Genomic DNA, 72,089 nt, shown 5'->3' with positions numbered 1-72,089 from the left:
TAATCTTATTCTATAAGATAAACATGATAATAGAATGATTATAATTGGCTTATAAAATAAATATGGTGTACAGTTACTGTAATGTCTGTAAAAAGACTCGTTTTATGGATTACATCCATATAAGAATGCATCTATGTCCAATAGTGATAATAATCAGCTATATGGTGAAATGAATATTTAGCTGCTAAAAGTAAATAAATGGTTAAGAGCTAATAAACTTTCAATAAACGTAGACAAAACTCAATATACGTTATTTTATAAAAAAAACAGGAAGAAAACCTGCCACTTAAATTACCATTTCTTTCTATAAGTAGTAAACAAATTAAAAAACAAGAATGTTTAAAGTACCAAGGAGTCTATGTAGATGAAAACTTATCTTGGCTTTCCCACATAAAATACATTGAATCAAAAATTAAAAAAACTATTCGTATAATGTATAGAATTAGTCCTTTAATTAATACTCAAAGTCTTAAATTAATATACTTCAGCCTGATTCATAGCTATATTATTTATGGTAAAATTGCGTGGGCAAGCACACAACCCTCTAAACTTAAAAGGATAATTAGTGTACAAAAACATACTTGCAGAACTATATATGGAAAAAACAAATTTTAGCATGCAAAGTCATAAATAAGGGAAATGAAAGTGACAAATGTATACAAGATAAATACATTTCAACACATGATCTTTATGTATTATCATTTAAAATATTAAAGATTTTTTTTATTTTATTATAATAACTTTACTTTCTTTGCACTTGCTAAAGCTCACATAGGGGCTCTATGAATAGATTGTTGTGACTCTGGTCATCCGTATCTTCTTTGAGCCCCTGTCTGTTTATATATATATTTTTTCTTTTTTTTTATGGAATAATTTTTTCATATTATTGTATGAACAGCAAAATATATATATACATAAAAAAAAAATTTGGTCTAAATTTCGTTTTGATTGGATACCATTTTTCTTTTTCTTAGTATTATGGAAAATTCCACCAAAAGGAGTTTTAACTGTTGGGAATAGTAGGGTTTGATTTTCGCGTGAAAAGCCTTCCGATAAATAAATTTATTCCTGCCGTTAACAAAATGAAACTTAAAGAATAGGAGTTTATTTTATCGCTGACATTAAAAACTGCCGTTTTTCTTTTAACCAGCCAATAGTAAGCTAGTATTTAACGGAGTATTTAACTCGCAGTATTTAACCGAGAGTAGTGAATGAAATAATTTTAAAAATGGATTTTGTAAAAATTTGTATTTCAAATCAAGTATCTTTGCTATATAATAAATTTTTTTATTAGAAAACTGTAAGTTTATTCTAGTAAGAAATCTTTTATCGTAAAACTATGATTAAGAACAACAACAACGACGAATGTTAAATTGCACAGAAAAAACGCTACTTTTGTTTGCTTATGATAATGTTTTATATAAATTGTTTTATTATACTATAGGTACCGAAATGAAAAGGTATTGAAACATGATAATCAAAATGAAAGTACAGAAATAAGGAAAAGATAAGAAAACTTAAATATATGTATATATATATATATATATATATATATATATATATATATATATATATATATATATATATATATATATATATAAATATATATATATATATATATATATATATATATATATATATATATATATATATATATATAATCATTTATTTGAAATTCGTAATTTTATTGGAAGAATAGATTTTTGTTCGTATGCCACTTGTATTCCACATCCGCCTAATGATTTAGAATTAATATAATTATTACGAAGTTCAGGAGGTTGGAATCCAAGAAGAGTATTATTAGTGCCAGGAAATTTTTGTGCCATACGTTGTTTGTCTTTTTGTTGCCAAAAATACCAAGCAGCGTCTAACATCGCATGATGAGACCAAAACTCTGGAGCAAATGAAGCATATGTTGTTTCCATATAACCTCCTAAAAAACAAATATATATATGTATATATATATATAAATATATATATATATATATACATATATATATATATATATACATATATATATATATATATATATATATATATATATATATATATATATATATATATATATATATATATATATATATATATATATATATATATATATATATATATATATATATATATATATATATATGTATATATATATATACTATTTTTTTTTAACTTTTTTTTTTTCAAATAAAGTTTTAAAAAACTTTTAAGCTGAAGACGCTGGTTACAACAATCCAGCGAAAACTTCTTTTAAAAAACAAATTTAGTATGGAGAGAAATTCGTATTTATTGATGTTTATAAAATAATAATAGTAATAACAATAATAATAATAATAATAACATATATATCTTTAAAAGTCATTTCTTGTTATAAGATATGTTTGTAAATATATAAATTGATTTTAATAAAAAAGGCAGCGTATAACTATTTTTTAAATATATTTTAGATATAATAATATATTAACGATATTTCTTTTTTTTTTTTTTTATACTGTTATTTAGGTGCCCCAAGAAGACCTAACGGTCTTGTCACAGAGCACCGCGGATGTGCATTTAACGAGAAAGTTCACGCCTCCTTCCTTACCGTGACGCGAAAATATGTCCAAGGCTCGTTTTGAACCTGGATCTCTTGCTTACAAAGCAAGCGCTCTAACCACTGCGCCACGGCCGCAGTTGACCTATTCGTTGACCTATTCGTATTTCGTTGACCTATTCGTATTTCGTTGACCTATTGTAGTCAGCGTCATCAAGTAATGAAAAAACGTTACAAAACAAGATAAAACCAACCATTTTAAAAAAGAAGACATTAAAAAGCGTAAAATATAAAAACTAATCAAATAATATAATAGTGACGTCAGTTAAATTTTTATCAAAATTGGTCCCCAAGTTTTTTGTTTTCACATTATCCCCGTCATCTCTATTTAGAACATTTTGCCCAATACCTATCTCGTGTCAAATTCTTGCTTTATTTATCTCCAGGGATTCTCTGGAGATAGATAAAGCAAGAACTTTTCTAATCCTGTATTCTGGAAAGACTGCCAAGGCTTTAGGATTCAGCCAATCAAAAGTACCACGGCATGTTCTAGAATGTTCCATGGCATGTTCTAGAATGTTCTAGAATGTTCCTGAACTCGACCATTTTTTATTTTTACAGGCTCTTTGGTGTTCCGCACTTCTTAAAATGATTTTCTTTTTGGTCTCACCAATATATATACTTACGCATGAACATTTAAGCTCGTAAACACCCGGCTTCGAGTTCGATGGTAGTTTTGTTTTGTTGTTGCATAGTATGTTATTTAAATGGGAGGTGAAGTAAATATAACTCTGATGCTTTATTTTCTAAATTCTCTTCGGAGTTTAGGGCCAATAATAGGTATCCAAGGTAGTTTAACAAACTTATTTAATTGTTAAGATGTAGTATTTTTTGAAACGCGGTCTAAATAGTTTTTGGTTATTCTTATAAGATTACTTTTGTAATAGCCGTTTTTTAAAAATGTATCTATGATCAATTTCTTGTGACAGGTGTTTTTGGGAGGTGTTTTGCTCTACAAAGAAACTTTTTAAAGACGCCAGTAATATATATATATATATATATATATATATATATATATATATATATATATATATATATATATATATATATATATACAGGGCCGCCGAGAGCCGTCACGCCGCCTGGAACGGCAACCCTGATTGGCGCCCTTATTTATCAAAATTTCCGTATATTATAGATGAAGGACCTTTTTTTTTTTTCGGTATCTTCTTTTCATTTGGCGCCCCTTGGATATTTGCCGCCCGAGACAAACTGTCCTTTACCCCTTTCGGCGGCGCTGTATATATATGTCTATATGTATATATAGACATATTATATATGTATAAATATATATATTATATATGTATGTATATATATATATATATATATATATATATATATATATATATATATATATATATATATATATATACAAACCTCTTTTTTTCGAACCTTACGTTCAATTTATTTGACCATGTCATCAGTTAACGCCAGTAGCTTGACCTAGAATGAACAAGCAGACCATCTTCCAAAGTCAAACTTCCACCAAAAATGATGCAGCATTCAGTTTAGTGGAACGTACGTAACATTGTGTAATGGGAAATATACAAATTATTTGCCAAAATGAGTGTTACTTATTCAATCACTTAACTTAACGCCCGTAAGTTATTATTATTTCCTATTATAAAGCAACATATTGCAAAAAGAAAAATTTGGCGACGAGAAAATTTTCATGCATTGATATTTGTTTTTTGCCTAAGAGTTGGCAAGAGGTCATAGATAGCGATAATGCATAAATGTTGAAGATTAGTTACAAAATTAAAAAAATTAAAAACAGTTTTTTTAATAAGAAGTTTATTAAGTTTTAGCCTAGCTTTTAGCCATTATAACTCTGTACGTACTTATGCAGTTTTGACACTTTTTTAATGTTTTTCAAAATAATATTATAGACGCATTTTTTGATACAAACGTTAAAAAAACTTCAAAACAACAGCAACTTAAACTTTAACTCACCAATTATATTATGGAGAAGGCTGTGCCAGTACGATCTTGTCAATAATTCAAATGACAATAAATCTTCAACACTATCTATCATTTTCAATACTATATCATATTCTGGAAGTTTGCCATGAAATCTCCGGCGTAAGCATGATTTGAAAGCAGATATTTCTGTAGTATTTAAGCATTTCTCATCAATTATGTCATTAATTCTACATGTTCTAATAGAAATGTCTGATGAATATCTAAACGTAATAATATGTGATAAAATTATTGTCTTGTATACAAAATGAAGTTATTTTTTACTTGGTTATTATCTTATTATCTGCTTTTATATGACGGATTTTAGTTAGGTACAGCTAATCTGATTGACTACAATTTTTGACTTTTTTTAAGTTTCAAAAATCAGAAAATATCTGATTTTAAATTTATTTATTTATAAAAAGTAGTTCAAACTTACCTTAACGGTTTCCATTTTCCGACTTGAAATTCGCCGTTGTCGACACAAAATCCTTTTTTAGCGTTACCATCTCCACCAAACCCTCCATCTTCATCCCACATGTGATAATCAGAAGCTTGATTCCATGCTATTTCTGAAAAGTAAGCCCAATTCCAAACCGGTACGGTAATACTGCAATCAATTAATCGGAGTAGGTTTTCATAACCCAAAAGATACCTATGCAAAAACAAAGCTTATTATTATGCATGTATATTGTCATATCATTTATACGTATATGATACTATTTCAGCAAACAGGTAGTATCTAAAAGATGTTTTATAGGCATTCTTTTCAAATAAGTTTTTTTTGAAAAACATTCAAAAAATGCTTTTATAATGCCACATGTGTGCTGGGTGTATTTGAATTTCCCTAATAACAGAATGTATTATTTGTTAACTATTATTTTATATACTTTCTATGCCAGGGAAGAAATTGGTTACTTTCGTGAAGACCTCGAAAGAAGTTAACTTCATGAAGATTAGAATAATTGTCAAAGAGATCTTTGTATTTAGGATCAGTTGAGAGTTCTTTTAATGAGTGTATGTACAGCCTTCTGTCATTTAAATTCATTGAAGAAAATTCTTTTCGAACTCGTTTGCAATTGATCATTTTCCCATTAAAGCATTCACATTGTCGTCGACACTCATCATAAACAAATAGATTGTGCTTAACAGTGAACTGAGATTCATTTATGTGATTTCGGCAACTTTTTAAGTTTGCTAGATACAAAAATATATTTAAAAACAATTTTTTTTATTAGTCGATGTAAAAATTTTCAAAATTACATACTTTAAATAATCGAAATATAAAATCGAAAAAGTTGTCAAACCAGTAAATAAACACAAAAAAACTCCGATTAACCTTATTGTCTCAAAATTTTCTATATTAAAAATAATTTCAAAAAATTGTACTTACTCAAAATTTAAATTTTAAAGTTATTAGCAAAATAGTGCTAATAAAACAGCTGATGATTCTTTAAAAAGACTCTAAATGGAAAATATAACAATGTTTTTTTTATCATTATATGACAAGCATTTGAACAATCAAAAGCATGACTCACCTTAATTAATGTTTCCTGTCCTTAAATACAAAGTTATCTATTACAATAGTTGCTCATGATAACAATGCATAATTTACATTTTTTTTTGTAGATTGTAATTTTGTAACAATATCAAAAGAAGCATTACTGATGATTTTTTGAAAGTCCTCAAGTGCTTATAAATTTTATATATAAAATTTTGCATTTGTGCATTTTTTGAAATTATTTTTAAGATATAACATTTTGAGACGATAAGATTTATTAGAGTTTCTTTTTTGTTTACTGGTTGACACATCTTTTAATTTATATCAGTTAAAACCATATTTCAAGTTTAAATATATATATATATATATATATATATATATATATATATATATATATATATATATATATATACATACATATATATATATATACCGATAACATGTATCTGAGAACAATTTGTGCCTATTTCAATATAATCAACAATGATAATATTTATTAAACAAATAAACCTTTTAAAAATGACAGTAGTGGCAGTATCTTTGCAATTGAACGACCACGAATTTCTAAGATAGAGTTTTTTTGAGTTGATTTAACTTCTTTTGCAAAGCTGTTAAGATTGATCCAGCAAATGCGAAATACTTTCTTAAATAATCTTTTAAATTTCTCACTTTTAAGGTTGTCACTTGAAAGAAAAAAATTTGTATCTGCAATAATTAGCATTATGCTTTTTTCATAAGAAAACCCTCCAAGATCTTTTATACTCTTTTCCAATACAGACAAAAGCGTCTTTTGCTTTAGAAGCTTTCTACACGACAAAAAAAAAAAAAAAAGGATGACCTAAAGTTTAAACATTATAATAATTTTAAACATTACATTTTGTAAATCATTATAACAGTTTTAGATAAAAAATCTCACTCTTGTTTAATTTTTTCCATTAAACACTTTCTTGTTTGAAACTCGTACAAGCTATGTGATATCCCATTTGTAGAGTGAAAGCTAACATGGTAATCAGCAAGAGAAATTTGTTGCAAAGCCTCTTCAATAAGTCTTATTGCAAGGTCTTTATTGTTTGAGGCAACGTCACTTATAATCAAAATATTTGTACGAACTTTACCTAAAGAAATTAATAACAACGAAAATAAATAAAAAAATAAAAAATAAAAACCTAAAGAAATTAAATGAATAATAAGATTATAAAATAAGTAAAAACATAGCTAAAACAAAATTAAAAAAGTCGGATGATAATCTATTAGCTAATACCACCCCTTGTATCAGTCCATGGACTGCTGCAGCTTTTTACTGTTTGAGGTAATACTTCAAGATAATACTTTGCAAAAAAATGCAAAGATCGGAGTCTGAGAACAACAAAAGTTCTAAAACTTGTTCCTCCTTCTTCCCAAACCCAAAAAGAGAAGACAAAATGTTATTGAGTTATACAAAATTGCTAATTTTAACTAAACTTATATTTATCGAATAGTTATTAACAACCTTATTCGAGGCCTGCTCAGTTTTTAATGTATATATATATATATATATATATATATATATATATATATATATATATATATATATATATATATATATATATAAATTGGTAAAAAACACTTATCTAACTTTTATCTTCGACTTGAAGTTTCACCATTGCTGGATCATCAGGAAGAGTTACTAAATCTCAAAAAAAATTCAATTTATAGAAAAATATATTTTCCAGGAAGTTATAAATTATTATAAAAAATTTTTAATTACTATTATAATAATTTTTATAATTTTTTATAATTTTTTATAATTTTTTATAATAATTTATAACTTCTTGTAAAATATTTTTTTCTATAAATTGAATTTTTTTTGAGATTTAGTAACTCTTCCTGATGATCCAGCAATGGTGAAACTCCGAGTAGAAGATAAAAGTTAGATAAGTGTTTTTACTAATTTATTATTGCTCTGTTCTTTAAGAACATTGAGCACTCTATTTGTAAAATACACAAACAAAATATACATATATATATATATATAGATATATATATATATATATATATATATATATATATATATATATATATATATATATATATATATTTAAAACGATTTTTGCGTTTTAAAAAGATTACTTCTAAGTTAAAACAAAAGGTTAAGTTTTTTTAATTTATTGTGCTACCTCCGTATCTTTTGTGATACTTGCGTAAATGTTTATTTCATTAAAAATAAATTGTCTGTAAGAAGTATTTAACAAAATTAACTTACTTCTTTCTTTTCCATTCACGAAAATAAATACAATTAACATAATAAAATTACGCAAGGTCATGTTTATATTTTTAAGTTTCTGACTTCAACAGCAAAATAATATTATTTTTTAAAAATTATTCAAAAAGTATGGAGAATTATGTTACTTTATAGCCTTTTTAAAAGTTGTTTTCGCCCACGTTATAGTTACTTCCGTAGATCTTAAAATAATATATGTCATCTTCGACACACAATAAGAAACCAGGAATTTTCATAACTTTCATGTTTGGCTTACCACTTCCTAGTTGCAAGTAGGTTGTTTAAAATAATTTTAAACTAAATTGACAGAAAATAAATTTTTAATCAAATTTGTCGACTGCGGAAAAAATTTCTAGCAAGCGAATTTTCACGCAAACAAAGTTGTTTCCCTTAGCGCCTGACACAAGGTTCCCTGCGAAAAACAAAAAAACAAACGAAAAAACTATAAAAAAAAGTTTGTTCAGCGCATGAACAAATAAAACTAAACAAAATTAAGTGAAAATCAAAATCACAAGTAATAAGAATTAAAATAACTCTTATCACTTGTTGTGAATGACGTCTTCGACGTCATTCACAACAAGTGATAAGAATTTTTGCTTTTTTTAAAATACCCTTTTCTGATAACTTGTTTACGAATGTTTAAGCTTTATGTGGAGTAAGATGCTAAATGGACCAATTGTATAAACTTTATGCTGAAACGGCTTTTATTTTAGCACTATTTTACTTCTGATGAAAGTCTGTGCTGTTCAGTTCGAAGTATAACAAATAAATTTTTACTCTCGCCTGTAAAATTTAATAAACAACGGAATCCTTATAAACGAGAGAGTCGGAATATTAAACATTTCAAAAAATAAAACAGTTCGCAATATTTTTAAACCGTGAAAAGGCTATAAGCTATATAGGCTTATAAGCTATGGGGCAACAGTTGGAAAACACTTTTAGTGAAACTTTAAAAATAACAGAATTATTCATATTGACGTCATCTCTGGATTACCATTTAACAGTTTTTAATAAGGTTTATGTTAAAACGGTTTAAATATTAGCATTATTTTAGGTCTGATGACGGTCTAAGTAAATGGGATTTTTAAAAAATGAGAGGGTCAGAATTATAAAAAAAGTGAACTATAAAAACAACAAACTTTTGACGAGAGAATTTTTACAACATTCTGTATGGTTGCAACAAACAAAATTAACATTAAATAAAAATATTCAGAAACGATTCTTAATCAAAGCTCATTGTTTGTTACAAAATCTACCTTATGAGGTAAAATTACTTTTTTTTCTACAACTGTATGTCACAAAGTCTACCTTATGAGGTAGAACTACCATTTTTTCTACAACTGTATGTCACAAAGTCTACCGAATAAGGTAGAATTAACTTTTTTCCTACAATTGTATGTCACAAAGTCTACCTGAAGTAGAATTACCATTTTTTCTACAATTGTTCTTTTTTTAAAATTATACTTATTTATTGCTTTATATATTTTAAAGTTTCTAATAATACGTGAATCAATGCATATTTATACATTTATAAGATTTTAAAATTTGAGAAATCTTTTGTATGGTCTTGCCACACTTATTTCCTTAGTTTTTCATTATGGTGTTTACTTAAAATTAGTACTTGTACTATATGTAAATATTCCATGAAATGTAAAATCTATTTCAAAATACATTTGATTTGATTGATTTGGTTGACACAGAGTTCAATGACGAAAAATACGCATTAAGACATAACATATGAGCCGTTTATTTCGAAAATGGCATAAGTCACCTTTTTAAAAAAATCAACTTATTGATACCAATGTTTACGATATAACAGTATCTTTTTATTTGTAAAAATTTTACAAATATAACTAAATTTTTTCATACGTGGAAAAATTTTTTTAAAATTATTCCACAAATGAAGAGATACCGTTACATTTTAATCATTGTTGTCAGTAAATTGATTTTTTTGAAAAGGTTACTTTGTGCCACTTTCAAAATGAAGGGATCATACATAGTTGTAGTTACAGTTCATTGTACACACTTTAACTGAAATAATTAGGAGAAAGCGCAGTAGAGTAAACATATATCAACTGATACAAAGGCGGATCCAGACTATGTCGTAAGGGGGGCAATTTTAAATACTTTTTCAATTTACAATTTTTAAACATTTTAAACGTTTAAAAGTAAGAAGTCAATACTTTTTAACGTTTTATAGATCGTGAATTTTATTGTTGCTGTTATTATTGTAGCTGTTGTTGTTGTTTTTGTTGTTGTTGTTGCTGTTGTTGTTGCAGTTTAACAAAACTATTAGCGAAATACAACGAGGTCGAAATACAACGAGGTTAAATTTTTAATGAATATTAATAGATACTATTTTACAATATGTAAGTATTAAAAATAAGATTATAATGTCATTTAAAATGATAAAATAAATAATTTAGGATTTCGACTTTTTCAAAAAAACTTTGATCAAAATCTAACAATTTAATTACATGAAAATTCCGAATTGCCGGAATTGTCAATAAAGTTCCGGCTAAAATTTCTGCCGGAACAAGAATTACATTTATATTATTTTTTAACTTCAAAATTAAAGTAAAAGCCTGCACCTCATCATCGTGGCCATATAATATACATTTATAACCTACATTCTATATATAACTTAATTTATTAATTGATTCTTGGTTCATTTAAATATAATATGTTGTTTTTATTTGTTTTTATAAATGTATGTATTGAAAGTTTGAACCTGCATATTATTTATATTTAAAATTATTTCTTAACTTTTTATTTTTTCCATTTAGATTAAAATTGAAATATTTACTGTAATAGGCATTTTAACTATCTGAAATTTAAGTAACATTTAAAATGAGACTATCCTCATTTCAGGTAAAATTTTTGATGAAAAAAGAGCTAGTTTGTTGCCCAAAACTAGATAGCAACTCTTTTCGCACCAGAATATTACTAAATTTTCAGAAACCCTTACATAATTGATTATTGAAAATAAAATTACATTGTGTTTGTTTAAAAATTTGTATTTTTGGCCTAGATTTACCTATAATTCTTCATTGCCCTGTAGGACAATAATTTTTTGATTTAATTTACACAGTCCATGTCACATCTTAAAACAAAAGGTAAAAAATAAACTCCAGCCTGAAAAATTGTATTTCAGTGATAACCGGAATGAATATAATGTAACCGAATCCGGCCGGAGTTCCGCCTTCCCTAAAAAGTCGGACTTTCTGCAGAAAGTTACTTTTTCACCAGGCGACATTATCTACTCTGGATATTACTACAATATGTCGTTAGCTACATATCGTATCATTGTAGCTAGTCACCACATAAAGAAAAATCAGGCGTTAATTTGAAATAACGAGTGTTGTGTAGAGTTGGATTAAAAACCCGTCTACACTAAGTATTTACGATGATTATTTGCAATAATAACAATAAATGATAATAACAATGATAATAACAGTAATAATACTAGTAATAACAGTATAGTAAGGTACAAATAGAAGTAAGTACTTCTTGCTTTTGCTAAATTTTTTCAAGCTAATCGCTAGCTTTTTTAGTTTGGGAACCTCGTGAACAAATTGCTGTTTTTAATGTTACGAGTTTTCGCTAGTCGCTAACTTATGTAGCTATTGTAGCTTTATGTAGCTATTAATCCATGTAACCAAATCACCATCTTTATCACTACAATTATTGCTAGCTAGTCCTAGTCGATTCCCCACCTGCTTTTTAACCTGCTAATTCCATTTTCTGCACCATTCGTCAACTACGTTTAATGTCGTTTAAAACTTAAAAACTAAATATAAAACTAAATAAAAAGTTTTTGTTTCTGAAAAGTAAAAAATAATTTTTCTATAAATCAAAAAAATCTGCAACTTTTACAGTTAAAAAATATATGGCTCGTTTTGTAAGAATATATAATTAGCAAACTTGCAATTGATAAATTAGCAATCGGTTTTGCAAGATTGTCTGTGATTTAAGTTAAAATGAATTCCAAATTAATCAAATCTTGTTTTAAAAACTCATTCGAACGGCCTCGGATGTATAAATAAGTTTTTTTAAATTCAAATTTTTCTTTTTAACATGGTCTTTGACCTTAAATGTTAGCCAATAAAGCATTGATTTTATGCTTTAAATGCTATTTTGCGTACATCTTTGCAATTCCACGTAATTTAACCACTCACAGTCTTATAAAGGGGATTGTACAACACACTATTTATCATGCTTTTGTAAAAAGCTGGCGTTTTTGTGAAATGTTGAAAAAATGTCTTTCTAAATTGGCAGTAATTTTAAGCAAAAGTGAGCTTGCTAAGAGCATTGACTTTGAATTATTAATATATATTTTGCTTCAACACAGCGCACAGTGGGTCAGATATTGAAAAAGCTGGTCAAAATATGAAAACGTGGATTGATTTGTCTGAAATTTCATGGCAAATATGTTTTAAGGTTACTAATTAAGAATTCGCTTAAAAAAAAAAAAAAAAAAAAAAAATGGCGGATCCAATATGGCAGACATAAATGATAAAAAATTGTTTAAATTGTTCATAAATGGATTTTAAGGGTTCTTTCAGGCCATAAATTAAAAATTTGACAAAAAAAAATTAAAAAACAAAATGGTGGATCCAATGTGTCCATAAATGCTAAAAAATGGATCTAATGATGGAAGATGGTGTTAAATATAGAAAAAAAAACATGTTTCAGTTACAATCATTTTGGTTCTTTTTAATCTTTATCTGAACACGTCTTCCATAGTCTTACCTCTTGAAAACTTTCGAGAAAAGCCCAAGTGATATTGCTTTATTAACTTATTGGTTGATTCTTGAGCATCCTCGGACAGTTGACCAATGGGTAAAATGGCCGAAGAAATAATGTCTGGTCCGTGGATCAGCAATCTACGTACTGATGATGGCATGTTGTACCAGGATTATTCTTTGATAAAGTGTCTTGCAGTTGCTAAGGCGTAACCTCAAAAATTTTCAACGTCGATTTCATGTCCACTCGAAACTGTTTGCAAAATTATATGAAAACGGTGAATTAATTCTTCGGAAACACCAATTATCAAAGATGACGTTTGAGTGTTTTCAAAGAAACGTCGAGCGGTGTTTCCGTTGTTCGTACTTCCCAACCCTTGCTTTGGCATGTCGACTAAAATTTCAAGTTGTTGTTTGAAAGCTTTTTGGATGCTAGCTTTCATTGTTGCTTTTTCCTGTTTGTCTTCTTGTTTACGCGCTTGCCAATTTTTCGTATTTTTTTTGTATCTCAAATGAATACAGCATTCAAAATATCAATCCAGGCGTGTAGAGTTGACAGTCCGTACTGTAGATAATCAGGGGTTACCGGTCTTTTTAAAACTTGATCAATGTTATTAAATTGCTTGGAAGTTGCCTGGCAGAGATAATACCGTAGCGCAGATTTTGTGTTGGTGATAGCATTGCATAGTTTACCATCTAACATGGTCATACTTAAACTGTATTGAATGAAAACATTTTTCATACGAATGGTTGTTTTTAATGGTTGGAGTTTTTCGATCTGTTTGTCAAAATGCGTTTTCTCATTTAAAATAGTTTCCTCGGTTTCTTTTGTAAATTGCAATTTCAGAGGTCTGCAAAAGAGGGTTGAAGATGGCTTCGAATTACTCCATAAGAGATTTTCTTCTTTTGTTTCTAGATTTACACCTACAAATTGCGATGGAACAAGCGAAGTAAAAAATAAATTTGCATCTGATATATTCGAATCTTCAAAAGTCATTTTATAAATGCTTTATAAAATGACTTTTAAAGAATAAAAAAAAATAGAAGTACTAGAGCTTCATTTGCATCATAAAAGGCTGGCAATAATAATTATAGTTGCAAGCCTTCTTTGTATTTTGTTGCCTTGAATAGACTTGACAGTGCAACGTCATTCACAATCTTAGCAGCGTCTGAATGCCCTGAAGATCGAAGACTCATTTGCGTAGCGAACGATAGTTCGGCAGGATTGAACTTCGTACGCATCTCTTTAGCCCTCCTTCTTTTGGACCTATCAGATAAAGTTTCAAAATTTCCGGTGAGCCGACCCGTTGATTTATTTACAGTTACACGTTTTGCATCAATCTGAAAATTTACTGAAGTTTTTAACCAGTTTTCGTTCTTTTTGAAAAAGTAATCTTGTCGTTGAGCTGCTTCCTTATATTTGATTCTAAACTTTGTCATTAAAACAGAAATAGTAGGTCTCATGTCGTCGGGAATTAAAATTGCATATCCAATCTTTTCTGTCAATGACTTCTCCAAATGTTCTATGATCACTTGCAAATCATTTGCAAAATATTCTTTTGTTATAATGAAGATCTCTTTCTTCGAAAGTTCATATTCAGCAACCAGTGGATCTAATAAACCTGAATTTAAAAAATCTTATACTTATTTAAAATTTATTTACTCAATATTTAGTTAAGTTTTTAACTTTTTATTTTAATAAAATATATAATTGTATTTATACCGTCATTTAAATGAGTTCTATCCATTTCCAAATCGTTTGCAAAATATTCCTTTGTAATAAGTCTTATTTCGAAAGTCCGTATACGGCAACCAAATTTTAAACAAACTTATTTATTTTGAAATTTTTATTTTAATAAAAATGTATAATGTATTATACAGTAATTTAAATGAATTCTATCCATATATCGTCTATAAAAAGAATATGACTTGAAGATTTAAATTACTGTATTAATTACATATAAATTACTGTAATAATATATTTATACTACTGTATAAATAAATATAAATTACTATATAAATACTTTTAATGCAATATAAATGCAATTTTTATTTTAATTATCAATTTATGCATTATTTATGCATGTATTTTTTATTTATTAATTCATTTATTAAATACTTAAAAGCGTTAAAAAACATCTGCACAGAGTATGTACAATGTGTTTTGATTTATATGTAATTTTTTCTTAATTTAATTATGAAGTTAGTAACTTTTTTAATGAAAAATATTTCTTGATATTAATTATGTCATTAAAAAAATAACCAAGTATTCAGTTTAAAATATGAAACAAGAAAAAAAAAAGGGAATGCAATCATATCTTGAAGATTGGAAAATGATAATCACTGTGTGGCGGTGCGTGTGACGATCATTGTCTTTTTCTAAGTTATTTATCTCACTGCGTAGAAGAAAGCGTTGTTCATGCCCTTTTCTACTTTTAATATTCTTTATAATGCTTCTAGACATCGATTCTAATTAAAATTGTACAAATGTAGCTCATAATTAAATAATTTTACTTTCATTTTTCAAGATGTCTCAATAACGGCATTTTGCAACTGTCATATAAAAGATGGCTTAAAAGTGGAGTTGGTACTAGTAGGTGAATTTAAATGTTAAATTTCAAAAATAATACTACATACGTACAACCACAATCTAAATGAAAGTGGAACGTCGTGGAATTCGTAACGATTTTATAAAACATTTTTCTGTACTAAGTTAATTATAAAAAAAAACATTTACAATTAATGACCTAATAATAATATTTTTTATTTTTTAATTAGTACAGACCTCGTGAAACGAATTCCATTTTGAAAATATTTATTTCACGTGCACACAACAAAAATATTTATCCTTGAAGAAAATACAATTTTTTAGCTTTAACGGTTGCAAACACGACAGACAAAGGACTGCCGCGTTCGACCTGCATTATATCGCACAAAATGAACAGCTGATCTTCTGCACAGCTGGCATTAAGTAGTCCCAACATCACTATAGCCAACATGATAGTCCAAAAATACCGTGTCAATACTTATCTTTTTTCCTTTTTGACCAGCTTTTTTGAGATCTGACCCACTGTGCAGCGGGTACAGAGGTTGGTAGGAGAATGTTTATAAATTACGCAACGCTAAACATATTTTAAAAAAAGTGGTAAGATCTTAAGCTCTTTTACGCGGTAGTTTTTAATAAACTTGATGAGCTATTTTGATTTTTACGTAACTTGAGGCTCTTTAAGGGAAAACTTTTGATCTTATTTTGTTTATTAGTGAAACTTAGCGTAGCATAATATATGGATAATCCATAAGACGCATATTCAAGTCTTATAGACGTCACAAGTCCGTACAACATTTTAAGACGTTCAATGCACGTTCTGTACCCGCTGGAAATGAAATCTCGCAGAAATTTTTTTTATAATCTATTTTTATAAAGCAGGAAAGTAAATTCCTTTCTTAATGCTTGCTTACATTAATAAGTATAGGGTAAAAATCTTTTTAAATAACCGAACCATTGCAATAATATTAAATATTTATTACTTTTTTTTAACAACAATTGTTAATCAAAGTAAACTTAGCCAGCGTTCACAGAACGTCCGATGGACATCTTTAGGACGTCCTACGGATTTGTGGCGTCTGTAAGACGTCCTACGAACGTCTGTGCCCGTTGGGTGAGCAAACTCAAATTTTAGATTGTTTAGTGTCTTTGACGTACATAATAATTATGATAAAAGACATATAAAAGAGTCAAAAAAGTATATTTATCACAAGTGCGATTTTTGGAAAAAATTTTTTCTGGGAATTAATGTGCCACCCCCAAACCCTATCGCCCCTTACTTATTCCCGTAGCCCCCTCCCCTACAACGCTAAACATCAATCCATCACTGACTTAAAACTTAAAAAACAAGTGTGTACTTTTTATCTATTAGTAGTATAACTTTTTTAAAATACTATGCATTATAAAATATGAGATGTTGAAAAAGTTAAAAAACAATAAATATTTATGCATCATAATCTTTTTTAGATTTTTTAGATTAAACTTTCTCCTTGCCTATCGAGAGCTTATGCTAAACTATGTCCTACTTTGTAAAGAAAAGGGTTTGTTTGAATTTTTAAAAACGAGCTTTACAACACTCTCAACAGACTGAATATGTAATGGAAAGTTGCAGTCAAGCTCTATGGGATCTGGTTTGCATTCAGAGCCGTCCCGACGGGGGGTGTCGGGGGTGTCCCCCCCCCCCCCCAAAGCTGTCATATATATGCATTTGAGTTAGCACATTAGGCAAGTTTTGAACTATAGTTGGCAAATTGTAAATATTGATAGCCTTTTTTTTTTTTGGTGTCTCTAGTAGACAAAAAATACGTACAACACTCCCCCCCCACCCCCGAGGAAGACCTCTTCGGGATAGTCCTGTTTGCATTCAATCATATTGATAAGTTCTTTATGAGACTGGGGTATTGTCTCATCATTTTAATATTAGCCTAATTGCTCTATCTCGTTCATCTTTAAAATCATCTAGAAAGAGTGATGATAGAAAGTTTTTTTGGGAGAAAACAATAAACATTTTTCAAAACAACAGGCATAACGTCTTGCGTAAATTGGTAATATTTTTATTCTTTTCAATATTCTGTGTAAAATTCCTTACCCATCAGTAAAGATCTTAACGTTAGTTTTTATAACTCTAAGAATAACAAGAAAAAAATTGTTTAAAAACCGATGGTGAAATTTGTCTATGCTATAATTCTTCAAAGATAGATTTACCAATATAGTTTTAAATTTTATCTGGTAGTGACAAAAGAATAATAATAATTTGGAATTATTTTTTAACACCAAGTTACCCTCAATACTATTATCTTTCTTGCAAAAAAGATGAGAAAAAAAAAATTAAGAAAACAATGCCTAATTTCTTTTAAGAGCTTTGCTATAATTACCCACGCATAAACTTATAAAAGTATTTTAAGTTTGATAATCTCCTAATGTATTACATCTTTATGTACCACACCTTAATATACCACACCTTAATGTACCACACCTTAATGTACCACACCTTAATGAACCACACCTTAAGGTACCACACCATAATGTACCACACCTTAATGGAAAATAACGGGTAAAGAGTAAAACAAGAAAAATTGCAGACATACAAATTCATGTTAACAATATCAAGAGTATATAACACATTTTTGTTAAATATATTTTTGTTAACCTGAACAAAATACTGGTTATTGTGTTCTATAATTGGTTCCAAAATATATTGATAGTATTTAATGTTAAATAAAACGACAAAATTTGAGAAATTATATAGTAATCATCATATCATAACTTTATTTTATGTTAAATACAAATGAAGAACAAGCAAATATTTTTAACTCTGGAAAAATGAAAAAAATCAATAGTTTCAATATTTAATGGTTCTTCAAACGTAAAATCTTGTTATGAGAAAGTTCATTTTACTACGATTAGCATAACTTTTTACTATTAACTAAACCATTAAGGCTATAATGCAACTAAGGCCATTTTGCGTTAAAAAAACAACAACACATACCATGACAATTGAATCTTGATTACTTATAGTTTTATTGTCTTTGGTTCATTAGCCTTTTATATGTTTTAGCCATTTATGTTTTATTTTTAATATTCAGCCTTTAAAATAATTTTTAACTATTTTTTATTTATCACAAAACAAAACAGTGCCACAACCAACCGTTTACGTTTTTTCAAGCACTTATTCATTTTCATTTAATTAACTATTTTGACTTAAATGCTTTTTGCTTGCTTGCTATGTTGATGGTTATATGTAATCGTACAAAACATTACTGTTTGGAAGACAAACTAGTAAATTTAATTTCCTTTGTTAACTTTTCAAATATGGTATTAATATACTATTGTTATCTTTTTTTTACATAAGTTAATGCTCTCAACTTTTTCTAAATTTTAAAATTTTAAATGTTTAAAGGTTTAAGGATGATGTTTTTTTTTTGAAAAAAAAAAAAAATGTATCACCTTTTCAAAGTTTAGGTTAATAAACTAAACCCCTTTAGAGTTTTTAGACTTTATAGAAATTCATATGAGCTAGTTCTATATAACAAATTTTCTAATTGTAAAAACTCTGGTTGATGTTTAAATCTTTTTAATCAACAAGTTGGTATTAAGATACAGTAACAAGCTTGCAATAAGCTATGACAACCTTTAGAATAACACTCTGCATAAAATACTTCACCAGTAGTTTGGTACAACTGGATAAAAACTTTGTATGGAGTATGGTTCATAAACCAACGATATTAAATTTTACTATAAACGTATTAGCAGATAGAATCCCATCACCAAGATTAATTAATATTATGAGAATTTTGAGACTAGAAATTCTCTTTTTTAAGTAAATTTTCATACCTTTTATATAATTTGAAGAATATTAGAAAAATTAACTTTCAGTACTGATAATAACACGTTAATCAACACTTCAATATTAGTTAAGAAAAACTTACTTGTTTTGATTTTTATTCGATTTTTTAATGAAGGTGCACAAGCCTCTCTTTTAAAATCAGCAAATCTGATTGTGCATATCTATCTATACAGGCTCAGAATAGCCAGAGATATGCGTTTTAAAGTATGCACTAGGTTTCAAAGTATGCAGTAGGTATATTGTAGAAACAGGTCTTGTTTTGCTGATGCATTTTTATGTATCAAATTTTCCTCGAAGTCTTTTAAACAGATCACAAATAATTTTGCAATACTCAGTAAATTTTTTTTGAAAAATCTAACCTATAACTTTTTTAAATCGTCATCTTTTAGAAAAACTAAAAACTGAGACTACTTCACCAACAATGTAATTAGAGGTACAACCAAAAACACAGCATTTATTGACCATATTTAGTTAGTTATTTAAAATTTAGTAATGCTTTGTAAAGATTTCGATTTAGCCAATGCTAAATTGAAAATTTTTTTTTCCATTGCCAGATTTACTTATTATTATTTATACCGCAATAATTTAAATATTTTGACAACGTTTGTCCATCTTACAAAATATATACATTTTAAACTGGTTATCTATTTTATTTCTATTTAAGCAGACTAGAAGGCTGTGCATTTAAATAGGCCTTGGTTCAATTACTTAAGAAAGTAAATACAACTGCCATTTTTAGCAACAATAAAATGCTCTTTACCACGCGAGGATAGTGCAGAACTGACGACGCCGGGGAGCACGTGCCCCCACCCCTACTTTTGTCTAAAGGTTTTTTATTTTTTTTATTAGAGGGAATTCTAGATATAAAGACTTTTTTTAGAAACAGACGATAGTGTCCCTCCACTTTGAAACCCATGTTGTCGGCCATGTAGTGTCACGTTACCTTAAAGGTCATCAACAGCATTGGATGAACTGATGAGACAGCAAACCTTGTCAGAGTCATCATCATCATCATCGTCATCGTCATCGTCATCGTCATCAGTATGTGGTTCTGTGTTCGCTAATGTAACGCTGTCATCGGCACACAGGATTTTAGAATTTACCCGCATCGCTTGCGATTTAAATTTTTTTTTTTTTTTAATTTTTATTAGAAAGATATAAATTTTTAAGATATGTTAGTTACAAAAAAAATTTTTGAGAAAAAAACCTAACAGGTAAGACCCATAACGAAAAAGGCGTTGCATTACCGAAAAATCTAAAAAAGAGGATTTAGGCATGGGGATCATCAAAAAATGATTCGGATATGTCTTTTTTATTCATTCCCTTTAAATCAAGCTATAAACGAAAAAAATCCACTTACCTAAACTTTGAGGTTTTTCATATCATCATGGCGATTTTAAGTTTCTGAGTTCAAGTAAACTTTCTATAATATATTAATGTGCAATCTCCTACTTTGATTTTGAAAAAAAACGTTACATAAAATTTTTTTTAAAACTTTTTTAAAGTTATTTTTCTTGATGGATGTAATGTATATCATGTCGAATGTCCAAAAAACATTTACTTTGCTTTTGTTACTTTGATTTTTTTTGCGGGGAATTAGGGTTTTAAACAGTAGTTGTTGCAATACCGAAACTATCCAGGTTGCATTACCGAACTCACTTATTTTTTGATAATGGACGAATAGAAAAGGTTCGTTATTTCTAATTTATTGTTTAGGTTTAATTCCTTTTTTTTTCTTTAATCAAACTCCTTTTATAAAATCTACATTCCATCGTAAAAAAGCAGGAATGCTCCGCGGAATGGGTTTTTTTGGGTAAAAGAAATTGACTAATGGAAAAATGAAAACAGAAGAAATTAAAATATTTTTTTACATTTTACAATTGTTTATACTTTTTTTTCAAAAAATAAATTTCAAATAAATAAAAATAGTTTATTACACTAGTATCTATCCCAAACCAATACGTTTTTTTGAAAATCCTTCTGTAAGCGTTTTTCCAAAATAAACAAATTTAGCAATTTCAAGTTTACAATAAATGTAAATAAGTTTACAATGATCATTTCGTATTCTTACATACATACATGTATCTTAATACTAGTTTTAAATAAGAAAAATAAAGTTTAAGGCATTATACTTTCTTACTTTTATTATTTGAGTTTGAATTCAATCAAGAGCGCGTTGAGGGTGAGAATCAAGATAGTAAGCCCCACCCCCACCCCACCCCACGCACACCTCTTGGGGATAAGCTATATCTTTTTCAAAGGCGAGTAATAAGATATTTGTTTATAACCTCAATATAATATTGCGCAAAACTTAGTAACTAGACTATGTCCTATTGTGTAAAGGTTATTGATTTATCTTAACTATAACAAAGTCTAAATTTCAATTAGCTTTTTAATTATTTTTTATCTCTCAGACCATCCCTTGCTGCAAGGGCTGAACCAGCGTTTTTTTTGTTGGAGAGATAACTTCCATACATGTAACTCCAAACATTTATTTGTTTATACTTACGTCAATTAAAGATGCTTTGCAAAAAATTGCGATGATTAAATTACTATGTAATAAAATTGCGATGGTCAAATTACTAAAAGACATTACTTTTTAAAATGGAAAACTGACATACTCAATTCATGTGAGAAAAAGTTCAACAATAAGAGATTTATTTTTCGAAAAGGAAAATACCAAGAAATGAATATCATGTTTTATAAAGTGAATTGGGATGAAATATTTGATAAAATAAATACAAACCAATGTTATGAATACTTTTTAAAAGTTTATGAAAAAGCTTGCAAACAATATATTCCTCACCACTTTAAACCCACTAGTTCTATCCAAAATCCATGCATCAACATAAAAATCAAGAATCTAATTAGAAAAAAACGTAATCTATGGTGCAGAGTGCGTGCTACAAACTTCAAAAATACAAACCTAAATAATGAATACAAACTAGTTAATAAAATGAATAAAAAGCAAATTAAAAAATCTACTCTCGATCATGAAATAAACTTAGCAAAAGATGTAAAACATAACCCAAAACTCTTCTATGCATATGCACAATGAAAAAATCAAACGCATACAAAACTACTAGCACTTAAAACTAGTGACAATAAAGTAATAACTGATAAAAAAAGTCATTGCTAATCTACTAAATTGTAGTTTCCAATCAGTATTTGCCAAAGAAAATCAAGATCTACCACATTTCATCAATAAAACAATGCAATGAAGATATTGTACATAATTATTTATTAGAACTTAATGAAAACAAGTCACTTGGTTGTGATAGCATCAGTGCCTATGTGCTAAAGCATAGTGCAGAAAGATTATCCAAACCTTTGTCATTAATACTCAAGAAATCAATTCATTCAGGAGAGATGCCAGAATTATGGAAATCTGCAAACATTGCATCACTTTTTAAAAAAGGAGACAAGGAAGATCCGCTCAACTACAGACCTATCTCTTTAATATCGATACAATGTAAGATAATAGAGAAAATGACTAGAAAAAAGCTGATAATTTATATAACAGAAAACAAGCTGTTAAAGCCTCAACAACATGGATTTGTACAAAATAAAGGATGCCTAACAAACCTTTTAGAAACTTTCGATATTATTACAACTGAAATTGAAGATGATTATCCAGTTGATATATTATTCCTAGATTTTGCAAAGGCGTTCGATAAGGTGCCCCACCATCGACTTATATATAAAATTTCTAACTATGGAATAAAAGGCAATATTTTAAATTGGATTGATTTTTTAAAAAAAAACAGAAAACAAAGAGTGGTAATGAGTGAAGCTGTATCAGATTGGTGAGAGATTTATAGCGGTGTGCCACAGGGTTCTGTATTGGGTCCTCTTCTCTTTCTGTTACATATCAATGATTTTCCCCAATGTATCTTTTCAATTACAAAACTATACGGTGATGATACAAAAATCATATCTGTTATAAAAGAACATAATGATCTAATTAATATGCAAAATGACATTGATTTGTTAACTCAATGGCCAAATGTATGGTTATTGGATTTTAACATAAGCAAATGCGGTGTTATGCACATTGGAAGAAAAAATATTAACTATAATTACACTATGAAACACGACAATCAAAGTTTTATTTTAAAAATGACAACAAAATAATTAGACTTAGGTGTAACAGTTTCATCCAATATGAAATGGAATTATCAGGTTCAAGCAGCTACAAGTAAAGCACAAAGAATCTTATGTTTAATAAGAAAAAGCTTTACTTATCTTAACACTAAATTGGTAAGGCAATTATGCACATCGCTAGTTAGACCACACCTGGAATTCGCAGTTCAAGTGTGGAGTCCAGGTAATAAAAACGATATCAATGACCTAGAAAAATTCAAAGACGAGCAACAAAGGTAGCACCTAAACTAAAACATCTAAGTTATACTGAAAAATTGGCAAAGTTGTGTCTCACAACTCTGGAAACAAGACGTACAAGAGATGATCTTATTGAGTTTTTCAAAATAACAACTGGTATTGATAAGATATTGTGGTATAAAGAGCTTTATAAAACTTCTTCCCAAAGTCTAAGAGGTCATTCAATGAAATTTGAAAGAGAATTTGCAAAAACAACCATTAGACAATTTTTTTACGAACAGAGTGATATCTCATTGGAATGCTTTACCTGAAAAAGTGGTTTCTGCAATGACAGTAAATTCTAAAGGTAGACTAGATAAACATTTGTTAACGGCTGTTAAAGTATAAATTTTAAATTTTATGCGACAATAGTCGTTACAGCACCTTTTATTACTATTAGAGCCCGATAAAAAAAATGCCTCCATAAAACACCCCTCCCCTGACCTCAAATGTGAAGGTAACAAATTACCAAAATATTTTTTTTATATTGTTAACTAAAAACATATTCATCAATCAATTTTAAGTTATATGCAATTATCTCTTAGCGTTTAAAAATTATGTCCATAAAAAGTTTGAATCCCCCTCAATTTGAGAGGGTTACAATATTTATCTCGCTATAATTTTTGAACGCTAAAAGATTATTTCATGAAATTTCAAATTATTTGTTAAATTTGAAATTAGTTTAGAATAGTATAAAAATATTTTGCAAATTAATTGCCCTCACATATGGGGTAGGGGGACTAAATTTATTTGGGTATAATATTTATTTTTATTTTAGTATTTGCAAAGCATCGTTATTTAATGTAAGTATAACCATAAAAATGTTTGGAGTTTACTCCATGTCTAAAAGTTTTCTCAAACATAAAAAAAAGGCAAGATCAGCCTCTGCCTTTGTTAGTGAATGATAAATCCCGCCCCGAATTAAAATCAAGAAACTGAAAAATATTATCTTTTTAAAAAATAATCATTTTCAGCATTTGCATTTTATTTTTATTTGAAAATTCAGAAACACAATTACTATAATGACTAATAGAATAGCATAATACTAATTTTAGTATTATCTAAATCATTAATAATAATAAAGCTCGATTTGCAACTTAGGCAAGTAAGGTTTCCATTGTAAAATAATTATTCGACGCTGGCTATCAGCCCTCTTTAGAAGGTTTTGTAGGAATGGAGATAACGCTTTAGGATCAAAGGTGCTTACGGATCAAGGGTGCAAGTGCTTCCCTATATCTCTTTAATATTTGTTGAATATAAGGAAATCGGCAAAATGCAAAGTACACACTAGTGAAATGCGAACTTTTGTGCAAACCAAAATACTATCTTTTAAGGACCATGATTATATTATTAATTTAAATACAAATAAATATGAATATATTAGTAATGTATATGTTATTAAATGTAAATGCATTTACTGACTATTAGAGAGAGCATGGAGGTAAATGTAAATACATCAACTGAGGGTTTTGGTTGGCGCAGCATAGTCATGTTTATAGTCATGATTATTGTCTAAAAACGGCTAAGCTGTTTCAACATGAAATACCTATAGAATAATGGTCCGCAGTCCAATTTCGCATTTTACCTAGTATTTAAATTGAAGCACTTTTTGTAGTTGATGCATCAACTAAAAAAAATAAATTATATTTTACATTCATTTTTACCAACTTAAGGAAAATATGTTGCAATTAATATTAAGAGCCCAAATTTAGTTCCTCAAAATGTTTCAGTATTTATTTGTTTGATTATTTTATTATTCTCCTAAATGTTTCAGTGTTTCATTTTTTTTTCCTATAATATACTGTAAGCTATATTTCTATGATCTATCGATGTCGGAATATTTTATCAGAAATTTAAATACCAAGTTTTATTTCAATTATAAAAACGAAATTAAATAATTTATAGGGATTGAACGAAGTTTTATTAATAATAATGTATTTCCAAAATTAAAATAAATTGAATACAACATTTTCTGCAAACATCGGGAACGTTAACGTAACCATTTCTGCCACTAAATCCTATCGGCTAAGTCAGTTAAGCTTTTTCAATCTTCTTCATGCGGTTTTGATATTGAAAATATAAATAAAATATAAAAAATTAATGTGTATATATATATATATATATATATATATATATATATATATATATATAAAATATATATATATATATATATATATATATATATATATATATATATATATATATATATATACAGTAAACATAACTCGAATCTCCAAGGGACCTGAAAATTAGTTGAAGTTAGCCAATGTTCGAGATATTAGGAGCATAATATAAATATAAATACACACACGCCTAATATTTACACACACAAAATTACAAAAAAATATAACCTATTAAAGTAACCAGGATAAACCGAATTTGAGCTGCAAGATTATAATTTTCACAAACGCCATGCTTACTTCACCTAAATATCTGATTGTTTTTCTGAAATTTTGTAGTTATAGCATTTTATAATTATAGCAAATTATGAGTATTATGTGTAAAAATAATGTGACTGTTTTGCAAATAAAATAATCATAATAACTAAATGATTACAAGATAAAAAAGATTTTATTTCTAACCTATAAACTTTTTAAACTATCTCAAAATCTAAAAAATGCTAATTTTATTTCTAACCTATAAACTTTTTAAACAATCTCAAAATCTAAAAAATGCTAGAAAAAGATGACTCAAGAAAATATTCAAAAAAAAAAAAAAAAATCGAACTGAAAACTGCTAACAAATGTTAAATGATGAAAGAAAATAATCTCAAAATAAAAAATAAAAGCAATTCAAGAAAATAATCTTTAAGATTATATCATAGCTTTTAACACCAAAGGATGAAAAGGACAGGGGGCCTTTAAAGTGGGGCCCACTCTTTAATTTCTGAAAAAAAGTCTTTAAAAAAAAAACAACATTTTTTTAGGGGCAGGGGGAGCATGGCCCTAACCCTCACTCCCAAAACCTTTTTCTTGGGGACCTTTATTTTTTAGAAATTAAGAATTAGGCCCCAACTTTAAAGCCACTTTGAAGACCGTGTTGAGGTCATTATGACTTGCCATTAAGCGCACGTACTCTTCTGTACACACCACGAAATAGTTCTGCGGTTGCTCTTAGAAGTGGAAGAGAGTATTTGCATTTAGGTATCCAATATGGAATTGAGGTTTTATATAGAAGTGGGGAGCTTACGCAATGCAACAAACTTGAATTGCAATTTAGTATTGATGGTCTTTCTTTATTTAAGAATAGTAGCTCTTGTTTGTGGCCTATTTTATGCATCGTAAGACAGAGTGAAAAAAGGAAGCTTTTTGTTGTAGGCGTATGTAGTGGTAATAGCAAACCAGTAAATTTAACTTGTTATTTATAACAGTTTGTAATAGACTGTCAGAAGTTAGTTAGCATGGATTATCAATTGCAGGTGAACATTAAAAAATTGCTTTGCATAGTTTTACATGTGATACCCCTACTCGAGCTATGATCAAATGTATAAAATCGCATAGCGGATACTTTCGCTGTGATAAATGCAGAGTAGAAGGAGAATGGAGTGAAAAGGTTACATTTCAAGAATTAAATGCACCATTGAGAACTGATAATCAGTTTAGCAGGCAAGTAGACGAAGATCATCATTTAGGGCTTTCACCACTGAGTGCATAACCAATTGGCATGGTATCACGTTTTCCCTTTGATTATATGCATTTAGTGTGTCTAGGAGTAGTTCGAAGACTTTTGCTTTGTTGGGTAAAGGGTCTTAAAAGTGTTAAGTGCTCAGCTCAGCAAATTACATTACTCTCTTCCTTATTGGTGGGATGTGCTGCTCACATGCCTTCAGAGTTTGCCAGAAAGCCTAGATCTGCGTCTGAAATTATGAGGTGGGAGGCAACTGAACTGAGACCCGTTGTACTGCGTGACGTTTTACCAAGAAATTTGAATGAAAATTTTTAATTTTTGTCTGTAGCAATTTCTATTCTAGCAAGTCCACAATTTTGTAGGCAGTATTTCGATTATGCAAAACAACTTCTTATTATATATGTAGAAAATATGGAAGTTTTATACGGTACAGGCATGCTTGCATACAACGTTCATTGTTTGATTCATTTGGCTGATGATATAAAGAACTTTGGCCCTCTAGATAACTTTTCTGCTTTTCCGTTTGAAAATAAGCTAGGTACTCGAAAGAAACTTGTTCAAAAGCCGTCATTTATTTCATAACAGGTTGAGAGGCGTTTGGAGGAGAGACAAAATAGTTAAAAAAATGTGTTGCCTGTCGATAAAAAACTTTATAAACCACAAAAAGAACACAATATTGGACCAGTGCCTTTTGGTGTAAGTTGTTTAAAACAATATTGTAAACTCTGTCTTCCAAAATGGATTAGTCTTGTCAACATCTCCAGAGAACAATTGCTTTTTAAAGTTAAATGGACAGCCATGTTTGGTACGCAACATATTGAGTGTGGACCTGTTTAAACTCAAAGTAATTGTTGAACTTTTTAAACTTAGTCAGGACTTCTATATATTACCTTTGCCATCATCTACTTTAAATGTCTTACATGTTTCCGATCCTTGTGGTTCTTATGAAACTATTAACAGTAATGATTTATATCAAAAATGTGTATGTTTGCCTTATGGAAACAATTCATATGTAGGTATTCCTTTTTTACACACAATTTTTTATTAGACTCATAAAAGGTTGTACAACTGATAATTTAGTCGTAATATTAGAAAATACACTTTTTTGTATGCGCAACATTAATGCTGTATGACCAATTTTATTTTAATTTTTAGTATAAAAATAAATGAATGTATATGCATACACTTTTTTGTGCATACACTTTACTTTTATGAATATGTAATATATTTGCATGTTTACCTTTTGGTTCATAATTAGAGGTCCTTATATTTTGTTGTGAATTTTTTCTAATCTAAACCAGGACTTAATCAACTATTTCGGATCTCAATGGCACCTTTATGGTGCCCTAGAATTCCTAAGGGCACGTTTTTTAAAAGAATTAACATTTTTGATGACCAATAACAATGCATAATTTAAAAAACTTATCTATTTTCTATCCATCTTACTTATATTTTAAAAGTATTTCACTTGTAAACAAAGTAAATAAAAAGTCAAAAACTATTAAAGTAAAAATGAAAATTCTTTGCTCCTAATATTAATGCATGCTAATGTTACATATTTAGTCAGTGCCCAAATCTATATTATGTCAGTCACTTAGTCACATATGCATAAATATTTTATTGATGCCCCCTACGTAATCACAGTTAACATTACTTGATGTATTTTCTTAGTTGTAACTAATGTTTCAGAAGAATGATTTAATGTAAATGTATTTTATTAGTATACAGAAGTCGTTTTAAAAACTGAATCTTATTGAAAACGTGTTCGACATGTTAAAAAACTTGCAAATCAAATTTTATTTGTTGCAATGGATGATCAAAATAGTTTATCTGCTAATACAATAAATACGATATGTATTTCTAATGAAAGTTGTTGTGTTACATACAATATTATTAATAATAATGATAGTAATTTTTTAAACATTCGTGAATATAAGGCGAGGGAGTTAGACATTGATTTTGATATATGTGATAATAATACCTATCATAATGTAGAAACTATTAAAGAAGTTATTGTTATTGAACATTTATTAATCGAACAACTTAGTAGTTGGGCTGTATTATTTGACTTTAAAAGTGTTGCTATAACTGCTCTGTTAAAACTGCTAAACAATTATCATTATGAATTGCCATTAGGTGCACGTACTCTTTTGTACACACCACGAAATAGTTCTGCTGTTGCTCTTAGAAGTGGAAGAGAGTATTTGCATTTAGGTATCCAATATGGAATTGAGGTTTTATATAGAAGTGGGGAGCTTACGCAATGCAACAAACTTAAATTGCAATTTAGTATTGATGGTCTTTCTTTATTTAAGAATAGTAGCTCTTGTTTGTGGCCTATTTTATGCATCGTAAGACAGAGTGAAAAAAGGAAGCTTTTTGTTGTAGGCGTATGTAGTGGTAATAGCAAACCAGTAAATTTAACTTGTTATTTATAACAGTTTGTAATAGACTGTCAGAAGTTAGTTAGCATGGATTATCAATTGCAGGTGAACATTAAAAAATTGCTTTGCATAGTTTTACATGTGATACCCCTACTCGAGCTATGATCAAATGTATAAAATCGCATAGCGGATACTTTCGCTGTGATAAATGCAGAGTAGAAGGAGAATGGAGTGAAAAGGTTACATTTCAAGAATTAAATGCACCATTGAGAACTGATAATCAGTTTAGCAGGCAAGTAGACGAAGATCATCATTTAGGGCTTTCACCACTGAGTGCATAACCAATTGGCATGGTATCACGTTTTCCCTTTGATTATATGCATTTAGTGTGTCTAGGAGTAGTTCGAAGACTTTTGCTTTGTTGGGTAAAGGGTCTTAAAAGTGTTAAGTGCTCAGCTCAGCAAATTACATTACTCTCTTCCTTATTGGTGGGATGTGCTGCTCACATGCCTTCAGAGTTTGCCAGAAAGCCTAGATCTGCGTCTGAAATTATGAGGTGGGAGGCAACTGAACTGAGACCCGTTGTACTGCGTGACGTTTTACCAAGAAATTTGAATGAAAATTTTTAATTTTTGTCTGTAGCAATTTCTATTCTAGCAAGTCCACAATTTTGTAGGCAGTATTTCGATTATGCAAAACAACTTCTTATTATATATGTAGAAAATATGGAAGTTTTATACGGTACAGGCATGCTTGCATACAACGTTCATTGTTTGATTCATTTGGCTGATGATATAAAGAACTTTGGCCCTCTAGATAACTTTTCTGCTTTTCCGTTTGAAAATAAGCTAGGTACTCGAAAGAAACTTGTTCAAAAGCCGTCATTTATTTCATAACAGGTTGAGAGGCGTTTGGAGGAGAGACAAAATAGTTAAAAAAATGTGTTGCCTGTCGATAAAAAACTTTATAAACCACAAAAAGAACACAATAATGGACCAGTGCCTTTTGGTGTAAGTTGTTTAAAACAATATTGTAAACTCTGTCTTCCAAAATGGATTAGTCTTGTCAACATCTCCAGAGAACAATTGCTTTTTAAAGTTAAATGGACAGCCATGTTTGGTACGCAACATATTGAGTGTGGACCTGTTTAAACTCAAAGTAATTGTTGAACTTTTTAAACTTAGTCAGGACTTCTATATATTACCTTTGCCATCATCTACTTTAAATGTCTTACATGTTTCCGATCCTTGTGGTTCTTATGAAACTATTAACAGTAATGATTTATATCAAAAATGTGTATGTTTGCCTTATGGAAACAATTCATATGTAGGTATTCCTTTTTTACACACAATTTTTTATTAGACTCATAAAAGGTTGTACAACTGATAATTTAGTCGTAATATTAGAAAATACACTTTTTTGTATGCGCAACATTAATGCTGTATGACCAATTTTATTTTAATTTTTAGTATAAAAATAAATGAATGTATATGCATACACTTTTTTGTGCATACACTTTACTTTTATGAATATGTAATATATTTGCATGTTTACCTTTTGGTTCATAATTAGAGGTCCTTATATTTTGTTGTGAATTTTTTCTAATCTAAACCAGGACTTAATCAACTATTTCGGATCTCAATGGCACCTTTATGGTGCCCTAGAATTCCTAAGGGCACGTTTTTTAAAAGAATTAACATTTTTGATGACCAATAACAATGCATAATTTAAAAAACTTATCTATTTTCTATCCATCTTACTTATATTTTAAAAGTATTTCACTTGTAAACAAAGTAAATAAAAAGTCAAAAACTATTAAAGTAAAAATGAAAATTCTTTGCTCCTAATATTAATGCATGCTAATGTTACATATTTAGTCAGTGCCCAAATCTATATTATGTCAGTCACTTAGTCACATATGCATAAATATTTTATTGATGCCCCCTACGTAATCACAGTTAACATTACTTGATGTATTTTCTTAGTTGTAACTAATGTTTCAGAAGAATGATTTAATGTAAATGTATTTTATTAGTATACAGAAGTCGTTTTAAAAACTGAATCTTATTGAAAACGTGTTCGACATGTTAAAAAACTTGCAAATCAAATTTTATTTGTTGCAATGGATGATCAAAATAGTTTATCTGCTAATACAATAAATACGATATGTATTTCTAATGAAAGTTGTTGTGTTACATACAATATTATTAATAATAATGATAGTAATTTTTTAAACATTCGTGAATATAAGGCGAGGGAGTTAGACATTGATTTTGATATATGTGATAATAATACCTATCATAATGTAGCAACTATTAAAGAAGTTATTGATATTGAACATTTATTAATCGAACAACTTAGTAGTTGGGCTGTATTATTTGACTTTAAAAGTGTTGCTATAACTGCTCTGTTAAAACTGCTAAACAATTATCATTATGAATTGCCATTAGGTGCACGTACTCTTTTGAACACACCACGAAATAGTTCTGCTGTTGCTCTTAGAAGTGGAAGAGAGTTTTTGCATTTAGGTATCCAATATGGAATTGAGGTTTTATATAGAAGTGGGGAGCTTACGCAATGCAACAAACTTGAATTGCAATTTAGTAATGATGGTCTTTCTTTATTTAAGAATAGTAGCTCTTGTTTGTGGCCTATTTTATGCATCGTAAGACAGGGTGAAAAAAGGAAGCTTTTTGTTGTAGGCGTATGTAGTGGTAATAGCAAACCAGTAAATTTAACTTGTTATTTATAACAGTTTGTAATAGACTGTCAGAAGTTAGTTAGCATGGATTGTCAATTGCAGGTGAACATTATAAAATTGCTTTGCATAGTTTTACATGTGATACCCCTACTCGAGCTATGATCAAATGTATAAAATCGCATAGCGGATACTTTCGCTGTGATAAATGCAGAGTAGAAGGAGAATGGAGTGAAAAGGTTACATTTCAAGAATTAAATGCACCATTGAGAACTGATAATCAGTTTAGCAGGCAAGTAGACGAAGATCATCATTTAGGGCTTTCACCACTGAGTGCATAACCAATTGGCATGGTATCACGTTTTCCCTTTGATTATATGCATTTAGTGTGTCTAGGAGTAGTTCGAAGACTTTTGCTTTGTTGGGTAAAGGGTCTTAAAAGTGTTAAGTGCTCAGCTCAGCAAATTACATTACTCTCTTCCTTATTGGTGGGATGTGCTGCTCACATGCCTTCAGAGTTTGCCAGAAAGCCTAGATCTGCGTCTGAAATTATGAGGTGGGAGGCAACTGAACTGAGACCCGTTGTACTGCGTGACGTTTTACCAAGAAATTTGAATGAAAATTTTTAATTTTTGTCTGTAGCAATTTCTATTCTAGCAAGTCCACAATTTTGTAGGCAGTATTTCGATTATGCAAAACAACTTCTTATTATATATGTAGAAAATATGGAAGTTTTATACGGTACAGGCATGCTTGCATACAACGTTCATTGTTTGATTCATTTGGCTGATGATATAAAGAACTTTGGCCCTCTAGATAACTTTTCTGCTTTTCCGTTTGAAAATAAGCTAGGTACTCGAAAGAAACTTGTTCAAAAGCCGTCATTTATTTCATAACAGGTTGAGAGGCGTTTGGAGGAGAGACAAAATAGTTAAAAAAATGTGTTGCCTGTCGATAAAAAACTTTATAAACCACAAAAAGAACACAATATTGGACCAGTGCCTTTTGGTGTAAGTTGTTTAAAACAATATTGTAAACTCTGTCTTCCAAAATGGATTAGTCTTGTCAACATCTCCAGAGAACAATTGCTTTTTAAAGTTAAATGGACAGCCATGTTTGGTACGCAACATATTGAGTGTGGACCTGTTTAAACTCAAAGTAATTGTTGAACTTTTTAAACTTAGTCAGGACTTCTATATATTACCTTTGCCATCATCTACTTTAAATGTCTTACATGTTTCCGATCCTTGTGGTTCTTATGAAACTATTAACAGTAATGATTTTTATCAAAAATGTGTATGTTTGCCTTATGGAAACAATTCATATGTAGGTATTCCTTTTTTACACACAATTTTTTATTAGACTCATAAAAGGTTGTACAACTGATAATTTAGTCGTAATATTAGAAAATACACTTTTTTGTATGCGCAACATTAATGCTGTATGACCAATTTTATTTTAATTTTTAGTATAAAAATAAGTGAATGTATATGCATACACTTTTTTGTGCATACACTTTACTTTTATGAATATGTAATATATTTGCATGTTTACCTTTTGGTTCATAATTAGAGGTCCTTATATTTTGTTGTGAATTTTTTCTAATCTAAACCAGGACTTAATCAACTATTTCGGATCTCAATGGCACCTTTATGGTGCCCTAGAATTCCTAAGGGCACGTTTTTTAAAAGAATTAACAACTTTGATGACCAATAACAATGCATAATTTAAAAAACTTATCTATTTTCTATCCATCTTACTTATATTTTAAAAATATTTCACTTGTAAACAAAGTAAATAAAAAGTCAAAAACTATTAAATTAAAAATGAAAATTCTTTGCTCCTAATATTAATGCATGCTAATGTTACATATTTAGTCAGTGCCCAAATCTATATTATGTCAGTCACTTAGTCACATATGCATAAATATTTTATTGATGCCCCCTACGTAATCACAGTTAACATTACTTGATGTATTTTCTTAGTTGTAACTAATGTTTCGGAAGAATGATTTAATGTAAATGTATTTTATTAGAATACAGAAGTCGTTTTTCAAACAAACAATGGAGAAGAGGTAGATGCTATGCCATTGTTTTGGCTTTCACAGGACCGAACATGTTGTGCTTGGCCTCCTAAGTAATTTCTACGTTTATTTTTAATTAAATGTATATATTTTTCATAATTAAATATAATATATAATAAAATAAAATATTAGATTGTATTATAAAATATTAGATTGTAAAATAAAAATTGTTTTATTTAAAATTTCTATATTTTATTTTATTTTGAAGAAGAATACGAGACTGCTAGGAAAAAAGCTAAGAAAGGAGAGATAACATTTGATTTAGATACAGCTACATCTGACACAGAAAAGATGAAATCTGAAAAACGAAAGAAAATGAGTGTTGATGATTTTCCTAATGACAATGATGTTGAGATATTTACCCGATATATGAATATAAATAACGTAGGCTCATGCATTGATTTTGGTCAAGTAAAGTCAAAAAAAGAAACCAAAGACTAATAAAGATAATTTTGATAATCATTTTGATTTTCAGATGTCTAATAAACGTATTTTTTAAAATCAATTCGATACTAAAAAGCTTTTACTACCTCCTTAACCACCCCTTAGATATGCATCTGATCAGTCATCTTATTAGTACAACTGTTAGTTGGAATCTCGTATGACATCACTTTTAGCACCTGAACAACCTGTTTTACGACATAAACCACCTTTTAATACCGCAAGATTCCTTTCTGCAGATACAGAAATAATGCATAACTTAACTATGCATTTGAATTCTATGCAATCTAGTTACAATAGCCACGAAATAGTCAATCAGAAATCTTATAAAGATGAAAAAAAGCCACAAGATTTTATATATCTAAAATTTTAAGTGATTTTAGAACACCTCAATCGGAAACCACAAAATTTCTACAACGCACTGAAGAGGCAGTTTATGGTAATTTATATGTTGTTTATAAAGTTTATTCAAAAAAATCGCTTGTAATAAATAATGTGTGATAAATTATTGAGGATCAAATAAATTGGTTAAGTAGTAGAAGTAGTTAGGAAATAAATCTGGTATTGTTAAATTCAAATTTGTAATTTAGTTTATTAAAATACTTTTAGACTATAAAATTTAATTAAAAAAAAATACCAATATTAGGATGATAAAAATCTATAATTTATAATTAATGGTTATAATTTATAGGTGATATATTTAAGTTGCTTGTGGAAGTTAAAAAGCAGAATGATGACTTGAAGGCTCAGATTCAATATCTTTCACAGCAACAAAATGTGATTTTGAAGCATCTTGATTTACAAGTTCAGGGAGTTAATTCAAAATTGCCCAAAAATTTAAATTTGCCATTGCAAACATTCGAATAAGTGCAAAGTTTTGAAAAAAATTGAGAATATCTGCACTAGACAAGTTACATTTAGTAAATTTTTTGTCATAGTGACAAACTTTTAACATTTTTAGTGTAAGTTTAAATTATATAATTTCTTTAGACTTAACATCTGGGTCTTCAGGGAGGCGTTTCAGTGAAGGAAACTGTCAGAAGAGTTATGAAAATGGTCATGACGTTAGGCTGGTTTGCTTATAGTCGTGCAATAATTGTCTTTTAAATTTTGTAAAAAAAGTGTAAATTGATATAAAATTAAACATGGTTTACTTAAAGTGGAAGTTTCCTCAACTATTTTGCATTGTTGCATGGCAGTTATACTTTTTAGTTACATTGCATGAAATTGTTTGTTTATACTGAGTTAAGCATATACTATACCTAACAAAAGTTTCACACATTCTGTGCATACAAAATACGCCAAATGGCGTATGCGGATTTGTGACTGGTTGATAATCTTTTAAAGGAGTTTTTGTATTGCGCTAAGTATTATTAAAGTAAATTTTGATTGAACCAGTGTGATTTTAGTAGTATATGTTTGATTAGTGATTTTAGTAGTATATGTTGTTTGTTTTGAATATGAGGTGAATAAAGTATATTTTTATAAATTTGTATATTGTACAGAATCCGTTCGCGCAAATTCCATGACTAAAAATGCTGAAATTGAGTCGGCTATAAAAACGTGGCTTCGTGTTTCATCGGACAGAGGCAGAGGTCGTAAAAACAGAGCCGAAGCCAAAACAAATGCAGAAGCCATTTAGCAATTGTTACTAAAAAATGTTACAATTTTATTATTTCGTTTTCAAAAAGTTTTTTTGTCTTGTTTGTAAACATACGTTTTTTTTGTACATACTTAACTTCCTTATTGCTTAACTTTTTTTTTTTATTGAACGCGTAACTATGGTAATGTTTTACTATATTTGTCAGGTATATTTTTTATTTTACTATTCCGATGTTATTATGTTACAAAAAATTTCACTAAAAACTGTCAAATTTTATTATTTCGTTTTATATTTTATCCAAAATATATAAAAATTGCATATGAACAAATGCAGACATCGTGCCGATGTAATTTTAACATTATTGTTTACGTTCTACCAATGAGCAGCCGCCCGTCAAAAAGATGTAAAAATTAAATCTTTAGCCGATCGAATGTGGACGTCGCGCCGATATCGGCCCGATGTCTATGTGTTATCTAGGAAGTATGCTTTTTGAATTAAATAATTATAAGAATTTTGATTCTATTTTAATGTATACTTTTATTTTGTGAAATTTTAGAGCAAAGATTCGATTTAACAAATGATCACGTACTGTGTAAAGCTGATGACCACAAGAGTATACATGGAAGAAAAACTAAGAACGATGAGATTGAGAAAAAAAGACAATTAAAATATATAAATATAACAAAAGAACAATGAAAAGTATGTTACATAATAAGAATCTATTGAAGATTTCGGATTAGGAAAGTTAATGAAAGAAAAGTAAACTGAAAAACACCAGAACATTTATTTTAAAGAAGCACTAAAATATCGTAATTGTTTATTTGAGATTAAAAACTGTTAACACTTATTATTTGGTGAAATTAATTCGTTTTTGCTAACGTGTTACAAAACACTTTACAATTAAACAATTAGCTATTTAAAATGATGCACGGTTTCCGTAAACACCACATCAGAACACGCGCAGATTTTTTCTGGTACATGTCTTATATTTATAAAGGCTCTTTATAAAGTTATTTGTTTTGATTTTTTCTCAATATTTTCGAAAGTGTTTTTATCTAGACAAGTATTTGTTGGTAACACTAAGGGGCTAAGTTTCATTTGTGAATATACGTTAGGTGAATGTTGATAGAACTGATTTTGGTTTGATGATTGTTGTTGGGTTTGTACTATCATAGCTTGTGCCAAAAGCTCAATAGAATGACTTATGTTATTTCCCAGGTCAGTCATTGATTTACTTACAGTGTTAATACTTTCTGTGAAGCACTTTGTCGATTCTCGCATTGCTTCTGCAATTTCTTTTCTAAATTGAGTATCGTATCTTGCTTCTTTAAGCAGTAGTTGGTCGCGTTGGGCGCTTAAATTTTAGTCCAAGTGCTTTCTTTTGTAGTCAATGAGTTGTGGTATACAGCTTTTTCTTTTTTTAGGGTTATTATTGTTATTTGCAGTATCACTGTTGTTGACTAACTCTACCTCTTCTGATAAATCTTGATCAATTGAAAAATGAGTTTCTTTGGTTTCAATAAAATCATTCCCTTTAACACCAAATATAAGTGGTTCAATATTGGCTGTTTATCCGATATACGATATTCGATGAGCTGGTCGTAAAACTCAAATATAATTTTACCACTTCCACTTCGACTTCCACTCACAACTGCTTTTGAAAACTTTTGTCGGATTTCCTTCAATTTTTCTTGAACTCGTTTAATTCCTCGTTTTATTACTTCTTTTGAGTCCTTTTCATTTAAAGTATCGATGGCAACAGGCCCAAAATACAACTCTTCATCTTTATTATAGATCTCTGCAATAGATAAGCGAACTTCTCTATATAAACCAACTCTATCGGCTTCAAAGTCAAGGTTTTTATAAAGCATCCTTGCTTTATAGTTGATAGCACAATTTATAAGATTCTCTACCATATTATGATCCCATTTAAAGTTTTTTCTTTTTGTTTTATCAAAAAAAATTAGCCATTTTGAGTGAGAGTCGTAGCAGTATAAATAAAACAGCAAATAATAAAATCCAAAATTAATTGTAAATTATAAAAGCAAAACAACTAAAATTTTAAGTACACGAAAGTTGTAAGTTTTATTATTAAATTTATTATTTTTACGCGAAAGCTTTCAAATTTAAAAAATGTAAGAATTTGTACGCATGCGTACAAATTTATATAAGAAATTACCCAGCCCGTATGCCGAGATCTCGGCAAAAAACAGTGAGATATCGCTATGCGGGCTAGCTCGTTTATTCATATAAACGCAAAATAAAATTAATGATATTGATATCTCGGCAAACGGACTGGCTCGGCAAACGAGCCAGCCCGCTTTCCATATTTCCAAAAATAATAAAAAAATATTTGAAGGGCTTCGTGACCTGCTTTAATAATATCCGCACAATATCACATTTCTTCAGGATGATAAACTTCTTTATAAAGATGTTTATTCACCATTTTAAGCTAAATCCTGAATATTCTTCAAATTTATCAATACCTTTTTCGTGATGTTTGCGTTTCCATTCATAAATAACAAAAAATACAATGCATTTTCCGTCTTTATTTGCATAACGCGATCTATTGATACTCATTGAAAGTTCGTTTTTGCAAGTGAGCGTGCAATTTAATATTACATTTTTGAATCAATGCACACTTTTCTTACCATCGAAAAAAAGAAATTTTAAGAAATAAAAAAAATTTATAACTATTTATATATTTTTTTAATAAGAATTTTAAAATTTAACAACCTTAAAAAAACAAATTATACTATATTTTAAAACATATACAAAACACAAAAAAAAAATATAACAAGAAAATAAAATACAATAAGAAATAAAAAAAATGTATCAGTTTCATCGTCAGAAATGACAGTATCTACATCATCATCTTTTTCGTCAGAAATGACAGCTAAAATCAAACTCTAATAACTTTTTATGTTAATAGCAGAGGCATTTGTCCTCCCTCCGCCTTCCTCCAATAATTTTTCATATAATTAATTTTGAAGTTTTTAGAAAGAGCAAGTAATTACAAATTAAGAAATCAATAAGAAAAAAAAAAGAAAAGATCTAATTTTTTACCCAAATTTTTGGCATAAATTCCGTTGACAATAATTTGAATTATTTATGTTCACGCATGAATAATTTTTCAACAAATAAATATTACTAATTACAGTTACAAATTACAACTTTACTGACACATTTCATTGCATTTTTGTAAGAAGTAAATATTGTAGTAGAGCGTTAAGTTGGTTTAAGTGGGACTAAATTTGTAAAATGGATAAGAAGGTAAAACAGACAAGACTTACTCGGTTTAAAAAAAGGTATGTGCTCATTTAATCAATATTTCTTTTTTGTCATTTAACCTCTTTTCTGTGCTGGTAGAAAGAATCTAAAAATTTGTAGTCCGTGTATTTGTCAATAGGGACGGAAAAGCAAGTTTCAATATAAAGCGTAATTAAATTAATAATTTTTTTCCCACTTTAGCCCGTTATTTAAACAAAGCTAACGTGATAAATGAGAATGATAGCTCCAAAGTCTATGCTATTGAATCAAATAGTACTTTAGAAGGCAGATTAAATATATTAACTGATCCTTACTAGGCAAAAGATACTACATTTCCTATTTGTTTTAGACCATCTTCGTCAAAAGATGCTGACGTTACGAATAAGCTTTAAACTGGATAATGCTCATAGACAATGTTACGATATAAACTTGTAAACTTGTGAAAAAATCTCCAAAAAGAAAAACTCATCTAAAAGAATTCCGCTAATTAAGCGAAAATGAAAACTGTTGTGTTCATTCATTTTGTCCAACTCGCTGGCTTTTTCGTGGGGAATCATGCCAAGCAATGATTGAAAATTACAATGAGCTGATGGTTTTATGAGAGTTGTCGTTGGAAAATGTAAAGGAAACTGACATGATAGCGCGTATCCGCGGCGTTATGATTACATGTACCAATTCAATTTTCTTTTTGGCTGTCTTATGGGAAAAATGATTTTAATACAAACAGATAACCTGTCAAAAACTTTACCGGATAGTGAAATACTGCTGTAGAAGGCCACCATTTTGCTTTTAATCAAAAATTTAAAAATGGTTAAAACATTAATCTCAATTAGAAATGATCAGTCATTTGTGGGATTTGGGAAACATGTCTAATTCTCGCAATTACGATTGCAGTTTGAAGATCCTTATATTCCAAGGAATAAAAGACGCCCTGCTAAAATTGAAAGTTATTATACTGGTAATACCACGTACTATCCTGAAACAACGGAGGAGATATATCGAAATATTTATTAGGAAACTCTTGAAAACGTAGCTGAAACGATAACAACTCGTTTTGATCAGCCAGATTGGGTTGTTTATCTAAGTATGTAACAAGTTTTCATATGCACTTAACGGCGAATCCTATGACAGAGAACTTGATGTCGTTTTGAAAGTATTTGAAAAGTTATGCCTGCAAGTAATGCCGTAAGCGAAAGATCATTTTCTGTTTTAAGACGCGTAAAAACGTATCTTCAATCAACAACAACTAACAAACGCTTAAGTCATATTATGTTATTAAGTATTCATAATGATAGGACTGACGCAATCGATATGATTGAAGTTGCGAAAGAGTTCGTTGATTGGAGAGAAACACGCCTAAACGTTTTTAGACGTTTATCCAAATACGATATTTAACGTGTATCTAAACATGTTGGCAAATTCACCCAAACTTAAAAAGCTGTGGGTTTAACTTTTCTGTCTTTTGAATCAAGTAGAATATAAAACAAGGTTCCCTTTATAATACATTGCAATAAAAATCATAAGGTTTCCTTTTGATTCACCCTAAAAGTATTTTAAATACCCAGTAGTATTGCCCCTCCCTAACATAATTTTTGTTCCAACGGGCCTGATTTGTTTGTGAAAATATCAATTTCAATGTCAACATCATTGATTTAATCTTAGTTCACTTCTAGAGAATTTTCGCTATCATGTTTTTGTTAACATAAATGTATGTTATCAAAATATAACCTTAAAATTTTTTTTAGCTTTTAAGAACATAAAATTAATAACTACTATTAAAATCTCGAAGTAACAGGTTGTCGTTCCTTATAGTTTCAAGCATTTGGATTAAAATTCTCTCTTGCTCTATAAAAAACACAATTTTTTTAAAACACAGATACAAAAAAAAATAATTTAAAAAAAAATTATAAACCCCCATCCCTATTCTTAAACTCCTCAAAATAAGGTACTTTATTAGCATATATTTATAACCCTTATCCAAAACATCAAGATGAATAACAACATAATATTCTGGAACTTGTCGAGTTTCATTTTTAAATGGGCGAACAATCTTGATAAAAATATAAAGCAATAATATAAGCAATAATATAAAATAAAAATTATTCAAAACAAAAGCATTAAATAAAAAGTGATACAACGACAGTATTTTTTTTATTATCAATTTCACTCGTTTTTTTCCTATTATTTTGTACAATTATTAATAATATTCTTTTAAATATTAATACTTTTCCTTATTCTAATACTTTTGTTTATTCGAATGATTTTAAAAAAAATTTATTGCTACGCGTGGGAAAGGAATATAATTTTTCCTTTATTAAAAGTATTGTTTTAGAATTCACTGCATTAAGCGGAAAGGAAATGACTTTTTCTTTTATAATAAATATTATTTTAGATATCACTGCATTAAGGAACATGAAATTTTTTTCTTTTAATAATAAATATTTTTTCTAAAAACCATCTCATTCATTAACGTGGAAAAAGATTACTTTTTTTTCTTTATAACATTGTTTATTTACATTGCCTTTGAGAGTTGGAATAAAAAATAATTCACTAGGATAACTGTTTTAAAAAAGATTAAAAAATAAAATAATGATTAACCCATCCTATTTAAACACCTATCCTATTCAAGATAATACCATTTTGAACCAATCCTATACAAGTCGGATTATGTTAGTTAGAAGCAATCCAATACGAGTTAATGTCAAGTTGAATTAATCCTATACTAAAGATCAAGTTATTTAAGTTTGACGGATGTCGGAGTGATCAACCAAAAATAGTGACAAAATTTAATACTCATCGATCATCAATAGCTTTAGGATTAAACGAATATTCAAAATAACGCTCAATTACAATGTATTAACGATGATTTTTGTCTTCTACCATAACATTGGCTATAATGCTTTCGAGTTATGGGTGTTCTTTATTACTGCTAGGGTTGAGAAACTGAACAATTTAAACACTCATATACTCACATGTTTTTGTAGCAGGAGATATGAAGCTTTCAATTGTATCGTAGCATTTTTTATTATTTAAAATGTATTTGATTGCATGGTCGAAGGAAACAAACGGTGTTTTACTTATGTTTATTTTAGTCTTTTATGATTTATTTTATTTCAAGACAACGACAAGTTTATAATGGTGCGTAAATCTATCTAGGTTACGCATTTTGATTTTGAAAATGAAAACATACTTGCTATTTGTAACATCTTAAAAAAAGTCTATTGATAACATAGTTTTAAACACTTATAGTCAAACAAAATGCACTCTTCCTTCTACTATACATTTTATTCAGCATTTAGTATTACTTCTCGTAGGTAAATACATTTTTTTTTTTCAGTTGCAAATTTTTTCCTTATTTCAAAAATAATCGGTTTTTTATTAGTTTTATTATTTCAAAATAATTTCATGTTTGATTAAACACATCATTAGTTTATAATATATATTGTCACTCATCAATCTTACTCACAGTTTTCAGAACAAATTTCAGCAGCAACAAAAACTTCATAGGTCTTCGTAATATAAGGAGGAAATACTAAACTTCTTCTGAAAATATTTCTTTAAAATAGTTTATTCATGGTAAATTGTTTCATTACCAACAGAAATATATAGCATGGAGATGCGAATTATGTTAATTGTAAGAGTTTAGTTTACTCCTTTAGCTATATTATCAGCAAAAACAATATTTAGAATAAGCTCGTGAACTTATCAAACATTTTGTATATAACTGCAAAAACATTTATGGGCTTACATTCACTGTTTATAACATTCATTAACTGCTACATTTACCAGATGACTGTTTATATTATAATTGCTCATTGGATTTAATACGATGTTTTAAATATGAAATTTTTTTGCAAAGGTTAAAAAAGTCTATTAGAAATTCTGCTAATCCAATTGCTTAAGCGGCGAAGCGACAAGCTGAATTCCAAAATGCTTTTGTATCATTACCTAAGAAAACATTGTATGCAAAGATATCAAACGGAAGAAAAGACAATTGTTTTTTATTCAAGGTAATGATACCGCTTTTGTAAAAGAATACATAAATAGTGATTTAATTTTTGCGATGTTGTCAAGACAAGGCGCCTAGACAATTTTTATGATTTTCCAATGAACTCATTAGAGTTAAATATTGCAATCTTTCCTAATCAAAATAAAAGAAAACTAAAAAGAAAAATTCTTCAAAAAGATGATTTCCTTAGAAAGTGTGTCTGTCTACCAGAACAACATGGTTTTGCAATTTTTTCATTACTGCATGAAATTGAAAGAGTTTAGACTTTGTTTCTGTTTATTATATTTACATACATTTTTTCTTTTTGAACAAAATAAATTCCTGTTAATTCGCATATAAATAATATTTTATAGGATTCAATTCTTGTACTTTATAATTTTATTATTGTATGTGTCAGAAATGTTTTTAATATTGTTCTTGTTTTAAAAGATTTTACCTTTTTAAAATCAAAGTTATAACCTCAGGACACTTTCTACTGTACATTTCAAGAAAAAATAAAATTTGAATCCACTTAAGATCTTGTGAGTATTACCTAGTTCACTTTTTATATATGTAAAAAACGATTTTTTGTTTCCAACTTGATGTATTTATAAATTATCTAAATACAACATTGTATTTATACTTATAGTTAGTGTAGTAAGTATTTATGGCTTGGTGTCGAGCTGTATGGCAAGAACATGAACTTGAGGAGGAAGGTGTTATTCCATCATGTTAAGTAGATCAGGTGTTATTCCATCATGTTGGGTAGATAGTCAGTTTGAGTATTGGCCATCAAGGATAAATATTTTATCTGCCGCAAAGAAGCATGTTAAGCCTAACGCAAATTTGGCAAAAGTTTCAAGTACTGAAAGTGAAGTGTTATAATGGCAAGTGATGCTTTTTTAAATTACATTCTAAATGTTTTAAAATACCTATGTAATTTATTTTCAATTTATGGTTTATTTTATTTTAGATGATAAGGAGTTATGCGAAAGTTATGAGTTTTCATCAAATGACGAAGTACCAGCACTTGATAAGAATGAACCCTTCAAAAAAGAGACTAAAGTAATGAAGTATACTTTAAAAAAAGCACCAAGTGGCACTTGTAAGATTAAATAAGTTTCTTTTAAATATTAAACAAAAAAACCGATAAATTGATTTACTTACAATAATATTTAGAATTGTTTATAGACTTTCGATATTTTGGCATTTCATAAAATTAAGTTTTATGGCCATAACTTTTTTAATAAAATTATTTTGTTAGTAGCTAATCCTACTCCTTTACAATTTGAAGCTCCTCCTCCTAAGCGATTAAAGAAATTGGAGGTAACAGACACGGGGAAATCAACTTTAACTTCTCCTTTAAAAGATATGTGTAAGAAATATTTATATTTATTTCTAATTCTATAAAAACACTAAATATATAATTTTCATCAAGATTTGGATTTATATTTATTATTTAAAAACATTTACTTGCTAGTAACTTATCCAACTCCAAAATGTAATGTAAAAAGTATGTACTTTTTTGTAAATATTGTTTTTTGCTTTATGGAAATTAAATGGTGTTGAATTTTCTTATTTAGTAACAAAATGCCTAAGGTTTTAATATATGATTTTTGTATTTCAGTGTTTGTATATTTTTAGTTAAAAAAGAGTTATATGAAAGTTTTAAACTTACCTCAAATGATGAGTTTAAAATTGAACAGAGAAATAAAAATAATCAAATTAGAAATGCTTATGCAAAGAAAGCAAGTAACACCTGTAAGAGTAATATTTTATTTACTCTTTCAACATTATTTAATTTGAAACTAGTTTTTCATAATGTTTTTTGAATAATTTTTATTTTTTTAGTAACAACTTCTCTATTTCATCCGACTCCTCCAAAATTTGAAAATCCATTAATTTAAATTGATGTTCTTCCCCCTCAAAAAAAAAACGATATTATAGGAGCCTGTCAATTAAAAATCTTCCTTAAGTTTTTTAAAAGATAAATGTAAGTTTGTTTTGTAATGTAAATGTAAGTAAGTTTTTTTTCTGTTGTAGTAATGGTCTTAGAAAAATTTTTAGTATTATATGCTTTATATTTGTTTCTTTTTTCTCAAATAAAAATATGTTAGTTTTGTTTATTACTCCACAAATTAGTTCTAAAGTCAACTCAGCAAGAAAAGAAGAAGGAAGTTAGTAGATATTGAACAAAAAAAAATATGTATAAAAAATAGCATAAGAAATGTAAATATTTTTAGTTTTAATTTTTTAACTACTCAATTATAGGCTTTCAACATAAAGTTATTCATTTGCTGACTGAATTGAAAAAAGATATTGCTGATATAAAAACCATGTTAAAAAATGAAAATAGTTCTGATCTTCATCAGTGTAAATCTATCTAGGAGTTTCATGGTTTTGATCAATCACTTCTAATCAAGATGTTGCAAAAAAATTTGGTAAATTTTTGTTATTAGTGTTTAAATACTTTGTTTTGATTCTTGAATATTACAATAGAAGTTGTAATTATACACACGTTTCTCACTTTACACATACACACAGGGGTGTAATATCATGCTCAACTAAGTGAATTACTTCTCCGCTGACCTAAACAAGTCAAAAGCAATATTTTAGTTGCTGTAAAGGTGGATGGATAATAAAACTGAGGTTACATCCCTGATACACAGTTACGTAATATTTTAAAAATGATCAAAACGTTTGTAAATTGCTCATATGCATTATCATTTATACCTGTGGTATATCGTTAAATTAGAAACAGAAATTATCTAATATTGGTGGCTTAACATGCAGTGCTATTGCAAAGGGCATGCTTTTAAAGTAAGTAATTTATTAATTTAAAGTAAGTAATTTATTAATTTAAAGTTAGTAATTTATTAAAGTAAGTAAATTATTAAAGTAAGTAATTTATTACGAAAAACAAATTTTTAATGCATTCACACTAATGTGTGTGTATACATGTATAAATATATATATATATATATATATATATATATATATATATATATATATATATATATAAATATATATATATATATATATATATATATATATATATATATATATATATACACACACACACATATATATATATATATATATATATATATATATATATATATATATATATATATATATATACACACACACACACACATATATATATATATATATATATATATATATATATATATATAGGTATAAATGTAAATATATGTAATCTTTGCATTTTGGAGTGATTTCAAATAAAGTTATGAGTCTTTTTAAAATGGCTGGAACAAATAAGCATAGTTTCAGAAAGCCCAATCTGATGATGATTCTGTGTGGTATTAAGTTATTGTAATTCAGCAATTATTGCTGAGGTTAAAAGTTTTGTTAAAGACTTTTTTTTTTTTTGCCTAAATATTATAAATAGAATTTTTTTGTTTTTTTTGTTTAAGACCGATTGCCTGATTTGTACAGCGATAAAGACCTTCAAAATGCTGTTGGGAGTATTATAAAACATGCACCTGACAGAAAAGAGGGTGGAGGACGCCAAAAGTCGATCTTTGGATATGAACTAGAGGAATAAGATTAAGATTTTTTAAAAATATATTTAAATTCTTTCTAAAAACATATTAAAAAGTTCGTATTTATTGTTTTAAGAATTATTATTTTCTTTCCAATTCTTAAGAAATGATACGAAAACATTAATTTCAACCTAAGGAAATCAGGCAATTAAGTTATCCAACAAGTAATTGATAACAACGTACTTACGCTGTGAATTTGCGTCTTTTAGACGTTTAAAGAGGACGTCTAAAAGAACGTGAGTTTTATCAAAGTGTTTTATCGAAGAACATCAATACAAGAAGTGAAATACAACAAGTGTTTCATTACATCAATACAGTCCACATCCAACCAAGACGTTGTGTTCCACAGAGCATTATTTTATCACAAAGTCAATGTAACACGGTAAGCCTTGAGAAGCGTGATTATTTATTTTTATTATTTTTATGACTTCAAGAGCAAAAATGGCTCCCGACAGTTTTGGATTGGAACTAAAATAGAAAATTATTGGGCATTACGTAAGTGGAATGTCACAAAAAAGTATTTGTGATAAAAATCGCCTGAAAAAATGGACCATATCAAGACTATGTTCCAAATATCGTTCAACGGGGAATTTGGCAGCAGATAACAAAGGTGGAAGACCGCGTTCCACCACTTCTAGAGAGGATTCTATGATCGTCAGATCCATCAAGAAGGATCCCTTGATATCATCAGTCGAGATACAAAAACAGTTAGAGCTGTCTGTTTCGGACCGAACAATCAGACAATGTGCTGTTGAAGCCGGATTGTTTTCTCGACGCCCTGCAAAGAAACTGCTGATTTCACTAAAAAACCAGAAGAAAAGATTCCTGTTTACTACATCTTATATTGACTGGAATGTGCAGAAATGGCGAATTGTCCTGTTCAGTAATGAATCGAAGCTCAACATCATTGGGAACGATGGCATTTGCCGTGTACGTCGACCGGCCAAAAAAAGCCTCGATTTACGTTACTTTCATAAGACCTTGAAGCATGGTGGAGGCAATGTAATGGTCTAGGGGTAATTTTCTGCTAACGGTCAAGGTCTTATTCATCGAAACGATGGAATAATGGACCGTTTCATGTATAAAATATCTTGAAAGATGTTATGTTACCTCATGCTGAATGGAATATGCCAATAAAATGGGTTTTTCAGCAAGACAACGATCCGAAACACACTGCAAAAGTAGTCAAGCAGTGGTTTCAAGACAACCACCTATCGGTGATGGATTGGCCGCCTCAATCTCTGGATCTTAACCCTATCGAGAACCTGTGGGAGATCCTCAACCCTAAAATTAATCGTGAAGGTGTTCGTAATAATGATCAACTGTTTGAACAAATCCAAAAGGTCTGGGCAGCAATTCCACAAAGTTTCACTGATCACCTGATCGAATCTATGCCTCAAAGATGCAAGGCTGTGATCGACAACAAAGAATTCGCTACGAAATATTGATAGCGAAATACAGTTTGGTCAACATTTTGTCGAGTTGCACTTGTTTTGTCCAGAAGGAAATCAACTTTTTTTAATATTTTTGATTAATTTATTAATTTTCGTGTACAAATAATGAACTTTGTGATAAATAAAACTTGAAGAAATCTGTCTCTAAACACACACACACATATATATATATATATATATATATATATATATATATATATATATATATATATATATATATATATATATATATGTATATATATATATGTATATATATATATATATATACATATATATATATATATATATATGTATATATATATATATATATATATATATATATATATATATATATATATATATATATATATATATGTATCTAAGACCCTTGTTATTATATACATAATATAATATGTATATATATATATATATATATATATATATATATATATATATATTTATATATATATATATATTTATAAATATGTATATATATAGTTATATATATATATATATTTATATATATACATATATATTTATATATACATATATTTATGTATACATATATATATGTATGTATCTAAGACACTTGTTATTATATACATAATATAATATATATATATACAAAAAGCCCATAATGCTCGCTCGAAACCAGTCAATACACAATAATATTGAGTGTACTAACATACCATCCACCTCAGCTCACAGGTGTTTAAACCAGCAATTAAATACTTATATACACCAAAAAGTAACTTAAATCATTTATACTGTTACTACACAAATGCTTGTTCACTGAACAACAAACAGTTTTTGCTTGAAGCCCTGGCATACAATTTTAAATACGATGTTATTTTTATAACTGAAACTTGGGCTAACATTAATGTTAGCCCAAATTTCAGTTTAATGCACATGCATGGTAAAAAACTATACTGCAACAACAGGGAAGGTCGTGAAGGTGGTGTTGCAATCTATATAAATGATAAACTAAATTCGTTCGAAGTGAATATGTATCCATTAAACTTCAAATCCGTTGGAAATTTATGGTGTACTGTAATATTAGAAGAAGAGTACATTCTGCTAGGGTGTATGTATAGACCTCCTCCTAAACACAATGATGATATCAATGCACGCTTAAATCTTGAACAAGCAGTGTTAGCATCATTAGTTTCGGCGTCGAATGCAGTCCAGAATAAAAAGTTTAGAAGAATGTGCTTAGCCGGAGATTTCAATTTTAATAAGTTAACATGGAACAAAGGCGTAGCATACACATCAGTAGGAGCCACTTTATCAGATCATCGATTTGTACATACTCTTGATTATCGCTATATATTTCAAGTGGTTGAATTTTCTTCATTCTGCAACTCAAATAGCGAATATAAAAGTTTTCTTGATTTAATTCTTACTGAATCATCCGATCGCATCTACAATATGGAACCTCTTCCTCCGCTTTGTAATACCTCCAACCAATACCACCTGTCTATTGAATGGTATCTGGCTGCCGCCGACAGTACAAATAGACCTCTTTTTGAGCGATCGAATTTGTACTATAAACTAGAAGACTTCAAAAATCTGAATCTTGATTTCAAAAATATTGACTTGGATGTTTTGTTTACTTCTAAGAACACATTACAATGTCACGAAATTTTGCTCGTTGAGTACAATCGTTTTTGCAATAAATGGATACCTTGTAGTAAGAAATTAATTCGTAAAACTCAACCACCCTGGATGAATGATCAGCTACGTAATCCTATTGCAAAAAAGAAACATTCATGGATTTTAGTCCAGCAGACCAGATTCTGTATTAAACCAGTTCTCAATGAATATGAGCAGGTTCGCAACCAAATTAAAAAATACACTAAGCAATGCATCAGAAACTATGAAAATACATTAGTTCACAACAGTTCCAAGAAACCACTATTTAGCTATGTAAAATTAAAGCAAAAACTAAAAAAATAAATTAACGCTATGTATGATTCAAACAATAATACTATTACCTCAGGTCCTAAGATAAGTAATATTTTAAACTCATATTTTAAATCTGTCTTTGTTAACGAATATCTTGTTTCTCTAATGCCGGACTTTAAACATCAAACCACAAGCTTTGTTTCGGAAGCAGTGGTTTCTTTGGAAAAAGTAATTTCAAGTCTCAGGCAAACTAGATTAATATAAAGCTCCAGGTGAAGAAGGTGTGCACCCATGGGTTTTTAAAGAATGTGCTAGTACAATAGCGTACCCTCTGATAAAAGTATTTCACAGCTCACTTCAAGAAGGTTCTGTACCCAATGCTGGGAAAATTGCTACCGTGACGCCCTTGCACAAATGCGGAAGTCGATTAAATGCAGCTAACTACCGTCCAGTTTCGCTCACGTTTGTACCGTGCAAAGTCCTGGAACGAATTATCCGGACACAATCTTGAATTATTTATATAATGATCAAATTTGCCATATCGCAGAACAACAACACGGATTTGTTAGGAACAAATCCTGCGTCACCAACCTTTTGGAGTCAATGGAAATTATTTCTTCATCTTTGTCAGATAAGCAATTAGTTGATATAATCTTTCTTGATTTTGCTAAGGCTTTTGACACTGCCGCATTAACGTCTTATGCATAAACTAAAAGCCTTCGGTATCACTAGAAACCTACTTTGCTGGATTGGTGACTTTCTTACTTACCGAAAACAGAGAGTTGTGCTTGGGGAAGACAAGTCCAGCTGGGCAAACTTAACTAGCGGTGTACCACAGACGGTAGAGTCTTGGGTCCACTTTTTCATCCTTTGCATAAACGATTTGCCATCAGTTATCAATTACTTCCCTTGCAAGTTGTATGCAGATAACTGCAAAATTATTGCTCATATTAAAAATGCTTCAAACTCAGACTAGCTTCAATTAAATTTAAATGCTATCACGGAATGGTCAGAAAAATGGCACATGAAGCTAAACTACAAAAAATGCAAAGTGATCGATGTGGGTAATAACAATCCCCAAAAAATTAAATAACTGTGAAACAGCTTTTTTACAAACAGAGTAGCGAATACGTGGAACAATCTTCCGGATGGTGTTGTTTAGCAAACTTCGGTCGTTCTTTTTAAAGCTTATTACAATAGGTTTTTAGACAAAAACCACTAACTTATTTAAAATGTTTAATGTAATTACCTGCTTATACTGCGTATAGCAGGGCTTGTATTTATGCTATGTTCCAGGAGTTATCTACTTGCAGTAAATATATTCTATACTAAAAAGATAGTATTATAGTTTGTTGAAGTTATTTCAGTCTGATTTTGAAAGAATGCCTCAGTCGTTTCTTTAGTCAGCATGCTTATATTATTATTATTATTATTATTATTATTATTATTATATATATATATATATATATTTTATAATTTATATTTTAAGCATTGTGCATTTAAATCTAGAAAACAAACGGCTACGATAAAGAAAAGAAAGTATGCAAAAGAGATATTAAATTTGGATTTATTGCATTAGATGATAAAGGTATCGAAAAACGACAATGCGTTTTAAGTCTGAAAGTTTTGGCTGCTGAATCAATGAAACCATTGAAATTAAAAAAACATCGGCTAACTAGACATGCTGAACATGCTTGTAAAGATGAGTTATTTTTTGAAAGAAAGCAAAATGACCTGATACAACGTCTTGATTCCACTGGAACATTTAAGCAAGAATTACCAGCTGCTGTGGAAGCACTTTACTCTGTCTTATCTAATTGCCAAAAAATGAAGCCCCATAACAATGGGGAAGAGCTAATCTAGTTAGTTGTAAAAATCTTAGTCAAGCAAGTGATAGGTGATTCTTAAGCAAAAAACTTATTCAGGTGTCCTTGTATAATGACACAGTTCATAGAAGAATTATTGAAATGGCAACAGATGTAAAAGAATGCGTTGTTGGAAAAATCAAACAAGCTGGTTTATTTAGCATGGCACTGGATGAATCAACTGATGTGAACAGTAGTTGGTATATGTAGGATACAAGTGAAAGGAAGACATTAAAGAAGAGTTCTTATTTTGCAAGCCACTGAAGTAACATACAACTGGAACTGAAGTTATGGCTCTGGTGGATTCATTTTTTGAACATGAAGGCCTAGAATGGATGTTTGAGTTATCTGCACAGATGAACTTTATCTATAAAAAAAAAAAAATTCTAAAACTTTGATAAACCACTGTATAATCCATAGACAAGTTTTAGCTCCCAAATCATTGCCAAATACATTTCTAGAAACACTGAATGATATAATCAAGATTGTGAATTGTGTGAAGTCTAGCGACTGTGTACACAAGTCTTCTAAAAGTCTTGTACTGTGTACAAGACATTTAGAAGAATTGTGTAAAGATACGGATGCTGAATACCATAATCTTTTGCATCACACAGAAGTACGTTGGTTGTTAAAAGGAAATGCTGAAACTCGAGTATTGCAGTTGATAAATGAAATAAAAGCTTTTCTACAAAGACAGATTGCTGCTGCAAAAGCTGAGAAAACACAAACTGCAAAACAAATTAAAAAGTAGGAGCATGAGATACAAATGAAATTAATAAATGTTATGAGGGATAATTATTTTGACCTGAAACTTGGATATTTAAATGGCATATCTTCTGAACAGAATCATTTTAATTTGCAACTGCAGGGCAAAGAAACCAATATCATTAAATTTAGAGACACAATTAGAGCTTTCATCAGCAAATTGGAAAAATAGCACAGAAAGGTAGAGTTAGAAAAAGTTGCTAAGTTTTTAAAATTGTCAGATATATTGGACAATGGTGATGTGATGCTATCTTCAGAAACAAAGAAAATAATAACTGAACATTTGAAGCAGTTAGCATCTGAATTCAATAACCATTTTCCAGAGCTGACAAATGAAATAGCAATATTGGTAAAAGATTTATTAAATGCTCAAGTGACAAACATTCCAGATGAAAAAGATGCTGCATAGACACAGTTATTACAGCTGCAAGAAGATACATTTGCAAGATTGATGTTCGAAAAAGAGAACTTAGTTGTATTCTGGTCAAAAATTGGCGCCTCTTACCCAATGTTATCTGTAATGGTTATCCCAGTGCTATTGCCATTTGCATCAACTTACAGGTGTGAATGTCGATTTTCCACAATACTTAGACAAAACAAAGAAGTGTATTGAACATTGATAAGACAAAACCGAGAATCGAAAAACTGTGTGCTAAAAAGCAATAACAACCATCACGCTAACCAAATGTTTAAATTAAAAATACAACTTATATTTTGATTGTATATCAGTTCTTTAAATGTTTTTTGTGCTAAATATATTAAATTTTTGCTTGGGGGTCGCTGTTTTCTGATAAATCTCAAAAAGGAGTGGTGGAAAAAAATAAGGTTGGGAACCCCTAATTAAAAAAGTATAAATTTTATGATATTAGTAATGAAAGCGTTTCTTTATAATGTTTGCTTTATTTTTATTATCATAACCAATTCCTACTTTTATTTACATACCTCACTCGATTTGATAATATGTGCTGTTTTCGATTGTTATTACCTACTTTTTATTACCTAGTGATATAGTTCATTTATGATAGTGATTGCGACGTACTACTGATTTCAAACTCGGGTCTGTTTCAGGGAATCTGATATATAATTTAAATTAATATAAATTTTTAAGCAAATTTTATGAAAAGTTTTATGTTCAGACAAATTATTTAATTACTTAACCAAATAAACTACGAAAATAAAAAGTAGTTAAGAATTCTAAATTGAAATTTAATCTAATTAAAATGTAACCAGTCACAAATAGTATGATATTATACAACCCGATCAAACCAGATTTCAAAAGATTTTACTTTTCAAAATGCTTTTAAGATTGTAAGGACATGAAAGAATTTATAAACAAACCCGACCTTTTTATTTAACCAAGTTCGGATACCATTAATAAAGCGTTTCTTAAGTGTAATGTCCCTGCAACAGAATTCGCTATGTCCTGAGATTAACCCCGGAAGCATTTATTGAATTATAAAAATAGGCAGAAAGAGGATCAATCTGATTCGCTAAATATAAAAGAGAGGCAACTGTGTTATTGTTGCTAAATATGATTAGAATCAAAACAAGCAAATTTTAGAAAAAGATTTGATGTAAAACTAAGCTTGCATATTATAAGTCAAGTGTTATAAAATGAAATGAAAAAACAAATGAAATTTATTTTATTTTAATCATAATTTTTTCAAAATAATTTTTTCTCGTTAAAATCTCAAAATTTTTAGGTGATAAAGATTTTAGCTGTTGTTAATTTTTAGAAATGGAAAAAATGTATGTGCTAAAGTAAATAGACCCTACAAATGCGTATGTCATAAGATATAAATGTCCTTGATCTCGAAGTATACTCAAATGGTAAGCTTATATGCTGTTGTACCCGTCCAATGATGCTAATTAAGGATGCTATTAATGGGCGTCAAACTTGTAAATGTATTTGCTTTCTTGCTATTTGTCAATATTTGCTGACCTCTTGGTATGATTTACAATAATTTAATTATTAGCAGTCATGACCCGTACGATACGTGTCTTGGTAAATCAGTTCCACACCCTACTATATCTAGTTTTGTTTCAATTTAGTCTTCTTACATCATTGAACTTTAGTAACCAATAGAAATTCAATAAATTTATAAATAATAAATTTTTGGCATTTGGTTAACAATTAGTTTATCCTACTGTTAAACTACACTTATCTAATTTTAACATAGATGACGTTTACGTAATATTTCTTTCGGTGTTTTAGGAATCTTAGGGTTCTAACAAAAAGATTTACAAACTAATTTTTATTTAACCCCCTTATTAAAATTTATTTAAAATTCCAAAGAGGTCACCGAAAACAGGTCACGGGTTCTAGCTATAAGTTAAGTTCCATCGTTTTATTTTTATTTTATAGAAACTCTTGTGTAGAAAATATATACATACGAAGTAATAGTTTAAAAGAGAAAAAAATATAAAATTCAAGGAGTAGCAAAAAACAATTTTTTTCGATATAAGAAAAAATACCAATACACACTTTTAAAAAATTAAAAAATTATGCTTTAATAAGTGCTCTCAAAACCGGTACGATGATAACAACGTTCCACGACATATTACATCTATACTTAATTTACTCCCTTACTTCCTTAACTTTTAGTTTGTGGCAGAAAATAAGTCGTTGAATCGTATTTTATGTACGTAAACTAAGATAGTAAAAAGCGCAACTTTGCGTATTTAAAAGAAAAGCGCATAATTATTGCATAATTATGCAACCATTGTTAAGACCTAAAATAAGTTTTAAATCAATTTCTTTGAATACTTGTAAGTTAAAAGTTTGTTATGATCATTTTTCTAATTTAATCTTTTTTCCTTTTTTTGTAAATTTATTCAAACTCGATAAGTTTATAGGACTAGTTTAAGGAATTCATTGAAAATTAATTTTATTTTCGACCGAATTTGTCCAAACAAATTTCATGCAAATAACTCGCTATCAAGTCCTCACTTGTGCCACTTTGTCGACGAAGCTTTTTTTTTGCTCGCATCCACAGGTTTTGAATATTTTGAGTGTGGACATCAGCTTTGTTAGGGTTCACGAAATTCTCCTCGTGCACAATAACTTCGTGCGTATATATATTGTCATTCCAACTCTCGATGTTTGCATACGATGCCTATCCATCTGATATGATATGTGAGCCAGGTAATATCCATCTTTCAATGGCAGCTCGTGTTTCAACTGTTCTATCTGCCACTTCAACAAGGAAGCATTTTCCAAAGTTATGCTCAATTTTCCCGAATACCCAGTGACCTTGACGCCATTGGCCACGATGGTATTTCCTGTGATAGAACTTTGATTTGTCTATTTCTAACACAATTGGCTGGCCTGTAATTCTATACCTCTAATTTCACATGAATTTTCTTCGAGCCACTGTTCTCAAAGCTCTCAACAAATGTTTGACCAATCAACTTCAGTGTGTTTGAGATCTACTTCTGCTTCGCGTGCAATGTCTTTTAGTGGAAAATCAACAGCAAATCCGTACATTATCAGTATAATTTTACAGAAGAAAAGGTGACTTCTGACGAAAAAAAACTATCAGTTTTGATGCTAAACATTTTTTTACATTGTAGACAATACCAGGTTTCTCCGTCGACTACTCCTTTTCGATTTATAATTTCACATTGATTTTGACAAGAAGTGCACAAAAATGAATTAGGTATAAGCCAATTACGGGCACACTAATTTATTACAGCATTTTTATCTGATAAAATACGAGATAATGTGGTAAGATTGTATTTTATAGTTAAAATGTCATTTGGTTGTACCAATTCATTATCTAGAACAATAAAACGAGATGCTTGCGGTCTTGGCATTTTATAGTTTTTTAAAAAACAATTTTTTTCACTTTTCAAAAATTTTCAGTTTAAAACTTTTTGAGAAACTCAAAATTTAGTGAAATTCTTAATTATGCTAACTCTTTTGTTCAAAAATATTCCAAAAACAAAAGAACTTTTTAATAACTTATTACTACGCAACGAAAAAGTTGCGCATTTTGCTGTTTTAGTTACGTATTATATACGATTCAACCAATAAAGTCGATATAAAAATCTTGTCTTTTGGTTAACAATTAACTTCGTCATTGTTTACCTAACTAAACAATAACAAAGTTATTGTTTACATAATTAAAGTATCTTTATCAGAGATTTCATTTGCAAAACATTTCTTTTTGCGTTTTTGGAGGTTCTTATTAAATTTAAGGCTGCAACAATTTTATATTGAATAATACTTTAAGGCCTCAACTTAACATATATCTTTATAAAGCAAAGGAAGACACAGAAACGAGTCACGAATCCTATTATTTGTACCGAATCTCGATACTTAAAGATACTTAATGGGAATAAAAATATCTAGGTCCGTAATCACCTAAGTAATTAAAGTATCAATGTATTTCGTTCGCAAATAAAATTACGTAAAAATATTAAATCGAAGCGAAAATGGCACATGTTAAAATTAATATCCATACTAAACTAATTATCCATATTAATATTGTTTTTTAAAGTTAAAATGTAAAAGTTTATTTTAGAAACAAAAAACATTTTTCATTAGATAGAATAAAAAAGTTTTTTGGTAAAAAAACATTCTGAATAAATATAATCAACAACAAAAAAAAAATTATGAAAAATGCTATACAACTTACATAATAGCATTGTTTCATTATTTTATTGATTATACTAAATGCTATAAAGATTAACGTAAGTTCTTCAGCTTTTAGGAACCGATCAACATGCAGAGCAACTTTCAAATAATTCTCTGTCGGAAAATTTTCATAAACTAGCCATCAGAGAGGAAACTACATAAAAATGGACTAAAATTACAATTTAGTTAACTCTGAATAACTCACACTTCCAACGGACAAAGATATCAGCAAGTTAGAGAATGTTAAAGTTTTAAAGTATAATCCAAAAAAAGGATCAACTGGAATATCAAAATTGGTTCAAATTATTGAGGGTTATCAAGTTATCCTGAGTTAATTGCGTATAATTAAATAATAAATAGCACACACTTAGAAACACAAACATACAAATTTGAAAAATATATATCTATACTTTTTATAACACATTAACATTAATAAATAACATTAAATCATAATAAATAAAATATTTTACCTCATCATAAGATATAATAATACTTATTACAAATATTACATTGTAAAAATGTAATATATTTGCGTAATATTCATTCAATGACATACATTGTAGTGCATTTTATCGAAGTTATAAAACAAATTATCAAATTTCTTGGTTCTGGAGCGTGCTATATAGAATTTGATTGCGTGAAGACTAAGGCTTTTTGATATTATCATTAACTTTATCAAATGTTTGACCGTGACTTTTATTTCTTGTCCTTGAGTATAGTTAATAAAAGTGTCTTGTTTAAATGTTTTAACTTTATAGCATTAAAATTGTTTGGAAAAATTGAAAAACAGCAAAAATAGATTTAAAAAAGTTTCTAAAATAACTGTAACGTGACTCTAAAATAAATTCTTCAAATGTAAAGTAAATGAATAAATAAAGATTTATTAGAACAAGTTCAAAAAATAAATAAAAAAAATACATGTTCTAAAGGACATACATGTCCAATAAATAGACACTGACAATATGCTCAAAAATAAGAAAACAAAGTACATAGGAACAAATATAGTTTATAATAGAAACATTCAAGATTTCATTCATTTACTTTATAGAAACAATGTTTATCGAAATTGCACGATTTTATTTTATTTTAAAAATACAAATGCTATCAGCATTTACAGCTTCTGATGTCAGATTATTCCAGATATTTACAACTCGTTGAGAAAAACAATATTTGCGAATGTCGAGTTGACATCGTTGCTTTCGAATCCTAAAAGAATGACCACGGGTATAATTATTATTGTTAATTTCGAAAAACAAGTTTTTTTCTATGCAAACCAAATTATGCATAATTTTGAAACATATGACTAAATCATGTTTTAAACGTGTGAGTTTTAGAGAATCCAAACCAAGCAACTGTAAACGGCTAGAATAGCTTAAACAACTAATATTAGCAATTTTTTTTGCGAATCGTCATTGAATATCTTCAATAGATTTAATTAACATAGTTTAGTGTGGCGACCAAATTAGAGAGCAATATTCAATAATTGGTCTTATATAAGTGATAAATGCACGTACTACTATAATAGGATTGCGAGTTTTAAAACATTTTAAGATTAGGTATGCTCTAGTATTTGCTACATAAATGACTCTGGCAATGTGTTTTTTGTAGTTTTGGCGGTAGTCCATAATTACTCCAAGATCTTTTGGGTTAGATGACCAATTTAGAATACAATTACCTAACTTGTAATTAAAACTAATACAATGCAATGGAGAAAGTGCTATTCTGTGTGCAAAACATATCTTGTTGGCAATTGACAATTGCCAAGTGTCCCACCAAATAATTATTCTATCAAGAGCAACAGTTAAATCGTGGCTATGATTCATATCGCGATACGAACTGTATAACTTTAAATCAAACTTTAAATTGTTTACTACAGATGATAAGTCATTAATAAATAATAAGAACAAAGTTGGTCCTAGCACACTACCCTGAGGTATATCACTTACAATTTGAATCAGTGATCCACTTTAAAAGGTTACCACAAATATTGTATAATGAAAGTTTAAATATTAATGTTGAATGAGATATGGAATCTAACGCCTTTCGGAAGTCAATATACATACTATCTGTAATCAGATAATTGTCAAGTGCGGTACTCCAATTGTTAGTAGATTCTAAAAGATTCGTACATGTAGAACGTTTATTGAGGAAACCGTGCTGGCTAGGAGACATTATGTTATATTTATTTAGACATTCATCGATATGTGAGTTGATAATTTTTTCCATGATTCGAGAACAAGTACAAGTTAAAGAGATGAGTCTATAGTTGTTAGGATCCGATGTAGCTCCGTTTTTAAAAATTGGGGAGACGAAAGCTTTGCGTCATTGATTAGGTAAAGCGTTTGATGTAAAACTAGCCTCCAAAATATATGAAAGAGGAAAACATAAAACATGAGCTAACTTTTTAAGAATTGCATTAGGTAGACCATCAGGTTGCATTAGGTAGGCATTAGGCAGGTAGGTAATTGCATTAGGTAGACCGAACTAGGTACTTGGATTAATTCCCATTAGGGTTTTATACACTGATGCCACGGAAAAATGAACCGTGTCAATACTTATTGGATCATTAACATAGGTGGCAATATTAGGCAAATAGCAATTATTAAACACGTTAGCAATTTGTATCTTACTGGAAGTGACCTTGTTATTGTTATTTTTGTCTATTAGACGGTGGTGCTTATTAAGGATATTCATTTTATTATTAACATATTTATAAAACTTGCTAATATTATTTCCTTCTACTAGGTTTAATTTAATTTTCGATTGGTAATTAGATAAGATTAGTTTGCAATTCCTGGCGTATTGGTTAAAGGCTGATTTGTTATAAATGGTTTAATTAATTGTCCATCTTTTCCATAATAATACTTTGCGGCTTAAGATTTTTTTATTGTATTTTGGATAGTGATTACTCGTTTTGTTATAATACTTTTTTCTAATATGTACAAATTCATTAATACCAGTACCAAAAAGCCTTAAAAAATGCTCAAGAATTCCTCAATTGTACAGGCACAAGAAAACTCGAAATTTATTTTTGATAAATATAACTCAAGGCTCTTTAAATCAGCATTATAAAAGTCGTAGAAAGATTCTGCTTTATTTTCACACTGGTTGAGATTGTTCGTATTTATAGAAAATTGGACTGTGTTATGGTCGCTTGTGCTAAAAGGACACTCAACAAATATATCACTTATAAGAGAACTGTTGTTCGAAAAAACAAGGTCGAAAAATTCATATTGCGCGTGGGTTCTCTAACAAATTGGTGCAATCCGAGTTCGTTTACGAAATTTAAGAATATACTATGACACTTTTCGTTTGGTGAGTCATAGGTAGGCCAATCCATTTTAGGTAAGTTGAAGTCACCAACAATAATAATCTGCGACAGCGAGTAACACAAATTATAAATAATTGAAATCATCAATTCAAGATAAGCAACTTCTGTTATTGTATAGAAAGTTGGGCGATAGCAAGTTATTAAACGGAGTTTCTGAGATCCAAAAATCATATCAACACAGATGATATCAATATCACTATCTGTTTGCTTAATCTGTACTTGTTCTACTTTAATGTCATTTCTACAGTAAATTGCGACTCCTCCGCCAATTTTAATACGGTCTTTGCGATAAATTGAGTAATCTTTGGGACATAAAATAGCGTTAGAAAGTTTATTATTGAATAATGTCTCACACTCACTGATTACAGCCGGTTTTGTAGCTCGGCATATAAATAAAACTCATAAAGTTTATTAGCAAGGCTTCTTGCGTTAAAAAGACGAAAAGAAAATTTTTTATTTCAATTTTTTTGTAAAGAAAAGCTGTTATTGTTATTGAAATTAATTTGTTTCTTAGCAATATTTTTTCGCCTTATTTTTTCATTTTTAACTTTTTTGCTTATTTGATAAATCGAGTTATTTTTAGACAAAAATATATTTATTAATTGACATATAGTTAAAACCAACAGAAGTTAATGATTCGTAACAGTTCAGATTTGATTTCCTGTAATTTAAAATTAATTGCTACTTGACGATTTTAACAACTCTGTCGTTACCTATTCCATAATAACAAACTAAAGGTTGTGCATTTTCTAAATTTAGTTTTTTGCACTCATCTCTTAATAATTTTACATTATACCTTTCGGCTTCAGTTAAGTCAGGGTTGATAAATACATTGCTAAACCTGCTTGAACTTTTTAAGATTTTCGCAGCTTTTAAAATAGAATTTCGTTCTTTTTTATTATTAAGGACTACAACAAACAGTGGTTCTTTATCAGATTTAAATTTAAGCTTTATAATTTGTTAGGTTCGATATTTAAGTTGATTGAACTAAACATATCTAGGAATAATTTTTTATCTTCCTCTTTAGCACCTGCAGTATTCAAAACTTTTAAAAAATGTACAACTTTAGAATCACGTTTTCTTTCTTAGTTCCAATCCAAGACTGTCAGGAGCCGTTTTTGCACTTGAAGTCATAAAAAAAAATAATCACGCTTCTCAAGGCTTACCGTGTTACATTTACCTTGTGATAATACAATAATGCTCTACGGAACAAAACGTTTTGGTTGGATGTGGACTGCATTGATGTAATGAAACACTTGTTGTATTTCACTTCTTGTATTGATGTTCTTCGATAAAACACTTTGATAAAACTCACTTCGATAAACTGCCTTGATAATACTGACTGATTGACTTCCATATACTGACTGAATTTCATGTCGGTTTACATGTCTCTTATATAGTAAAATGAACCTGTGTGAACCTGTTCTGGAAGATTCTAGATGCTTCTTTTCAATGCTTCTGGAAGCTTCTGGATGCTTCTGAATGTTTCTGGATTTTTCTGAATGCTACTGGATGTTTCCAGATGCTTCTTCTGGAAACTTTTGGAAGCTTCTGCATGCTTCTGGAAACTTCTTTAATTTTTAAAAAACTTCCGTGACGTTAACACGGACCAGACTTAAAAAAATGAAACAAACTAAAAAAGTTGCACTTGTTTTTTCCGCTGCAAAATGGCACTTGTCAACGAAATTCTGCCTGTGTGCTGTCACCTGTCTGCTGATTGCTCATGTCATATCATGCTATGACAACAGACTCCTAAACTGTATGCTGTGGTAGTATAGTTCGTTTCGTTTTTAAGACATGTAAAATTAGGAACATTTTTTAGCATTGTTCGATGTTGGTTGCAAATGTGTTGTCCGATACTGTATATATATTTATATATATTATTAATTATATATATATATTTATAATTATATTCATTAAATACATATATATATTTATAAATATATATATATATATATATATATATATATATATATATATATATATATATATATATATATATATATATATATATATATATATATATATTTATAAATACAATTATCTACTGAGATAGTACTATCTAAAAATCTACTATTAGAATACAATAGATACAGAGTTGCAAGGCGAGATGAAACACGATCAGCGCAACCAGAACTTATTCTTGGACGACCAGGTCGCTTCTTCGGTGGGGTTTGACCAGTATTCGCTGACCTTTTGATCACATTCGCTATACCACTCTTCTTCCCACAACTTATTACAGTATTTCACGGATGCTGAGACCTTCTTTATGCAAAGTAATGAGGCATGCACGCTTTCTAGGCATATATTCAGGCCTACGTCTATCCATTTATATGCATTTATATGCAAATACATTATCTAATAATTCGTTAAAAAAACTTTTGTCTACAAGTTAGATTGTTGTTTACAACGGAAATAGAAAAGATGACGTCAATTTTTGTCTTTTTTTAGCGTAACTTATGTAAATCCTACAGTATTTGTAACAATTGATATACAGCAGATACTTTCAGAAATAATTCTAAGATAAAAGTTTTCAAAATATGACACTTTTTTCATACTGTACACATAATTTTTCACAGATCTGCGCTTTACAATACTTTACTTTATCTAAACTTTATAAAATCCCTTTATTGTAAAAAAATGATTTTAGCAATACATTGCATAAAGAATATAATGGAAGCTCATAATCTGAAGCAGTTTTAAAATTAGAAAAATCTGAAACGTTTAAGGTTTCGGATTACTACAAATATAAATTATCATGATTTCCTAAAAATAATGTTAAACAACATTTCAAATCACAACCGAACACAAATTATGATGTAATAAATAATATAAGTAACATTGACTATTTCTGATATAATTAATATAGTTGATAAATAGAAAAGAATTTGTAAAAAAATTTATGATAAAACAAACCATTTGTAATATTCAAGCAATAACTGACTGCAACTTTTCCACGTTTTTTTCTTGAGGAAGACATTTTATATATAATTATATCAAAATAACAATGTACCTTTTAGGATCTGCAAATAAAGTGTATACATCTTATATATAATAATATATTAAAGTATTATACATCATTATATATATGTGTATATATATATATATATATATATATATATATATATATATATATATATTATATATATATATATATATATAGACACACACAAATTTACATACATACGTACGTACACATGTAGAGTGTAAAACAGGATACAAATATATTGGTTGTTTTCTTCAAATAAAAATATTAATCACATGGAATGCTTATTATATTTTTATATATAGTTTTAAGAAAATTGAAACATAGAAAGTTACAGTTAGTAATGAGATGTTACTGTTGTATAAAACTAAGTCCTAAAACTATTACAAGCCCCTTGTAAGCATAACAGTTATGCTTAACTTAAAAACATGTATAAACGAATTTAACCCTGCTGATCATATAACCCTGCTTTAACCAAATTATTTCTATGTTTTACCCTACATATTGTGTAACGCTATTGTTATTTTTACAAAAATGAAGTTATAATTTTCCGTAACTCTAGTTGAATTTTATGAAAACTTCCTATGACATTGTACTTTTTTATTAAAATTTTCCTTGAATATTGAGTTATCTTAACTATAATTAAGTATTATTTAACTAACTACTCACTGATATAGTATATTTGATGAATAAAAATTAACACTCAATTACTGCTAATTAGTTGAGTAATTTACAGTTACTCAACTAATTTGCCTCATATATGAAAAAAAGTAGACGGTCTTTTTTTATAAATGAGGCAAATTTTGTTACCATTTTCACCGCAATGAGGCAACATTTTGCCACCATTTTCACCGCAAATACATTTTGTTTAAGTATTTTAAAATACGTAAAAGTACGTTTTTTAAACTTTGATGTGATTTGTTAGTATAATACGTATTAAAACGTAAACGTAATGACTAAGAGATACGTTTTATTAAATACGTCCTACATACGTCAATTTTATACGTTCTATATTCGTAATATTTAACATATAATATATACACACAAGGTAGTGAAAAAATATAGTGAACCAGGATAGCCGCTAAGATATAGTAAAATTAGCTATTCAGAAGAGTTAAAAAAGTTGGATGGTAAAGATTTATAAAGGAGGTCGAAACACACTAAAATAAGGTTTATATCCAGGAATAAATTTATTTGAGTAAGTAATATAGATTTTTAAAAATATTGTTGCAAGCAAAAAAAGAGGCTCTATATTTATTGTTGCGTGTTGTTTTTTTTTTTTTTTTTTTGCCAAGTAAAGGATCCTTTACTTGCTCCTAAAAACAACTTAAACAATATTTATTGTTAATCAAGTTCAAGAAAATAGTAAAAAAAGAAAAGAACATCCATGGATAAAGAACATCCATGGATAAAGAAGAACCTTTCGACAGAGAAGCTCGAGAGGTAGTGTGGTAGAAAGAATGGCTGATGACAGTTTTCATAGCTATGCATGAAAATGTCACAACACCATTTAAATCAAAAAATGAAGACAGTTTTGAAGTCAAGGTTTATTTGCAACAGGATTCAGTTCTTTGATTTTTATCAATGTCTTATAAGCTCTTTTCAAGGAGTTCCAAGTCAGTTTACCATGGGAGGCATTTTATGCAGATGCTTTGCGCTCGATTACATAGACAGAAGTATAAATTATTCTAAGAGTTTAGCATTAGAAAAACGAATTAAAAGCAAAAGGTCTTGAGTTAATCACAAATAAAGCAAAAGTTATGTCTTGTAAGGTAAGGAGTGAGCAATCAATTATTACCAGAAAGTGGTCATATAGAATTTGTAGAAAAGAGGTTGGAGCAAACTATTGTTTTTACAGTTTGTAAGCAACGTTTCAAAAGGATGTAGTGGTATACAAATTAACTTAAGATAATTTGTTTTGATTATAGAAAATGTTTTTAGAAGTTAAATTTGTTACAATCAGCTTATCAGAAGAAGCATTAGGAGAGAAATCAGGGTGCTCACAGCTCCTCAAAAATCTTTAAAATTCTCTTTTTTCAATAACCTTCTTGAAAATGTCCTCTAGTTTCAAAAACCTCTGAAAATATGGAAACATGATCAAATCTCATCTTTAACTCTTTTTTCTTTCATCAATTTTTGATGGTAGTATAATGTACAAAATTCTTGGTCTGCAAAACTGGTTAAAGTCTGAAATCAGGATTGGGTCAATTTTAGCAAATCCATGTCATCTAACCTAAAAAATGACATTGTTAAATAAACCCCAGTTAAATGAAAACCAGGTTATTATAATTTTGAATCAAAAAAAACAACCGATATATGGTATGTTATAGTGTGTAATTTAAAAATAATTTCGATTTATTTTATATTCCTTATGGTCAGTTTAATCATGATGCTACTATATTTTAAAATCGCGCTAATTATGATACCATAGTCGATGATATCATAATTAGCGCGATTTTTAAATATAGTATTTACTAATAATAAAACTATAAAACCTTTTTGTTTACGTTTTGATCCTGCGTATATCGGAGACCAAATTATGTCAGCCTATGTTAGATTTAAAATACATTGAGAGCATTCTACTTCTACTTATGGCAAAGAACGGTTTAACGACGAAGCTAATGTTTTTCCTGTTAGTGCTAGTTATTTAAAAACTACGCTTATACAAACAGCTTTTGCAAAAGATTGTGACTATATTTAACCCTTTTAATACCACAAATAATAACTTAACATTTTATAATTGTTATCAAAAATTATATTTTCAAGCCTTAGTAACTATGTTTATTGCAGAACTTCCAAAAGACGCTAACGAGACAGATCAACCAGAAAACAAAAAAATTAAACTTGTACAATTTGTTTTAAAATACATTTACAAAATGATTACAAGTGTTTATTATATATAATTACAATAGCATGTAGTCTTTTAATTTATTTACGCCCTCTGAGCGCCAAAATATGACATTCTACATTAGGTTGCTGATTTTAAAAGTTATATCGACTCAAGTTACTTAAAGTGTACGTGTAGTTGGTGGTGAAATTATTGCAATATAAAAACGCGTAAAATTATTTGTAGTTAGTTATTCAATATTTTTTAAAGTGTAAAGTCCATTGTGCAAGTTTTTTTAAAAGAAAGTGAAAATGTTATTTTCGACAAATTATCAAAGGTAAATATAATACATATTATGTTATTTCTTTTACTAAATCCTTTTCTTTTTTTTTATTTCTTTTCTTTTTTCTTCATTTCTTTTTTCTTCATATCTTATTTTTTAATTTTAAATAGCATGTCTTTTGTGTGGAAGCGCTTCAAAAGGGAAACGGGCAACAAAGATAAAGCACGCTGTGACGTAGACTTGGGTAATCGAAAGTGTAGTGCTGTTCTCAATTTTGCTGGAGGTTCAACGAAGAGATTGATAGAACATCTAAAGCGTGTTCATCAGATACTTGGTCCATTGAAATCTTGACCGACAACTAGCAACCAAGCTCAACCAAGCACAAGCAGCACTGACAATCCTCCAGTAAAGAGGCAAAAGCTGATGACAGATTTTACTAGAGCATCGTTTGAGGAATCCATTTCTAAAGAAGTTGCTTTAAATGGATTGAACTTCGAACAGATCGTCAACTCAGATATAATAGCAGAGCATATGAAAGAGAAGTTTCCAACAAAAAACTTCCCAAAGAATGGATATGGTGTTGCAAAGATTGTTCGAGGTTTTCATGAAGACATCAAGGCTAAAATAAAATCGTGGATTCAAACTCATCAAGCTGAAGGACATTTCTTTTCAACAACCCTTGATGAATTGACTTCTACTGCAGGGCGACGTTTCTTGAACATTATTTTTCATTATTTTGAAAATGGTGCTGATAAAGAAATCAATTTGGGCATGGTGTGCCCAAATTGAATTCTTTATCAATTTGGGCAAGTGCAACTGCTCTTAAAACCAAAAAACTAGTAAGTTGTTATTATAATCTTTTTTTAAGTTTTCTAATCATTTTATTTTTTTATTAACAGTTCGAAGCAAGATTGATGGAATTTGGCTTGGATCCAGAGAGACATATTGTTGGCACTTCTGGTGATGGAACGAGCGCTATGGTATCATTTGGTTCTATGATCGCATCAGAATACGTCCAGTGCAGCGATCATGGAATTCATCTGGGTGTTACTAAAGTTCTTTATCTAAAGAAACAGTCAGCAGATGCTCCAGTGGATGACGACGACGATGATGTCTATTTCGTTGAGTGTGGAAATGAAGATGAACCTGATGAAGATGCACCTGATGCCGGCGATGACACAAAATCAGACGATAAAGAGAAGGCCGATTCACTTCAAATGGTTTTCGCTTATCAATCAACGATCACCAAATTGAGAAAAATCGTAAGCCTCTTCCATCGATCATCGGTCAAAAATGAAATTCTTCAAAATTTCGTTATGAGGATGAACAACGGGAGAGAACTTAAGCTGAAGTTAGGTTTAAAGACTTGTTAGGGCAGCCTTCATGATGCTTGCGAAAGGTTCTTGAAGGTACTTGGACCTGTGAAGGAAGCTCTGAACCACAGGGAGATTGATAAAACCTACTTATGGGCAGTTATCGACTCAAAAAGATTGAAGGAGCTAGTAGAGCTTCTGAGTCCAGCGAAGTTAACATTTTAAATTTTGTCAAAGAAATTAGTAAATCTCATCGATTGCAACCCAAATATCAAGTTTCTTTTGGACAATTTAGGAATGCATGATCATCAGCTCTCGCTGGACATCTTCTTGGCTATCAAAGAGAAGATCAACAAATGCAGACATGACGTTCTTCAATCACTCATCTTTTACTTGTACGACATCAACAGCATCAATGGGCCGAATCATTTTGCTACATCGACTGTTGCAGCAAACTTACAGTGAAACTGATGGAAAGACTCTTCAGTACTGAAAATGATGATTGTGTGGAACAACCTGAACAGCAAAAAGAACCATCAGCATCAACATCACAGCAGGTTCAAAGAAGTTTAGCTGAGCAACTGACACTTGCCTTGAAGGCTTCAAGAGAGGTCACCAACAAGCAGGCGGGCAAAGTTATTGACTACAAAAAGGAGATGCAGATGTATGCGAAGACAAAAGTACGCTCACCAACTCTAAATAAACTTTTCGAGGGACTGAAGACAATACAAACAACATCAGTTGCTGCAGAACGTCGTTTTTCGGAAGCAAAAATTCTTGTGAGCAAAGTTCGCAACCGCCTTTGTGATGAGAACATCGATGCTATTTTTTTTCTTAAATGTTATTTCCGAAATAAATTAATAAAGTAGATTTAAACAAAAATTTTGAGTTCTTTGTATTGTTTTTTGTATTTTTTGATTAAAAATTTTTAGGTTTTAGAAAGAAAAAAAATATTTCAAAGCTCATTCCCGGTAACGGTATATCCCGGGAATGAGCTTTTTCATTCCCGATATTACCGAAATTGAAAATCCCGGTAATTTGAGGATCACTAATCAAGTCTTGGTTTTAAAAAATGCATAAAAGGAGGTGAAACTAGCCATTTTAAAACTAGATGGGAAAGCTATGTACAGTGAAATAGTTGAAGTGTTGTATAAATTTTAACTATGGAGTAGTATTAAAGTGATAGTATCTGGTACTACAAGTGTGAATGCTGGGAGTAGAAATGGAGTTGTAATTCAAATGCAAAGAGAAATTGAAAGAAAAATCTTAAATCATTTCCATTTATTAGCTGCCAGCATCATGTGTTGGACACAATTTTAAAGTATACTATGAATGAAATTCTTAACGAAGGATGTCAAAGTTGCCACAATTACATTACAAATTTATTGAAAACCTGCAAAAAAATTATGAAAATTTGAAGTCAAGCTTCAAGCAAGGAAAACAAATTGGTAAAGTGAAGACTTACAAATGGAGAGACGACATGGAGTTTTTCTTTGAGTTGATACAAAGTTACCGATAAATGAAGGTGGATGGCAGCTTTTCAGCTATAAACTTCAAAATCTACCATCGTTGTCAGATTCAAGAGCAATCTATGTTCTTCTGGCTTTTATTTTAAATGAATTCTGGCATTTTTTTTAAATCAATCAATTGCGCTCGATTTGCGACTTCATTGCATCAACTTGGTCTGATATATGGTTTTCTGATATGTAATACTCAGAACATGATTTTAAAAATATTGAACAACCAATAACTTTAACTTCAGCCATGAAGACCTTAAAAGATTTTTCTCACAGGAGCCCAGCAGAATACAAGGAATTCAGATATATATTTTTGCTGAAAAAGCCATAGAAGTTATGTGAGAAATTTATGCCAGAGATATAGACAAAATGAACTACAGATTTATTCTGCAAAACAACTTATAAAATTTATATTGTTTAACTGAAAGTTATTTTGTCAAATCAAAATGTTAATTATCTGCTAATTCGTCCACTTTTATGTATTTCTCAAACAAAAACATATTTTTCTAATTACGGGAGACGTTTTAATTTATGCCTGCAATTTAATTATACCTGCAATCAAAACTATAAACTTATTTGTATTTAAAAAAAATTCCCGGGAATTACCGTTCCCGGAATTCCCTTTAGGATCACTAGACTTGATACTTTTTTTCTGACATTCTTTTACCGTCAAAACGAAATACCCAATTCTCATTTTCTAAAGTACTAATCGTGTGCTTTTCCATTTTTTGAGCTTTTGACATTGTAACTCTATAAACCCCAGATTTAGTCGGGGCTTGTACATTGACACTACATTCAAATAAATTTCTGCAAACTTCTGCTGATTTCTTAATACTTAGTTTTGACTTCTTAACTAAGTTAACAGCCACAGTGTTGTTCTCTTATTTTCTTTTGATTTTATTGGCTGGAGGAATAGAATTAGAATCTTGTTCATCATTTTGTTCATTGCCTTCTTTATTGTTTTCACTGACCTCTACTATATTTGTTTCAGGTATGCTAGGTCTCTTCCTGCCAGCCTTAGATGGATGTTTTATTGAAATTAATTTTAGGTCTTCCGCCTTTTCTTAACTTTTTAGTTTTTGCGTATAAGTCTTTATCAACCAGGAGCTAAATTTCTTTTCAAAAACAATTTGTTTTTTTTTGCATCTATTCCGTTTTCTTTTATACAACATCAACTTGATCCAATTTTAAACTATTACCACCAATATATGTACTTAAAATATTATTGATATCTTTAAATAAAATACTCAAATTGTTTTCTCTTAAAAATGGTGTAATTCACATTTTTTCATTTTGTAAAATAAAAACTAGACTGTACATTTCATTAATATTTTGTACATAAATTTTTGAGTTACTATACTAAAAAACATTATAATTACTTTAAATGCATTGTCTAATTTTTATAAACTTATCAAAAATAATAAATATTTTTTGATAAACTTTCAATTAAATAGTTTGGTCAAATACTTTTATTGTTAGCAAACCACAAAAAAATATGTTTTCAATAGCAAATGTTTAACTGCGACGGTATAGGTAACTTTGAAATTTATGAACTTGTTTTTTAAAGAATAAAATGCAATAGGACTTCATTTACGTTATGACAAAATAACAAGATAAAAATAATAATTTTCATATTTTGATTTTTAGTTAGGTTTTTAAAAATTTGGGTAGTGTAAGAGAGAGATACATGCACAACGGCCCAGGTAGTGGACTAAACGATTTTTTCAAGTGTGGCAATCGT

At 29.1% G+C, this 72,089-nt stretch overlaps 2 protein-coding genes across 2 annotated transcripts; one reads left to right on the top strand and one right to left on the bottom strand.

Annotated features, from left to right (window-relative positions):
- Nucleotides 1-1,661: 1,661 nt before the first annotated feature.
- Nucleotides 1,662-14,046, bottom strand: LOC105845841 (tyrosinase-like protein). The gene is made up of 8 exons (XM_065806590.1): nucleotides 13,743-14,046; nucleotides 7,660-7,710; nucleotides 6,961-7,159; nucleotides 6,555-6,850; nucleotides 5,434-5,740; nucleotides 4,983-5,198; nucleotides 4,538-4,767; nucleotides 1,662-1,933 (listed from the first exon to the last, which is right to left on the bottom strand). Exons 1-8 carry the CDS (start codon nucleotides 14,044-14,046, stop codon nucleotides 1,662-1,664), a joined length of 1,875 nt encoding a protein of 624 aa, XP_065662662.1.
- Nucleotides 14,047-22,127: 8,081 nt separating this feature from the next.
- Nucleotides 22,128-27,475, top strand: LOC136085296 (uncharacterized). The gene is made up of 3 exons (XM_065806589.1): nucleotides 22,128-22,457; nucleotides 22,607-23,247; nucleotides 27,268-27,475. Exons 1-3 carry the CDS (start codon nucleotides 22,128-22,130, stop codon nucleotides 27,473-27,475), a joined length of 1,179 nt encoding a protein of 392 aa, XP_065662661.1.
- The last annotated feature ends 44,614 nt before the right edge of the window (nucleotides 27,476-72,089 follow it).

Source organism: Hydra vulgaris, chromosome 09 (genome assembly GCF_038396675.1).
Source record: "Hydra vulgaris chromosome 09, alternate assembly HydraT2T_AEP".
Taxonomy (NCBI): domain Eukaryota; kingdom Metazoa; phylum Cnidaria; class Hydrozoa; order Anthoathecata; family Hydridae; genus Hydra; species Hydra vulgaris.
The sequence above is the reverse complement of the archived record's forward strand: the minus strand, read 5'-3'. Positions and strand labels throughout refer to the sequence as shown.

What these genes read in the sequence shown, in the direction of transcription:
- LOC105845841 (XM_065806590.1), bottom strand. Translation starts at nt 14,046, where the DNA reads ATGACTTTTGAAGATTCGAATATATCAGATGCAAATTTATTTTTTACT. An exon ending in AAGTATGACCATGTTAGATG is followed by an intron (nt 7,711 to 13,742) that starts GTAAACTATGCA and finishes TTTGAGATTTAG; the next exon opens with TAACTCTTCCTGATGATCCA. An exon ending in CCTTCTCCATAATATAATTG is followed by an intron (nt 1,934 to 4,537) that starts GTGAGTTAAAGT and finishes TTTGTTTTTTAG; the next exon opens with GAGGTTATATGGAAACAACA.
- LOC136085296 (XM_065806589.1), top strand. Translation starts at nt 22,128, where the DNA reads ATGAATATCATGTTTTATAAAGTGAATTGGGATGAAATATTTGATAAA. An exon ending in AAATAAACTTAGCAAAAGAT is followed by an intron (nt 22,458 to 22,606) that starts GTAAAACATAAC and finishes GTTTCCAATCAG; the next exon opens with TATTTGCCAAAGAAAATCAA. An exon ending in AGTGAAGCTGTATCAGATTG is followed by an intron (nt 23,248 to 27,267) that starts GTGAGAGATTTA and finishes TGCTTTGCATAG; the next exon opens with TTTTACATGTGATACCCCTA.